General features: G+C 35.4%; 2 protein-coding genes and 1 non-coding gene across 5 annotated transcripts; all 3 read right to left on the bottom strand.

Annotated features, from left to right (window-relative positions):
- Positions 1–30,258: 30,258 nt before the first annotated feature.
- LOC107886321 (uncharacterized) lies at positions 30,259–33,619 on the bottom strand. The gene is made up of 7 exons (XR_005926868.1): positions 33,102–33,619; positions 32,505–32,645; positions 32,045–32,409; positions 31,325–31,567; positions 31,075–31,167; positions 30,694–30,894; positions 30,259–30,602 (listed from the first exon to the last, which is right to left on the bottom strand). It is a non-coding gene; the product is annotated as an uncharacterized protein (transcript).
- A 2,709-nt stretch (positions 33,620–36,328) lies between these two features.
- On the bottom strand, positions 36,329–37,838 carry LOC107886320 (probable galacturonosyltransferase-like 9). Of its 2 annotated transcripts, XM_041112648.1 has the most exons (2): positions 37,562–37,838; positions 36,329–37,437 (listed from the first exon to the last, which is right to left on the bottom strand). In XM_041112648.1, exon 2 carries the CDS (start codon positions 37,331–37,333, stop codon positions 36,425–36,427), a length of 909 nt encoding a protein of 302 aa, XP_040968582.1. In that variant the 5' UTR covers positions 37,334–37,437; positions 37,562–37,838; the 3' UTR covers positions 36,329–36,424. The 2 variants fall into 2 exon arrangements, with proteins under 2 accessions (XP_040968582.1, XP_016665707.1); XM_016810218.2 differs by having other exon boundaries at positions 36,329–37,833.
- Positions 37,839–38,787: 949 nt separating this feature from the next.
- On the bottom strand, positions 38,788–44,622 carry LOC107886319 (pyruvate dehydrogenase E1 component subunit alpha, mitochondrial). Of its 2 annotated transcripts, XM_016810217.2 has the most exons (8): positions 43,808–44,622; positions 43,648–43,727; positions 43,079–43,156; positions 40,489–40,584; positions 40,281–40,352; positions 40,135–40,188; positions 39,940–40,005; positions 38,788–39,132 (listed from the first exon to the last, which is right to left on the bottom strand). In XM_016810217.2, exons 1-8 carry the CDS (start codon positions 44,499–44,501, stop codon positions 39,088–39,090), a joined length of 1,185 nt encoding a protein of 394 aa, XP_016665706.1. In that variant the 5' UTR covers positions 44,502–44,622; the 3' UTR covers positions 38,788–39,087. The 2 variants fall into 2 exon arrangements, with proteins under 2 accessions (XP_016665706.1, XP_040968581.1); XM_041112647.1 differs by lacking the exon at positions 39,940–40,005 and having other exon boundaries at positions 43,808–44,608.
- Positions 44,623–72,089: the final 27,467 nt, after the last annotated feature.

The following is a 72,089-nucleotide window of genomic DNA, read 5'->3' as shown; positions in this document are numbered from 1 at the left end:
TGTAATTGGCTTATTTGGGCTAAAATGGTTGTAAGCCCATTTATTTACGTATATGTGCCAATGTCTTTGGTGTTATGGTCATGGCATGCTTGGTGTATGATGGAGTGCGATTTTTAGCATGAATGTGAAATGTCTGGAAATGTACTTTATTGGTGAGATGATAATCTTATGCACAAATAGGTGTTATGAAATTAGTTTAATGATACCTTGTATATGTGAAATTAGCATGGTTAATTTGGGACATGATAAATGTTGTGAGTATGATAATGGATGGTATTGTAACACCCCAAACCCAGCCCAGACATTATGGCCAGATCTGACGTGTCACATGGACTTACGACTTAGTATGCATTCGCTGGTTTAAGTGATTGAGGTGGTCTTTGTAAAAACAGCGGTTGAATGAAAAGCCGGTTTATCAATCTTTAGGATATCCATTTGTTGTGCTTGTTGAGTCTTGAAAACGTTCATTAATTTTAAAAACCCGTGTAGCCTAACACTAGCAGTTTCGTCATAGTATAAATATAATCAGAAAATAAAACCATAGCGGAAAAAAGAAATTTAAAAAGCGGCCTTATTACAACTTAAAACCCAAAATTAAATCAGAATATAAAAATAATAAAAATAAACTAACTTAGAAAAACCAACTTTGCAGATGATGTGGCCACTCCGAATCCCTCACAGCCCCAAGCCCACTATGGTTGGAGATTTCCTGCAGAGATGAATATAAAGGGTGAGTTCGGTAAACTCGGTGTGTAACATAACCCAACCATAGCCCAAAACAGATCAAACCTCAGAGTCAGACTTATCTGGGCCATGGCCTAGTATAGAAATCAGAACGAAACCCATAGGCCCATAGCAGATACAGAACAAATATATCATGAATGCAGAAATCCCAACCCAGAGCCATCCATAACACCCCCGTACCAGCCTTACACCATGTGGGGAGACTACTCGACCCACCCAACCGCTACACACCACAAAAATTGCAGCGAGGCTGCCATTATTGTGATGAAGTCACCAAATACAGATATTGTGGCTAGGCCATCAGAACAGATATATATATGTGGCAAAGCCACCAGATTGTAGCGAGGCTACCAGATATTGTGACGAAGTCACCAGAACAGATATATGTGGCGAGGCCACCAGATTGCAGCGAGGCTGCCAGAACGTTTCTTCCATCAATATAAACCCATGTCCCATGCAACAGAAATAATATGTCATGGCATACGTACACAGAAACAGAACATCATGCTTTTTAGAAAAAAAATAACCCTAGGGTAAAATCGTAATTTTGCATGCATAAGGGTATTTCAGTAATTATTACATATTGCTAAGGTTTCATGCTCATTCTAACGTTTACCAAGTAATCAGAAGTACTTACCTCGTCTTTTTATCAAAGTGGGCCCATTGGCCTATTGGCCCGTTTTCGGTCCATTAAGCCCAAAAATACCGTTGCGCACGAAAATGCACACTTTGCACTCTAATCATCCAAATGCACCATATTCATTAACAATTGTCTCATGAGCGCTCGCACGCTCGCGAGTTCACAAAATACCAACGTTTCAGTATTTCGGCCTTTACAGATTCAGTCTAAGAGAGGGTGTCGTTTACACACCTGGTTGATGACGATTGATGACGATATCTCCCACGCGATAATCCTACAATCGATCACTAACACATTAGACTTACGAATTAACGATAACTAACATAAATCCACGTCAACTAACCCAATCATCACACAAGTTAGTTATTTACACACGAGGGGCAAAATAGTCATTTTACGCTCCAGGGGTAAATCGGTAGTCCTACCCTACAGGGGTATTTTAGTAATTCTGCAACTTATCCACTTGAGCCTACGGACCCATTGGGACCACATGGCCCATTTCGGGTATTTCAGCCTATCGCGGCCCGAAATAGCCGTCCTACTGCTAGAGTAATGAGAAATACACACCTGTTAGGAGACTGCAGTTAATCCGCGCTCCAAACACTATTAGCTGACGCCCAACCCAAACGAGCACGTCATAAAGCGAAATGGGTCAGCCCAGAAGGGTATGCCTACTCTCCTAACAGGTGCAATAGACACCAGTGCCGTTCCAGGCAATAAGTCGATTCCAAACTCAATCTCTCGGTTCGGGGGCAAACTCGGAAGCTTCTCTGGAAAAACATCTTGAAAATCCTTGACGGTTCTAACTTTATCCACTGTCAAATCCTTAGATTTTGATTGGCTTACAAATGCCAAATAAGCCTCACATCTCTTTCGAATCCACTTCTCGACTCTCAATGCCGACACCACATTAGATAGATAATCCCTACGCTCGCCTATCACCAAAACCTCCTCATCCTTTATGGTCTTTAACATTATTCGCTTAGCAGCACAATCCAGAGTAGCTCTATGCTTAACAAGCCAATCCATTCCCAAAATAAGATCAAATTCTCTGGAAGGTAGCTCCATCAGATCTCCAGAGAAAACTTTTCCTTAAGTTTCTATAGGCACATCTCTATACAGTTTATCTACCCTAACCGAGTGACCCAAAGGACTTAGTACAGATACCCCACTCACGGTCTCCTCAGAGCGCACACCCAGTGACCCAGATATAGCACATGCAACATATGAATGGGTAGATCCAATATCTATCAACGCAGTGTATGGCATAGTGGAAATAAAAAACGTACCAATTATGACGTCAGGTGCATCACCCTCCTCTCAGTGACGAGCTGCATACACCAACGCCGGCTGACGAGCCTCAGCAAATCCAGCACCCCTACCAGGCACTCCTCTTCCTCGACCGTTTCCATTTCCACCTCTGCCTTACCCACGCCCTCTCAAAAACTGTGGTCAACCCCTCACTGGTTGAGCGACCCTCTGCTCTAAAACTTGAACCTGATCTGGTTTCTGGGGACAATCCTTAACCCTATGCTCCATAGATCCACATCAAAAACAAGCACCAGAACGTTTCCGACACTCACCGATATGCATCTTTCCACAATTCCTACAACCCTGTGGTCTAACAGCATTCATCAATACTACTTGAACTGGCTCCATTACCCTTGCTCTCTTAACATTCCTGTTCATACCACCTTAAAGTCCTGAATCACTCCTAAAAAGGTTTCGATCTTTCTCACGATTCTGTCTTTCTGTATGTTTCACATCCTCAGCTATCTTAGCTTTCTCCACTAAAGTAGCGAAGTTACGCTCCCTCTGAGGAGCAATCAGTAGCCTAAGTTCATCTCTCAGACCATCCTCGAAGCGTACGCTACGCTCATACTCTATAGCGACAATCCCAGAAGTATATCGGCTCAGTCTCAGAAACTCAGACTCATACTCAGCCATTGACTTACTCCCTTGGACCAGGTTCAGAAATTCTTTCCGACGAGCATCCACGTAACTAGCCCCAACATACTTTCCTTTGAAGGTCGTCTTAAACAGCTCCCAAGTCACACTGTCAAATGGAGTTCCATCTCTCACCGTGAGCCACCACTGATAAGCCTCATCCCTGAGTAACGATATGGCTCCCTTCAGCTTCTGCTCCACAGAGCAGTCCAGATCATCCATAATCTGCTCTGTGGCTTCTAACCAATACTCAGCCACATTCGGAGCTACACCAGATACACCCCTAAATATCTCGGCTCTATTGGCCCGGAACCGCTCAAAAATAGACCCCCGATTTTTGTTTCCTATACTTGCCCCAGCAACCCTTTTCAAAACTCGGAGCATTGCCTGGGACAGAGCATCATCCCCGGCACCTTGATCATGAGACTCTACCTTCGTTGCCGGTGGTACCGGTGCATCTGCTGCCGACACATGTCCTGCAGACGAAGATTCAGCCTGAGCATTACCTCGGCCACGTCCACGTCCTCTTCCACGAGCTACTCGTGTACTCATTTCGTATTATCTGATTAAGAATTTTATGAATCAATTTAATATTTCAGTGTTTATTATAGATGTCTTATGAATAACAGTAATTTAGAGTTTGAATTTGTTTCCTTTTGCGGTAGCCTAGCTACAGTCTCAGTCTACTTATCAGAGTTTCTATAGTTCCAGTGTTACCCTAACTAAAGTACCATGATAAGGTTTTGTACAAGCATATAACAGATATTTCAGAAACAATCAGAAAGGCTCAGAAAACTTACAGACTTGGGCCGGAGATTCGGTGTGCCACCTTCTAAAAACCTAATTTTAGAAAACTGATTTTAATCTTTAAAATCATCTATTTGTAAAGATAAAATATTGGAAACATTCTCGAAAATAATTTATAATCAAGTTCCAAAAAAATGATTTTTGAAAACTTTTATTCAGTGTTTCTTTACAAACTCCCGTTTTTAGACCCGTTCTACAGTCGAGTTGTTGCAACTTGGCTCTGATACCACTCAATGTAACACCCCAAACCGGCCCAGATGTTATGGCCAGATCTGACATGTCACATGGACTTACGACTTAGTATGCGTTCACTGGTTTAAGTGATTGGGGTAGTCTTGTAAAAACAGCGGTTGAATGAAAAGCCAGTTTATCAATCTTTAGGTTATCCATTTGTTGTTCTTGTTGACTCTTGAAAACATTCATTAATTTTGACAACCCGCGTAGCCTAACACTAGCAATTTCGTCATAGTATAAATATAATCAGAAAATAAAACCATAGCGGAAAAAAGAAATTTAAATAGCGGCCTTATTATAACTTAAAACCCAAAATTAAATTAGAATATAAAAATAATAAAAATAAACTAACTTAGGAAAACTAACTTTGCAGATGATGTGGCCACTCCGAATCCCTCACAGCTCCAAGCCCACTATGGTTGGGGATTTCCTGCAGAGATGAAAATAAAGGGTGAGTTCGGTAAACTCAGTGTGTAACATAACCCAACCATAGCCCAAAACAGATCAAACCTCAGAGTCAGACTTATCTGGGCCTTGGCCTAGTACAGAAATCAAAATGAAACCCATAGGCCCATAGCAGATACAGAACAAATATATCTTGAATGAAGAAATCCCAACCTAGAGCCATCCATAACACCCCCGTACCAGCCTTACACCCAGAGAATTTGATGTTACCATAGAAGGGAAAAGTGATCAGCATGTTATAAAACATAAGAATAAGGAATAAAGTTTAATTCCCGAGCCTAGGGGCAAAAGTGTAATTATGCAAAAGTTTAGGGGCAAAAGTGTAATTTTTCCAAAGTTCGTATTAAATGTTGTTTTGATGAATGTATGTATTAGATAAGATTAATTTGGTATTATAGATCAAGAAAAACGAGATTCAAGTCGTGATCGAGGAAAAGAAAAGATTGTGGACTAAATTGCAAAATCTTTATATTTTGGTACCAAGGTAAGTTCATGTGTAAATAATGTAGCATAAATGTTATTTTTAAGTTATTAATGTTAATTATATGATATGCTGATTTTTAATCGTGAAATATTATGCTTTGTGGTTAATGTTGAGTAATATGCAAATTATGTTTACTACTTGATAAATATGAATTGCTACCGAGTATCGGTTCTGATATTCCTTGGAAGACGGAAAATGTGAGATCGAGGGAAAAAAAAGCCCGTTTGAACCTTAGGAATAGATTAGGATACAAGTGACATGTCACTAGGATGGTTGAGCATCCGAACTCGTTGAGTTGAGTCCGAGTTCACCTATGGATGCGAATGTCCGAACTCGTTGAGTTGAGTCCGAGTTCGTGAGATGTAACTAGGCATCCGAACTCGTTGAGTTGAGTCCGAGTTCACTTATGGATGCGAACGCTCGAGCTCGTTGAGTTGAGTCCGAGTTCACTTAGGGGCGGGTTACATGGTAGCTTGATTACATATGAGGCACTTATGTGCAAATTATCCGTGTATCCGAGTTGTATTCTGATGTGTTCAACGGGTGAAATTTCTAGTGAAATGGAAGAACACTTAAGATGCAAGTGACGTTTTGGTAAGTGTTGTGAAATGGACACTTTGGACAGGTATGTTCTTAACCCTCGGGTTGAAAATAGATACAACAACGATAAGGTGGTAAGATGATGAATGATGTTTAGAAATGTGATATATGTTTTGGTGATACCATGCTAAAGTTGTTTGGTATATTTGTATTGTTATGTTACTTGTTATTTACATATGAACTTACTAAGCATTTATGCTTACTCCCTCCTCTTTATTTACTGTAGTTTTGAACAAGCCAGCTCGGGAATCGGGACGGGTCGAAGGTTCGATCACACTATCCAAAGGACTTTCATCTGGGTAAATGGCTTGTAAAACTTAAGTATGGCATGTATAGCAATATACTTATTTTGTGTAAATAATTTTATGATATGGCCATGTTTGGTTGAGAAAATGTTTGATATTGATAAGTCATGGTGATGGCTAATTTAGATCATGTTTGATATTATGGAAGTTTAATAGGTTATCTAGTTCATAAAAATTCATGGAAATATGAAACTTGCCTTAAAACAGAATATTGCTGCAGCAATGACATGAATTTGAAAAATCACTAAAAATAGTATAAATGGAACTAAATAATGAATAAGTTATGAAATTTAAGCTTAATGAGTCTATTTCATGTGGATTGAACAAAATAGGCATATAAATTATATTTTATGAGATATTTAAACTTTTGTGAAACAGGACCAGAGTGATTTCTGGATCCCCTATTCTGACTTTAAAAATTCATAATAAATTATAAAAAAATAATTAGAAGTTTTTATTTATATTTACAGATTCCTTATTGAGTCTAGTTTTAATAAAAACAAACCTCGTAGTTATTGAAATTCTGTATAGAGAGATATCTGATTCGTAATACACAGATGTCAGAGCAGTCGAACCCTGAAATAGGGGAGACTTTAACTAATAAACTGTACTAATTGGCCAAACCAAAAATTCTAGAAAACAATTAGTAAATAGATATATGAGTCTAGATTTAGGGAAAATTTACGGATCTTGATTTTGAGTTTCGTAACTCGAGATATGATTTTTCTTGTAACTGTGACGCGGGTAGTTAGAAAGCTGTGAATGTAGAAACAAATGATTTGAAGTTCTTAATTTGATAAATTATGTTCGGTAACCCCTCAAGCTCGACTCCGGCGACGGTTTCGGGCATGGGGGCGGTACAACCACCATTCGGCCATCAACTCATTTGTGTCATAAATCCAACACACTAAACTTTAAAGCGCACCTACTTGCTTCTAGATTTATTGAAAAGAAAAACCAAAATATATTGCAAGAGCCAAGACTTGAACCTTAGACCCCTTGCTTCCTCTATGGCGTCACTTCCTTGTCCCCTAAGTGGCGCCACCTTTCCACTACACCACATTCTTTTTTGTGTCATCTTTTACCCCTTTACTCTTAAAAGCCCAAACGCCAATTGCATCACCTGTTCATAAAATTAAAATTCTGAAGACTACCACGGATTTAACTTAAGTTTGGGCCTTCCAAAGGCCCACTAACCTACTAAAATATATATTTTAACCAACCAGAACACACACAAATTTTAAAAATCATAGAAACACAGAAAACCCGATAATTGGGGCGTTACAGGTATTGCATTGATACCATTTAGCCATGATTATGGATGTTTGGTTGCCTAAGTATGCCATGTTTTGTGCCTTTGAATTGGTGTAAGTGCATGTGTGAATAAAGGTGGCAAGTGGCTAGGTAAATAGCTTTTATTTTGTCCACACGGACGTGTGTCTAAGCCGCGTGTGACACACGGTCTACCCCATGGGCGTATGATCCAGCCTTGTGTCCCCTGCACCTTTATTTTGAGAAATAGAATGCTCAGAATTGAGCACACGGTAGAGGCATGAGTGTGTGTCTCAGTCGTGTGGACGGCACAGCTTCAAACACGGGTGTGTGCCCTAGCCATGTGAAGTCTGTACCTATTTTATGAAAATTAATTTTCCACACGGCCTAGCACATAGGCGTGTGACTTGGCTGTGTGATCACAATTTGTTCATGGTTTACAAGTCAGTGAGTTACATGGGGTCAGGACAGGGGCGTGTGTAGCCACACGGCCTGCCCACATGGGCGTGACCCAAACCACACGGGCGTGTGACCCCAATTTAGGGCAAAAATTTTCTGAGTTTTGTAAAAATTTCCTAAGTGCTTGGTTTAGTCCTGGACCACTTCCAAAGCATGTTTCGGGTCTTGTAGGCTCATGCTAGGGACTTTATGATCGAATGTGAATGGTTTTAATTTGGACGCAAATTTATGACTCGAAATTGTATAATTGTTTGTGTGGTAAGTCCGGTAATGCCTCGTACCTTGTTCTGGCGTCGAATACGGGTAAGGGGTGTTACAGATTTAGCACGAATTAGGCTTGGTTGAGATTGGGTTGAATGCCTATTTATGCCATGTTATATTCCATTTGAATTGTGTAGGTGAATGCAAATTTGTGTGAGTAAGATGGCTTGGTAAATAACCTATTTTTGTCCATACGGCAGAGACACGGGTGTGTGTCTAAGCCGTGTGTGACACACGTCAGGTGACACGGTCTTGTGTCCCCTGGTGTTCAATTATAAATCAAGTCAGGATGCTCTACACGGCCCAGCACACGGGCGTGTGACTTGGTCATGTGGCATAAGTCAGTATACCCTACAGTTTTGGCATGGCCTAGCACCCGGCCTGGTACATGGACGTGTGAGGCCATTCGAAGGGCACACGGGCTGGTCACATGAGTGTGTGGTTGGCCGTGTGACCCAAGCCACACACCCGTGTGACCCAAGCCAGAGAGTTACACAGGGTCAGACACGGGCTGGGGCACAGCCATGTGATCCATTTCTAATGTCCACATGACCTATAGCATGGGCATGTCTTTGGTCGTGTGAGACACATGGCCGAGCCACACGGGCGTGTGTCCCCTGTATTTTAAAAAATTTTCTAAGTTTTCCAAAAATTTCCTAAGTTATCAGTTTAGTCCCGAACCACTTCTAATGCATGATTTGGGTGGCGTAGGCTCATATTAGGGACTATATGATTGTTTGAGAGTGATTTTTATTTGAATTGGAAAAATGTATGAGAAATGTATGTTCGTTTATGAAATAAGTCTGGTAATGCTTTGTAACCTTATTTCGGCGACGGATACGAGTTAGGAGTGTTACACCAAAGGTTTGGGTGAACCTTTTAGCAACGAGCCTTGCCTTATGTCTTTCTATATTTCCATCAGCATTGCATTTCACGTTGAATACCCATTTACATCCCACAATTTGATTATCGTTGGGTAAATTTACTATCTCCCAAGTACCATTATTCTTCAAAGTATTCATTTCCTCCATAATTGCTAACTTCCGATTTGGATCATCTAAATCCTCCTGAATAGATCTTGGAACAAACACGTTAGACAATTTACTAACAATGCACTATGACGAGTTGAAAGCCTACTGTAGGATAAATAATTACTAGTAGGATATTGGGTACATGTTTGAGTTCCCTTTCTAAGGGCTATAGGGATGTCAAGATCAAAAGGTTTGTTGGAAAGACATGAATCAAAATTAGAGACAGAAACAGAAAAAGGTAAAGAAGTCGCAATAGGATCAAGATTACAAAAATCAAGTGTAGAACTTTCCCCCAAGGATTTTGAATGGTTTTATGGTAGAATGATCAGCAATTCATTACCCCTTTTTTGAGTCTTTTTCCGTGAATAAACCAAGAGCTCAGGTTCAGAATAGATTTTGTCTTTTTGTAGTATTTCTCCCCTTGTTCATAACTTATGTAATAGATTAGGATGTTTCTTATGCCTAACATCTTGAGTTACTTTTTCTAGAGATGATGATAAATAATTAAAAATAGGATTTGGCAAGAGTATAGATATTTCCCGAAAAATTTTCATTTCTCTTTCTTGCTGGCCTTGAAAAATTTTTGTAGGAAAATAAGGCTAGTTTTCAAAAAAATGTGACATCCATACTTACAAAAAAATATTTAGTTACTGGATTGTAACACTTATAACCTTTCTTGTTCGGAACATACCCAATGCAAACACATTTTTTTGTTCTCGAATCAAGTTTAGAGTGAAACCTGTTAGGTATGTGAACTAAAACAGTGCAGCCAAATATTTTTAATGGCAAATTTGAATAGATTCTACACTCTGTAAAAAAAATTAAAATTATTTACAAGTGTGAAAAATTTCAGAACACAAGTAGGCAACCTATTGATAAGATATGATGCAGTCAAAATAGCTTCTCCCCACAAATATTTTAGAACTTACACAGAAAACATAATGGCACGAGCCACTTCAAGTAAATGTTTATTTTTTCTTTCTGCAATGCCATTCTGTTGAGGAGTATCACAATAAGTAGATTGATGTAAAATGCCTTTTTCTTTTAAAAAAATTCCCAAAAAAATCATTGAAATATTCAGTCCCATTATCAAAATGAAGAATGTTGATTTCAGACTAAAATTGGTTTTCAACCATTTTATAAAATTCTTAAAACATATTCTTTACTTCTGATTTTTCATGAATCTAGTAGACCTAACATAGACGAGTGTGATCATCAATAAAAGTTATAAACTATTTTTTTTCCAGACATGGTGTTAACCTTGGAAGGTCCCCACGCATCGCTATGAATAAGGTAAAATGGTTTTGATGCACAATAAGGTTTTGTAAGACAAGTTGCATGATGACTTTTAGATAAAACTCAACTCTCACATTGAAAAGAAGAACAATTCAAATCTTTAAATAGATATGGAAACAAGTATGTTAGATAGGAAAAACTAGGATGTCCTAATCTATGATGCCAAAGCATAATTTGGACATGAACAGAACTTGAACTAATACCACTCAAGCCATGAGTTGTTTTATTCGTAGAACAATAATCATCAAAATAAGATAGGCGATAGCACTGCCAATCATCCTCCCTGAGTTCCAGTCCCAAAACTCACAATGAGAATCAAAGAAAACAACATAAAAATTAGAAGTTTTAGTTAATTTGTTGACTAATAATAGGTTGCGGGAAAAATTAGGAACATTCAAAACAAATTCAAGATGTATATCCTTTGAAATTTTTATCTTTCTTTTTCCTGCAATAGATGAAAAATTACCGTATGTAACTCTAACTTTTTCTTTTATAGAACAAGGTGAATAGGTATCAAATAAGTGTGACAGAGAAGTCATGTGATCAAAAGCTCCTAAATCAATGATCCATGGCAACAAATTGTGACTTCAAGATAGAGCATTAGAGTTTCTACCTATATGAATGAGAGAAGCACTGGGAATACCAGATGAAGAATTGGATTTTAGCAATTTTAGAAGTTGATCTAGTTGCTCTTTATTAAACAGATTTGTCTCAGCTTCACTTGTAGAGGACAAAGCACTATTAGGCTTATCACTGGATCTTTTACTCTTCCAATTTGTTGGCTTGCCATGAATTTTTTTAGCAGGTTTTTCAAGAATGGCATGGTTTTTTGCAGAAATCACACCACACTTAAGACTTTTGTCCTTGCTGCCTTAGTTGGGATTTATTAGCATCAGAAATCATTAGGGTTAAACTCTCTAGTGGTACAGTGGTCCCCTTTTTCTAAGCATCACGTTTATGTGACTTTCTTCTCTTTTAACTTCTACAAATACTTTCACCAATGGGAGGTAGAGTCTACCGACCTATAATTCTCCCCCTTACTTCATCAAATACAACATTTAATTTGGCAAGAAATATGTAAATGCGATGATCTTCTACCATCTTTTTATAGTTTTTGCAGTCTTCTGGAGACTTCCATTCATAATCATTAAACAAATCTAAATTTTTCCATAATCATTTTAATGAATTGAAATACTTGGTGACATTGTCCTCTCCTTGACGAATTTCTCCAAGTTTTATAGTCAACTCATGAATTTGGGACTGATTTCCCAAATCATAATACATTTGATTAACATTATCCCAGAGTTCTTTGGCTGTAGAATAGCACTTATAGTTAGAACTGATATCTTCTTCTATGGAATTTACAAGCCATGTCATAACCATGGAATTTTCAGCGTCCCAAAAAGCATAAGAGAGCTCCTCCTTTGCTAGTGCTTCCTTATCTCCTATCAGGTAGTCAATCTTTCCTCACCTCAAATATACATTCGGACGGATTGAGACCAACGCAAAAAATTATCACCATTTAATTTGATATTGGTGATTTGAATAGAATGCGATTCAGAGTTGGAAACATGATTTCCAATAGATTTTGGTTGGGCAGATAAGAAAGTAAAGTTTGATGAAGTTTTTGACATCGCTAAGAATTTTTAAAAATATTTTTAGGGTTTCTATAGGAGCTAGGAAAAAAATTCCAGCTCTAATACCAAATAGAAACTAGATGGGAAATAAGAAAATAATACTATTTCTTATCTTTTTACAATTGTGATGCAACACCTATCTATAGGTAATAGCAACATAACAATCTAGAAGTAATTTAATCATTTCCTAATCTATACAAGTTAATTATTATATAATTACAATAATCTCATAGCTAGCATATCTTAAATTAATCTACTTTCCTTTTTAACAACAAGCTATGTGCAGATCTCACTAAGTTCTTTTGAACTTATGAAATTATTGCTTGAATGCAGAATTAGGTAAAGAGATGGGCATCAAGAGGGACCAAGCCGGTTTCTGCTGAAATAAGTGGTGTGTTGTAGTTGTTCACATATATAAAGGGGCACCCATAAAGGCCTTGCCTTAAGGTTTAAGTCGATTATGTCCATATTCAAGTATAAATCCAAATATTGTAAATAAATGTTGGAATTAGGGTTGTAAGGATTACTTACCAGTTGTGTATGAGTTTTGTATTATTTAGGCTCTCAAAATTTTGAGTTATTAAAGTATGTAATTAAATCCGAAACAGAAGTATCATTTAAGTCATTCAATTTGGTGTAGCATCTAGTACCCAGATCAGGTGATCGGGTCGAGTATAGGGCGTTATAAGGCAATACTATGCAAACAAATATACTAGCATTGTATTGAAGAAAATATCAAATTAATAAGTCTAGAGATAATTATAATTTTAAAATAGACAAATTATTGAATGTCATATTTGAAGTAGCCAAATATAGTACATTAGCCTCAATACAATAAAATCAAAGCAAAAGACACATACATTTGTTGCAAATAAAATTTATCAATTTTCAAAATGCACACAAATGAATATTTTCTTTGCATAGATATATGTGCAAAATTAAGTAAAATGTATGAGCATACCTTAAATGCACAACAATTAAAAGTTGAAACTTACTATGGAGCTATTAATATGAATTCCAACATCAATCTTATTCTCAGTCTTCGTATTATCTTCATTTTTCCACTTCTAGTGGCGAGAAGGATTATTATGATCACTCTTTTTTTTACTATTATAGAGTCATTTACTACATCTACGTCCAAGATTACGTATTTAGAATTTATTATACATTGTTACATTCACTTCAAGGAATGAAGCAAATTTAGTAAGACATGATTTATGATTTTTCATTTACTAGCTTGTCATTTTATTCAATCACAAGTAAACATGATATCAATTCAGAATATATCTTAAAACTTTGTTCATAGTATTGCTACTGTAGGAGCGTATTTGAAGCATGAAAGGTTAAAAAGGTTTTCTTTAACAAGTTCTCATCGGTAATATTCTCCTCCACATGATTTTAATTGAGAACTTATTCTAAATGCTGCAGAGTTATACTCACTTCTCAATTTTAAATATTGCAACTTTAAGTGCATCCAAGCATAATGAGCTTTAGATAGAATTATCAAATTCCAATGGTCATATATTTCTCTTAAAATTATTTCATAATTCAAGTAGATACTATACAGTCAAATATTATGCTTTCAATCCTTTATGGAGATGAGGGTGAAGGAAGATCATAGAAATGATCACAGTCAATTTAATTTTTCATATTAAACTTGCCATAATTATCGTTCTAACATGCATATCTACAAATTTGAAAGCATTGTAGTTTATCTAGATAATGTAATAGACTTCCAATATATATCAACCAATGCATTAGAGAATATAAATTCTTATCTACTATAATATTTTTATACAACAAATTCAAATAATTAGAAGTAATTGCATTGATATTGAACTTTATGATATTTTCTTTACCAATCAAATTCAATATCATAAACCAAAGTTTCAAACCAAGAAAAAATTCAAATACAATTTCAATCAAATTTCAAGTTTTAAGCATATTTAATAATGAAGAATTCAATAATCAAACCTTTAAGCATCCAAATATTATGCATAATATAACCTAATCTAAAAGAAACCTTAAAAAGGAGCATTTCTACCCAAAATAAAAAAAATTTATGAAAAAAAATGCCAAATATACTTTTATATAATAAAAAAATTGACATTTAATGTTAAGAACGCTACGGTTGATTGGTTGGAGACAAAGGTTAGGTACAAGATCAAAACCTTCCATCGACGTTAGGGTAGGCAAATGGTTAAGGTAAAGTGGAAAATAATTTGTGGCATGGATTCAATTATTTTTTAAGGGGATTTTTCTTAGAATTTCGCATTAATAACGTGTTATAAAATAAAATAAATAAAAAGAGAAAAAAATAAGATAAATATGATAACAAAATAGAAGTATGTGTTTTTATTCATCAACATCCTCAAAAGATGTTACAATTCCCGACTCAAAAATATTCCTAATTGTGAGACCATAAAACTTATAGCCCCTAGATCGCTCAGAATAACCAATAAAGTAGATGCTCACTATTTTGGAGTCTAGTTTCTTTTCATGTGGCTTATAACGTCTTTCGTCAACTAGACATCCTTAAATATGAAAGTGTTTTACACTAGGCTTTTGACCTGTCAAAAGCTTATAAGGTGAAAGTGTTTTAGACTAGGCTTTCAACCTATCCAAAGCTTATAAGGTGTTTTTGCAACCATTTTAGTGAGTAATCTATTCGGAATGTAAGTTGCTATCTCTAGAGGCACTGGCTAAATGAGCACTTTCAGACTTATCATGTTTCAACCTTTCTTCCTCTTGCACATAATAAGAAATGAGCTCATTTAGAGTCCATTTTTCCTTTTGAAAATTGTAACTAATTTTAAATTGGTTAAATTCTGTAGGAAGTGATACCAAAACCATAAGAACAATCAATTCCTTAGAAAGTTCAATCTTAAGTTCCTTTAGTCTTGAAGCAACATAGAACATCTCCATAATGTACTCCCTCACATTTCCTTAACCCTTATACTTCATCGATATCAAAGAAGTCTAAAGTGATGTCATCTCAACCTTATTATTTTTGGAAAAATGTTTTTAATTTCGTCAAGGAATCCTTGGCCCGAGTAATCTCTTCAGATTTTGTGCCCTTAAAGGCTTTTGAAATGTTGTGCTCATGATCATTAGACTCACGCGGTTTGAACAATCTCACTCTCAAAATCCCTTTTAGCATCAGGGGTGCTTGCCGCAATAAGAGGTGTAGGTTGTTCTTCCCTTAGTGCAAGGTCTATGTCCATACAACCAAGCACTATAAGTAAGTGCCTTTTTCATTCCTTGAAATTAGTCCTATTAAGCATGGGTATAGAATTTATATTAGCAGATATTGTTGCAACAAAAGATGCTAGCTTAATATAGAACAAAATAGATAAAAACAAGCTCAAATGGATATTCATAAGTAAACAATAAATTCAAGATAGTGGCTAATTTCTTCTCAAGATATCAAGCACAATATTAAATCAAGTATTTGGATAGTAATATTAATAGTTAATGGTACTCTTGTTGTAGCAATCAAACATTGACAACAAATTATGTCAAACAATGAATCAATCTTTAGACTAACTTATTGCTCATATAGAGTACCTTATAATTGCCACACATCTATCACCATAGATGTCATTGAAATTCTGCTAATTTAACTTACCTTTAAGTCAATTAATAAACGCATGAATCACAAAAATATATAACCATCTTGATATTTTAAATAAACTAATCTACACAAAAGAGGTCACTTTTGTGACATTTTGTTTCAACTAATCTATTTATTTAAAATATTAGAAATCCTTAATTAAATGCTAAAGCCAAAATCTGAATTTATTTGTTTCAAAATATTTCAAATTTAAACTAAAATAATTTGAATAAAGGTAAATCACATCTCAAGATATCGGACATCACATTAATATTTTATCTTTGGACAAAAATATTAACTTGTAAGTGATATCTTATTGTAGTAATCAAAGACTGACAATAAAAAAATATTGGAATAATAAATCTTCCTTTAGACCAATTTATTGTTCACATGTAAAACTGAATAATCGTCACATATTTATTACCACATTTGCACATGTAGTTTTGTTAAATATTAACATTCTTGTGGGCCTATCAATGTTAACGTAGCTTAAGTTACATGCACACAACCTTTTATATTTTAAAATAAAATAATTTCAATAACAAAAGTCATTTTGACAACTTTTTATTCTATTAAATTATTTTAATATATATAAACGTACCAATATTCAAATTTAAAATGTTCATAATAATAACCCAGAATAAATTTATCTCATTACTGAATGAGAAATCAAATACCTTAATCTTTGAAGAATTACAAGCAGCTATTAAAATTATATAATAAAATTTAAAATCAAATTTTATAAGACTCAACTTAATACTCATGATTATCATGAGTTTACATAAATATTTGAATATATTTCCAGAAACATAACAACTTCAATAAATCTCTATTCACAAAATATCATAATTGAATTCATAAAAATTTATCAATAATTTAAACATAAATACACAAAAAAAACTTAAAACCATATATATATATTATATTCACTGACATTCAATTGATGTATAATATAATAATGCATTATTCAGTAGAGTTTAATGCATAAATATATATTTTTTTATATCTTAACTAAATATAATACACAAAATTATAACAGTTTGAAAATTTATAACCAAAATTTCACGGGAAGAGAACGAAATCTATCCCTAGAAGGGGAAAAAAAACTTTACGCAATTTTGGGTCAAAACTTGACCATCTCATTCTGTAAGGACCACGCCCTTTTCATTTTTGTTTAAGAAAAAGGAAAAAAAAATTTCTTAACTTCATAAAAAAACTCAAATATATAAAAGAGAAAAAAAAACATCACCACTTGCCATTATAAAACTCAATTGTTCTTTGCCCAGAACCAATAGCTAATATGTTCAATAAATATCGAATCTTCAGCATGTCATAATCAAGATTTCTACGGTTTTGAAGTAGATATCTTGTCACTTTGAGAATGGAAATTTTGATTAATACAAATTTAAATAAAATAAAAATTATATTTTTAAAAGCATTTAAAACCCTAAAATCTTCGATACCAGAATCATAGATTTAACATAAATTAATTAAAATACCAAATCAATATATAAAATTATAAAATCTGAAGAACGTATCAATTCAAAATAATAGAAAATTAATTTATTCTTAATAGTTCGACATGAAGAGACTTAGATGTCATTTGTTAGAAACCGTAAAATAAGACATGATATAAAATTTAATAAACTAGGATATGTCATGTCATATCATCAAGAGTAAATTATGAACAAAATTACATATGGAAGCGTACCTGAATCTATCAATTTCTTGAAATCTTCAAATCTTATGGTTTTGATCTCCCAAATTAGCACATAAGTAATTCCGAGAAGGTGGCTCAAGATGGGATATTAGAAAAGTTATGTATGTGTAATTTGGGGACTATAACCCTAATATATATATATAACTTTTGCAAATTAACCCTAATTTCTAATCAGTTCATCATCAATTAGAAATTAATTACTAAAATATTTATACATATTTAGCTCATACTTTATTTAATAACTAAAGCCCAATAAAACTTAACCAAATTAGATTACTTTTAATTTAAGCTAATCTTTTATAATAGTAATACTATTATTATATACATGATGTTCACATTTTCTTTGAAGAATTCTATCTACGAGAAAAAAAAGTTGTTTAATAAGCGTACCAATAGGCTGTAGGCTGTTTTGTTCTTCTATAATGGTTCCTTTTGGCATGTATATTGCATCCAATAATTGAACAGGAGAAGCATAATTATTCCAATAACTTGCTTGAGCAATCTGATTGAAATACCAAAAAAAAAAAAAAACCAAAGGAATGTCTTGGGTTAACTTTAGAATTTGTGTTAAACATGTTAAGCCTTGTGGTTTATGTCAAGTATCTCCTCCAAACTGTAGGCTCTGTTTATATCAAATCTAAGGAAGCTCCTACTAAGTATGTTCTTAAAGATGTTGTTTAGGAAAGGTTTTGAAATCACAACTCTCAAAGTTTATGCCTCAAATCCAATCTTGAAAGATACATTCTCATTATTTGTTATGAATATGTTTCGTTACCTCTATTTTACGTAGAATTATCTAAACACCTAAAAATATCACTTTTTCTAAAAAAATTATACTATTTTTTAGTATACCAATCATACCCTAAATGAAATGAAACCTCCATACCATGTTTTGAAACCTTACGTGTATGGGCTCTCATGTGAAAGAGTATTATTAAAAGTGAAAACTATTAAAATAGTCATTTTTATTTACTCCAAGTTACATTTTGTTCGTATTCCTTTTCAAATTCATGCACATTCATTTCCTTAGCCAACAAGAGTTCATACATCAAGAGACCATTTGAATTATACTTACAAATGCATTGTTCTTGCCACATTCATGGACGGACGTATACATGCACCATGGCTCTTAAATGGACGGTTCATTAAGGGGGGATTAACGTGACTTTTGGCTGCTTCATTAACTTGCTAAGTTCATGCACGATTAAAGGGGAGGAAGGTGTCTTTTTGACTAGCCCATGTTCATGCTTGCACCTACGACCAAAAGGGATGTAAAAGGCTATTGGGAATGTTCTTTACACCTAAAATGTTCATGCACATCAAAAATATGTAACACCCATCACCCGTTCCAATCATTGGATCCGAGTTTCAGGATGCTATTAAAGTTATCAAAACATTCATATGCAAATCATAACATTTAATTTGATTTAAATTATCATGTTTTTATAAATACATGCACAACAGAAGTTATGAACCAAATAGAGACTAAATCGAGCATACAAACATAGTTTAATAGACTCAAGCATGATTAAGGATCAATCTAAAAATTTTCAAAACTTGGAACTATGTATCGATACAAAAGGAACAAGTACCGATATTTTTAGAAAAGGTATTGATACCAAAAATAAGTACCGATTGTGACACCCCTAATTTGACCCTAGTCGGAAAGTGGTTTCGGGACCACGAAACCGAGTCATAAAAATAATTAACAGTCATATTCGATGCTTATTATATGTGAATATGAATGTGTGGAAGTTTCATACTTTAATTTTATCATTTGTATGCGAAATTATTAAATAGGACTTATATGAGAAAATTTAGAAATGTGCTAGGCAAATGCTAAAGTGGCCTATTAATATATGTTGGAAAGTGCTTGTACTTGCATGTCAAATTAGCCAAACTATAGGTAGTGGCCGGCCATGCTACAAATTATATAATCAAATATGAATTTTCTATTAACTTTAATTAGCTAGATGCCATATTATCATGGGTAAATGCAATAAAATAAAGAAAGAATAATTAAAGGAAGGAAATGGGTGAAAGGAACAAAGTCTTCATCCATGTTTCTTCCTAGCCGATTCTAAAGGAAGCAAAGAACAACCATTCGGTGATCTTGAACTCAAGAATAAGGTGAGTAGTTCATGCTAATTCTTGAAATTTTAGTATATTTTGAGTTAGTTCTTAAGTTCCTTGCTTAACCCATGACAAAATTTTGAGTTGGGTAATGTCTTAAGCTTTCGGCCATAGTAGAAATTAAGGGGTTAGATTGTTGTTTTTTTTTTGTGGTTATTTGAAGTTTAACTAGTTAATACTTAAGTGTTGGTATTTGTATATGAAATAGATGAATGTGAAATGGTTGAGTTACTTGAACAATTCGGCTTTGTAATTGATTTTTTTAGTATAGACCTTGAGTAATGCTAGACATAGATTTTGGTTTTGATAGTGCTTATATGAGTTTAATTAATTCAATTTTGATAATATAATGATAGCTTAAGATAAACAACATTCGGCTATGAATTTTTGTGTTGAATCGAAAATGGATGCTAGTTGAGCTATGAACAATTACTTAATAACGAAGAGAATATAAGCTTAATGCTAAAGTAGCATTCAACCTCGGAGTAAGTTAAATTAGTAGGAAAATAAATTTTGAGATGGAAAATTTTGTGTTTGACTAAAGAAAAGAAATCGTTGAAGAGTGTTTGTGAACATGGTAAGTGAATTCGGTTAGTGAGCAAATGAAATAAAAAATTTTTGGAATTTGATTTTTGTTTTGGGTATGTATGACCAAGTATATTCGGCTACAATAATAATATAATTACATGATGTTATATTATGATTATTGAGCTTATGTATGTGGGTGCATGTATATCTAGTAATATAATGACATTTGGCTTTGATAGTCGATTGATAAGTTATTACTTTAATTACAAGAGCATTTGGTGAAAGTAACATTTGTGTATGAACATATATTAGTTATGAAATCGGTAGGTTTAAGACTAATTGTGGTAATGATAATATATTAAGATGAGATGGATATTTCATTACCGAATGTGAATAATAAGTAAACACTATTGATCAGAATATTAAACATCTCTATCTATACTTATTTAGCTCAAGAGCAAGTGGGGTCAAAGTTGGATAAAGGAAAGGAAAAAGTGATCGAATAGCCGCCGAAATCGTTCGACAACATCCGAGGTAAGTTTTAAGTGATTAAACGTTGAGTAAATTCAATTATAATAGGACATGATGAGTTGATTTAATAAGATATGATGTGGCCATGATATGTTCTAAGCTCAAATGGTAAGTTCTTAAGTGTTTGAGCTTGGGAATTTAAGGGTAATTTGAAATAGTCTGCTTAGGACAGCAGCAGTAACGTAACTTTAGAAAATCACCATAAATTTGAATTAGAGGCTGAATGAGACATGAAATTAAAGCTTAATGAGTCTAGTTTCTTATAAAAGAAACCGTGTAAGCAAAGGAATTTCCGATAATGAGATACTTAAAGTTGTGTGAGACAGCGCAGAATGACACTGTAATCCTCTGTTCTGTATTTAGAAAATCATTATAAATTGTAAAAAAATGGTTATAAGATAAAATTTATATTCTTAGACTCCTTAATGAGTCTAGTTTCAAATGAAATCAAATACAACACATTTTGAATTCTGTAAAATGAGAAATTTGATTCGTAGTGAAGAGTGGTCAGATTAGTCAAACAGTGAAATAGGGGAAACTTTAAGAAAAATCTGGTATTGATTGGCCAAACCTAAAATTCTGGAAATTTTATGGATGGAAGATATACGAGTCTATATTCAGGAAAAATTAACGGAAAGTGATTTGGAGTTTTGTAGCTCTAGTTATAAATAATTTAGTGACTATTGCTCAGGAAAAACAGCTTGTGCTGAATTTGAGATTGTGTTGTAAACCTTGATAAACTTGTTTTAGTTGCTCATAAGCTATTGATTAAACCCATACATGAATTATAAATTGTGATATTGGAAAATGATAGATGTAGATTCAGCCAAGACAGTGTGTATACGTGAAAGTATATGTGGTATGTGAAGTATATTTGGATAATTGTGATGTGAATACATGAAAATCTATATTTTGATTTAGGATTCTATGTGATGGATGTGAACATGCATATATGAGATAAGGCCTAATGGCCGATGTGATGAATGTGAAAGTGTATATATGTGATAAGGCCTAATGGCCGATGTGATGAATGTGAAAGTGTATATATGTGATAAGGCCTAATGGCCGATGTGATGAATGTGAAAGTGTATATATGTGATAAGGCCTAATGGCCGATGTGATGAATGTGAAAGTGTATATATGTGATAAGGCCTAATGGCCGATGTGATGAATGTGAAAGTGTATATATGTGACAGGGCCGAGTGGCCAACGTGATGGATGTGAAAGTGTATAAATGTGATAAGTCCCGAAGGGCATTTGTGTCAGTACTATATCCGGGTTAAAACCCCGCAGGCTTTATGCGAGAACATTATCATTGATTAATGTCCGTAAGCTTCGTGCTCGTACTATATCCGAGCTCTAAAGACCCGATGACTACGTGTGGGGATTTTGTCCGGGTAAGACCCGATAACTTCGTGTGGAGATTATGTCCGGGTAAGACTTCGTAATAAGAATTGCTTATAAATATATTCAATGCGAAAGGTTAAACAGGTATGTACTCCAAGTTTATATGTGAGCTTGATTTGCACTAAATCATAAGGTAGTTATGTGATGCATACGAGAGCAATCTATGAGACTATTCCTATGATTATGTGACATCGGATCAGTGTGAGAGGTTATGTGAAATCATACGATATATCTATGTCACATGAGCTCACTTTTATGTGAAAGTTTATCTGCCTATTGTATATGATGAGATGTGCATATTCGGTAAAGGGATGGTATGCCCGAAGGAAGAGTGAAATAAAAATACGAACAACTATGTTATAATTTGATTGTTATCTGTTGACACTGCTTAAAACTTACTAAGCATTGTAATGCTTACTCCGTTTACTCTGTTTCCTCTGTTTTATAGATCTCATTGCGAAGCTACAGGCTCGGGGATCGTCAGCAACTAGTCACACTATCACTATCCACTGCTTGTTACTGTTATGTTTAGAACTATTTTATGGCATGTATAGAATAGACTAGTGGCGGAAGAATATTTTTGGTTAATGTATATAAGCCATGCGAAAATGGCATCTTTTGAATGTTTACTTAGTGAAGTTTAAATTTTATCTCTGGCTGTGCTTAGTACTTATTTAAATGAATGATCTTTATTTCAAGAAAAAGTTTAAAATTTTACTGTTCTGACATGAGTTACAAGTCCGGTAATGCCCCTTACCTATTCTGGCGACGGTTACGGGATAGGGGTGTTACACCGATACCATTTTGGCATTCTACCATTTTCAAAACACAGTTTATTTGGTCAAGTATCAATACATTGTAGGGGTGTGCAAATTTCCGTTAAAATCGATTTAACCGACCAAACCGAACTAATTCGATTAATCGGTCGGTTAACCTATCTAATTCAGTCGGAGGTCAGTTAATAATTTTTTGGAAGTTCAGTTATCAGTTAATTCAATTCAAAATCGGTTAATTGACCGAATTAACCGAACTTGATAATTAATATTATATATTAAACTCATCGGGCCACTACCCACTCATGCCCCAAACACTAACCCACTCCCAAATAAATCCAATCCATTAAAAATAAACTGAAACACTAACCCAAGCCCCAAACATAAAATTTTAATTCCTCCTAAACCTAAAAACAATGCACATGATAATACACCAACCACCAGGTGCTAAAATCTCACAGACTCAAAAATACCTAACCCTAAATTGAAAATCCCAAATCTAAAATCTCCAAGTCTCAAAATCCCTACTACTAGTCACCACTGTCCGACTTCCACCAGTCACACCATTCAATGTACACCAAGTCACCATCATCGTTCAATGTTCGTCTGCCATCGATTTCATCTTTACCCAAAATCCCTAAGTGAAAATCACCTAAAATCCATAACCCAATGCAATAACTAGTGACACACCTCCAATTTCGACTTCACTCACTACCATTCGACACTCACCTTGGATTTTTCAGGTATTTTTGTCAAAGGTTATTTTTACGGAAATGGATTTTTCTGCCTTTTTTTAATGAAAAAAATTTCATTCTTTGATATTTCTACAATTTTGCTGCTTCTTTGTTTTCAATATGTGTTTGTGAATGTAATTTAATTGAAAGGTTATTGACCATACCTAATGCTTCTTTGTCCTGCAATTCTTGGATTTTTTTTCATATCTGCAGGGTATTGACCATACACCTCAAATACAAATCAAAACTTTACATTCATCTTTGGATGCATTCCTAATTCTAATGATAATAGCAATCCAATGCTGATTTCATATTATAGCGTATTAAAATAAATGCATAATATTATCCAAAATACATTTAAAAAAATTGAAAAAAAATGATAAACAAGCTTTGCCAAGTTAGAAGATGAATAAGATGCTGTGAAACAATTTCGATTAATTCAGTTAACCGACTGAATTAACCAAAATATTTTGGGTTAATTTTGTTTGGAAAAATTGCGGTTCAGTTAATGATTAAAAGATTAAAAAGTTTGATTAATTCGATTAATAGTAGTTCGATTTGTTTAACCGTTTGAACACCCCTAATACCTTGGGCCCTAGTATCGATACTTTTACCGAGATGGTCAAAATCACAAATATAGAAGTTCATTTCATGCCCAAATCTATATCTTAGTTCATAGATACATATAGGTACAGAAATAACCTGTATAGAACTCATTCAGTCCATTACAAACATACAACCAATTTGCCACAATTGACACCTCAATCCAACAATTCAAATTCAAACACAGTCATTCATATCAATATTAAATACATATCATATGCACATTCAAGACAAGCATTGTATATATATAGATCATTTCACTATCATCCCAAAATAAACTCCTATTCAACTTAGTCTATATCTTCAAACATGTTACCTTATCACCACATAAGCATTATAACATACATACCTAAATAGTCAACAAAGATTACCAAATACCAAGATCATTACCAAACTCATAGATATATACATATTCACACAACATTTAAAATGCTAAATTCATTTAAAGCATAACATATACAACCACATAACTCTTTTAGGTACATGCCAAATATTATATACCTATCCTTCGAACCAACTAATCTATGTCATGACATCTTATTACCTATATATTTGCATACTCAAAATGTCATCTCAAATACCAAATACACAATTCAAATCATTTACTAATGCATATGTTTTCAACAAGAATATTCTTTGTCATAATCACACCAATAAGGGTTCCAAGCCATAACACTATATAAGTAAACCAAAACAACTCCTAAGTACCTGCTACACGTAACCAAGCCTTAATATGGTCAAAAGACTATAAAATCAATATTGGGATAGTGTGACTTTCTCAATGATTCGCCTGACACGTTCTAGAAGTTGACACTACAGGGAAAAAGGAAACAAGGGAGTGAGCATTACAATTGCTTAGTAAGTTCACATGTATTAAAACCAAATAACTTACCTCAAGTTATAATTATACAATACATGCAACTTAACTTGGTAAATTTTGCCCATCATGGCAAATCACGTATTAAAAATGTGAGTTCAACATTTATCATACTATATATTAATTCAATCATATAATATTTTAATTCACTTAATTCAACATTTCATTATCATTCAGAAAACAAACAATCATTTAACCAACTCACTATCTTAATCATATCATACCACCTATTTACCATTAATACATCCCATTTCAAATTAATGTCAAACATTATTTTTCATTTCATAATTTGAATTCTCAATCAAATTCATATTAACTCGTATGAAATTCATTCCCATTTCATATCAATTCATCTTTATATCAAATATATATATCAATTGTCAATTTAATATCAATTACTATTTCATTTCATAATACAAATTACAAAACACATTCTATCTCAATTTTCAAATTCATGGATTTAGTGAACATAATCAATCAATGTTCCTAACTCATTTCACAATTTCATAATCCATTTCACGTCATTTTCCATATCAAATATTTTGTTTTTACCATTTATTTCCCTATTAACACAATTCGGACTCAGACGATTCACGGATCCAACCAACACACTAGTTTGGCACACAGTGCCTCATCAGATAAATCCAAAGCAAATAGTTGCACCCAGTGCTATCAATAAGTTTGACACCTAGTGTCTCATCAGTATAACTGAAGCAAATTGGCACCTAGTGCCTCATAGACTCGTAGTCGAAGTAACCCTAAACTTTTCCTATATTATGGCATGCCAACTATATCCAACTCTACCCCAACGGTTAATTGATTATCAATCAACATCTCAACTCACATATATTTTCATCATTAAATCATTCATCCATACTCATGACATCATCAATCATATCTATATGCATTCAATTACACACATATATATAAATACACATTTTTCATATATATTCAAGTTAGTCCTTATCACTATCAACCAGTCTAAATCAAATCAAGTCAGCTCATTTCATTAAATCATCACCTCATCACATAAAATATCCTATTTTAGTCCAATTTAAGGTCAATTCCATAATTATTTCAATTTGCAATTCATCGTATTCAATTTAATTCTTTATCTCACCTTTTGTTATCGAATCGTAAACAATTAAACATCATTATAATTATAATTCTAAATGCATAACAATTTAACACAAACATCATATATGAACTTACCTGGTTAAGACAACAATCAAACAACTTTCTAAGGACTAATCATCACTTTGTCATTTCCTCGATTTTCTTCAATTTGGTCCAATTTCTGATTTATTCAATAAATCAATTCAATTGATCAATTCTAAATATCTTATCTTATCCTATTATAAGTATATATAAGTTTAATTTTATTATTTTAATGCTTCTAAACTTTTTCATTTTATTCAATTTAGTCCCTAAAATCGAACTTATTATATCTTCCAAATTTGAACTCTAAATTTTGAACCCACTTCAATTCTGTCCATATACAGCTTCCTATTATCACAATTTATAAAAATGTCATATCAATTTTAATATATTCACAATTTAGTCCTTAACTCAAAACTAACCAAATTTACTTAATAAATTAATCCTATTTCATTCCTATGCTCCAAAATCTACCATAAACATTTTTTTAAAAAACTTCAAATAACATTAATGGTAATTTTTTAAATCTTTGACAGTTTTGAAAATGGAGGTATGAATTAACTGAACTTAATTGCAACAATCTCAAAAATATAAAATTTACTAAAAATGAACTTTAAATTAGCTTACATGCACGACTTGTAAGCTTCAAGAAATTAGGATATGGCTTCGAATGGTGAAAACAAAGGGGTGGGGAAGATGACAAAAATGTTTCAGTGTTTAACATAGATTATAATAACTTTTATTTAATTAATTAAACACATATTTTAGCTTAAATTAATACCAACCGTCCCACTTTCTTAAAAACTGCTTAATTATCACTTAAATCGCTTAATTAAACTTAATTAATCCCTTGATCAAATAAAATTTCATAAAAAATTAAATATTTATGATTTTTACAATTTATTCCTTTTTCCTCAATTATTAACCATTCATTAAAATTTTTGGACCAAACTTCAATTCACCTATATAAAGGCTCCTTAAATATTTAATAAAAATATTTACAGGCTTAATTTATAGAAATGAGGCCCCAAAACCTTATTTTTCAAAACTACTTGACTTTAGGTACGCACCACTTGTACCTTGACTAACTAATCAATTAATAAAATTTATTAAATCATGATTCAGTATTATACTATATTTAACTTATAAATATTAATTAAATATATCCATGAACTCTCTCATCAAAATTATGGTCCCGAAACTATTGAAAAACAAATTATTACAAAATCTATACTACATGCTTTGGACAGCCAAAGAGGGATGTTGTCCGTTCGGATTATTACAAAATCTATACTACATGCATCTATAACACTATTCTAGAAGCATCATTAGTTATCATTTGTGGTCATTAGTTTACTTAGTTTATCCTATAAATAGGCTTCATTGTAAGATTTTATAGACCTTTTGACGAAATTATAATATTGTTAGAATTATTCTCTTTGTTCTTTAGAATATATATTCAAATTTATCAAGACTTTATCTTGTGGATTTAAACTATCTTGATCTTATCCCCCTTCTCATCTCTATTCAGAGTGTGGCGATCAATTATATTGATTGTTCCTAACTCTTTATAGTTAAAAGGGTCTCGATCTCATGCTTTTATAACTTTTCGATTCCTTTGCAACTTTATAAAAAATGGGTCATGATCTTCTAAATCGTTGCTTCTTTTCTGAGTTCGTTATGTGTCGAAGGTCCTACCTTTAGTTATTTAATTACTTTAATTTTTGTTTTTACTTATTTTCATATATGTTAGAAACGTTTGGGCACACAAGTGATCTTGTAATCATCCAATAATTATGAGCTCACATCAATTTTTGATATCATCTTTTGGCAATAGTCTCGTTCACCTCTATGTTTCATTTACTAATTTCTTTCCTATGGGTTTAGTTAGATGATTGGCCAAATTTACCTTTGACTTCACATAATCAATTGATATTGCTCCATCTTTTTATAGTCGCTTGATCATATCATGCCTTAGACAAATATGCCTATTATTTTCATTGAAAGTTTTACTCTTTATAATGACTATTATCGATTGACAATCACAATGCATGGAAATAAAAGTTGTTGGCTTTGTGCCCAATGGAATATTTTCTAAGAAGGTTTTCAACCACTGAGTCTCATTACTAGCCAACTCCAGAGCAATAAACTTTGACTCCATGGTAGTGTTTCCTATAACAGTTTGTTTGACTCCAAGCTTGGGCATTGAATGTTCAACCTCGAGTACGACCTGTATTTTAAACGGGTCTTTTTTTTTGTTTTTTTACTGTAGCCTATTTTTCAAGCTGAATTTTTTTATCCAAACTCTCTCAAATTTCGAGTGGGCCTTTGAACTTGGACAAATAACCCGACCCATAAATAGATCTACATTTGATAAAGAGATTTTTTTTTAAATGAACCTTTTGTTGTATTATTTTTCACTCATTATATTTTTATTCCTAATAATGAGATTTGTATTGGATTTAATTCATTTAACTCACTAGATATCAATCTAAATTTAATTACAACTTCAAAATTAACAGTTTCTTAAAAAAATTGAATAATTTGTTAGAAAAAATATATAAATGTGTGTATTTCATAATATACTACAGAATATTTTCAATTTTTTTCCGATTCATCAACGAGGATGATGCCTTCAATAACCTTGAGCTCTCCCCCCCCCCCTTTTGAATTTTCACATTTTTTGAATTTTATGTAATTTTTAAAATTTTATTATTAAATTTTTCTTATATATTTTTTATGATTTCGTCCCGGACTATAAGAGTTGTTTTAATTTAGCAATATGTCATGTTTTATGTGTATTAAAAAATAATTTAAAATTTTGATTTTTTTACATTTTTTAAAATTTCCTCCTTTATCGAATTTTTTTTTGTACTTTTTTTAAAATAAATGTATCTTTTTAATATTTGGAAATTTTTAGAATTTTAAAATTTCTGTTTTTTTTTTGTTATTTTTAAAATTTTCCATCTTATTTGCACCTTTGGGGGCAAATTGAAGCAAAAAATATTTAATTATTAAAGTGGTAATTAGATACAACTTTGAAGGCTAAATCAGCATTTAACTAATATGGGTTTTTGAACTTCAAAATCAAGTTTGATTCTCATCATATATGAATTTGACATAGATTTGTTTTGGTTAATTAATTTGAATTGAGTTATACAGTTGAATGTCTGTAATAACTGGTTATAATGGTAAATAGCTGATATAGTTTTAACTCTAAAAAATACTAATAGGTGATCGGAAGAAAATGAGCGGAGTTTTTTCTAGAATATTTGAACTGAAATCATGGTAGGGTTTTAACTAAATAGCATCAAACTCAAATGATTGTTTAGGTGAACTAAATTTGTTATTTCCATGTAACTAGCGACTATATTTCTAAGTTTTATAATCGGATTTTTGTGGCTGAACAATACCCTAACTTATATCTAAACGCCGAGTATCGGATTGTAGACTAGATTAAATATTAGATTAAACCGACTTTGATATTTGAAAACATTTAAACAAAAATATTATGTTTAAAAGTGAGTGAAAATTTTTAAATCAGACGTGTACTCCAATATTACAAGTTCAAACTCCACCTTTTTCTAATATTGTAATATCTTATTTATTATTTTTATTACATAAAATTTAAATATAATATGAACATCATAAAAGGTACATTATTTATAATTATTTCTTTTTAAAAATATTAACAGATCTAAAACTGAAGAACAAAATTGGACATATTTTTTAACTGAGCCTAACTTGGAAAATTTGACACGAGTAACTTATTCCAACCATAAATACCTCTGATATTCTTTAAATTCTTTATTTAACGACTGGCACGAGAAATGAGCAACTCAATTTCAAGAGTTCGCTCGTGTTATGACTTCAAGCTCACTTGTGGTAACTCCAAATATTGGGCAGAACACAATATGGGCCTGGGCTTCAAAGATTTTAGGGGCCAAATTGCGACTACCTCTATCACACAAATTATGTTTACTAACACTGAAAGTACTATTTACAGAAATTGAGTGGCCGCATATATATATAGTGCAGGTACAGTGAGGATTTTTCCAGAAAGGCGTCTTTGCATTTAATACAAGCATGAGTGGGATAGCGATAAACGACAAATAGATTGCTATCAGCTTTTAACATCTCGTAGGCCTATCATAAATGGGAGGTAAGGATGGGCAATTTTCATTCATATTGGCATATGGTTCTAAGCTGTTATAAAATGGCAATTCCATCCAATACTCACCCAGAATCTGACAGAACGGAAGCCGGCCATCCCCATTGTTACACCAACTAGGCAGGTTCGTTTGGTTGTTCTCAAATATCTTAAGCATGTATGCATCACGGATCTGTAAATAATAACTCTTGTCAAACCTTATCAGTTCAGTTCAAGTCAAAAGAATATCGACATGGAAAGATGACCAAACTGCTGATACTTACAGTGAATTCAGTTACTTGAATTGAGTTTGAAAGGGGACCAAAGACCCCAGCCTCTTTATACATCTCAAGGATAAAGGCAACACATGTTGTTGATTTCCCATCACTGTAGACCCATTCATCTTGTTCCGGGATAGTGAGTAATTGATCAAAGGTTATCCTGCGCCTTTCAGTCTCCTCTAATATTCCATACAGATCCAAATCCTACAATTTCACCATAACAGATTATATATCTAATTTACTTACATCTTCCCATGTCATACTTCACTAGAAGTCCAAAATTATTTATTAGAGACTAAGAAAGAAAGCAGGAAAAGAGGAATCACTATTTCTCATAAAGTTTAGTTATAAATTTATAGAAGGAAGGACAATTATGCACAATACCTCAGTCCCTAACCGCTTATTCAACGCTTCATTCCACATATTTGCAGCATATGCTGGCTGCACTCTAGTCCACATAGACATGACAGAAATGACCTGCAATAAAAAATCTTGTTAGCACTTGCGAAACAAGTCATTTAGCAAGCTCAGTATCTCAATGTTTTTTGCCAGTAGAACCATCTGCAGCTCATCCTGAATACGACTATAGAAGAGCATCCTCAGGATGTGCAGAATGATCAGAGAAGATGCCTACCAAGTGAGCATCAAGAGGGGGTGGATAGTTGTCAGCTACAGTGTCTATCCAACTAAATATCATGTTGTGATAACCATATGGCTTGCCTGACATGCTCCGAGCATACTCCCATGCTGCGGTGGAGTTGAACTTTGCACGTATATCTGGATGTAAAGGAAGCAAGGCTATCTGTGGATTAGAATTGTCCTTCAGTGACAGCTCCCACCATTCATCCCATGGAATAACCACTATAATTTCTTCGCCCTGCAAAATTCATGCAAGCTAATGGCATAAGAAATCCCAACTTTGTATTTTTAATTCTGGTATCTTCATAAATCTTCCTTCCTGGGCAATAAATACCCTACAAAATCATACTAAAATTTCAGGACCTCCCACCATTCTAATCGAAAACAGTCCCTTCCAACATACCCTTAACCCAACCAAAGGAAGAAGGGGATTGATCACAGCAAAATGTTAACTTGAACAGTGTGATCAAAACCTGACAATAGTTAAAAGGTGATGATACATCATTAAACAACAAGGAGTTAAAACCAAAAGTTATTGAACCCAGGACAACATTTAAATACTTTTAAATCCAAAAACTTTCTTTGGTTGAGCAGTATATGCATAATTTTTTTCTGACTAGACATCGTAAGACTAATAAAGAGAAAAGGAAGCAAAGCACAACAAATAAATATAAGTTATTAACAATCGGCAATCAATGTGTTATTTATAGCATACCTTTTCATTTTCATGCCCTGATTCAGCAACCCATAGATTACCCATGTCATCCTTCAAGCAAACCGCAGTATGACCAGCAAATGCTCCAGTCACCCATTTTCTAATGTCTCAAATCCTCCCCACCTACCACGGATCTTTGACACAGCCAAAAAGTCACCAGAATGCACATCTTCTGGATTTACCACTGTGCGCCATGGCTTAGGACGCTTTTCAAATGAAGCACCCATGTGTGTTTTCAAAAAAGCAAGATTGGCATTCTGACCCCAGACAGTATTTGAAAACAGAGGCAATACATCAACTAAAGAAAGCAATGTGCCAAGCATTCCAGATGGCATTAGAAATACTGAGAGTCCATGCTGCCTTACCTGCACAAAAAAAAAGAAAAGAAAAAAAAAGACTGTCATTTCCATGCATTAAACAAGTTCAGTGATATTCAAAGACCAACTTAATCGAAACATACATATTCCAATTCAGCAGCTTCTTCCCAAGAATCAAATTTCAATGTGTGCTCTCGAGCAGAAAAGTAGTAATCCCAAGTAATCCTATAAGGTGTTGCAAAGACATAAAGATCCATACAAGTCCAGCTGTGCGCTTCAGATGTCTGTAAAAGAAAATTTTTACAGTTCAAGCGAAAATCAGAACGCCAAAATTAACCATAGTATGTAAAATAATCACCCTCATCTCTGAACCAAGACTAAAGAGAAAAGATACCAGCCAGATTTTCGATTTGGGATTTTTAGTCTACCAAGGAAAATTAAAGGATTTCAAGTTTAAATAAACAACTTAAAGTTGCCAAAACTTATTAAAACACCAGCACCTATAGTCTACTAAACATAAACAAGTAGCCCTAAATAAACTCCATAACTCATAACTAGGAAGAAACACAAAGGAAAGTGATTCAAGTGAACACTCTAAAGCAACTAAACTAAATGTAATTAAACTCAAACAACAACAATAAACTGAGGATTAATGACACGAAAATAAGTAACTAACTTGTCAATAAAGAGGCTTCAATTACAACCAAGGTCATAATGATCAACAGGTCAAAAATACGAACCGTGAGGTGAAGCACACCACCGCCCAATCCCGAATCGTCGCGATCGCTACTGGTGAACTCGAGACGAGCCTCGTTTCCATGAAAGCAAGCTCCTTTCCAATCAATTGAGCCATTGTTCGGGGTCACGGATCCGACAAAAGCCGGCAACAAGTCAACGGCGGAATGAAGAGTGTTCAAGACCGGCCAAGATACCTGGCGCGGAAGCACCGGGAGAACATCATTGACCCTAAAGGGGACTTTGAAAGCTTGACCGAAATCAACGCCAAACCCTAACCCTAAAACACAGAAAAATAAGGATAAGAGGAAAGGATTGAAGAATCGAGGCATGGGAAAGAAAGAAGAGATGATGGGGTTGGGATTGGGATGGAGGATGGCTGAGAGATAGAGAGATGAAATTTGCCCTAAAATTTGAGAGCCATTAGAGTTGGATATTGAGGGAGAAAGGTCCGTTTTGGTGGTTGGGGGAATTATTGAGGCAGCATTTTAACTTTGACTTTTGTTTTGGTTGACGACGATGAGGAATGAGGAGAAACGGAATCCGTTTCGTTTTTACCCACGGGTTACGCTAACGTGGCGAAAGGATATAAGAGCCTTTACAAACAATAACAAAATATCCTAAATCGATTTCCAAACGGAATTTTCATTATTTTGTTTTCTTCTTCTTTTTGCCGTTTTCAATTTCCAGCCTGAAAATACGAATTTTGAGCATTATGCTAACTTTTGTTTCTACTAATTTTTATAAGGATAAATTACATCAAAAGTCACTCAATTTTAAGGTAGCTGACAAAACAGTCACTTAATTTTGAAAAAGTGACATAGCAGTCACTAAGGTTATCAAAAAGTGACAAAACAGTCACTTAATTTTGAAAAAGTGACATAGCAGTCACTAAGGTTATCAAAAAGTGACAAAACAGTCACCGATTAATATTTTCTATTAGTGTCTTAACAGGACCGCTAATGTGGCAAGTTAATTAACTAAGGTGACCAGTTAACTTATCACGTTGAACAAGTAGTCAAATGGACAAAGAGAAAAGAGAAGGTGATTGGTTAAGGGTAAAAAGAAGAATAAGAGAAATGGAGAAGAAGGGTTTCCATACCAAAGAAGCAGAGCAACAGCAGTCATGGTTCTCAAGACGGAGCTTTGTCGATTTAGTGGTGCCAAAATATACCCTGCGAAAGGTATCAGATTTGTTCGTAGAGGTTCACAGGTCTTCCTCTTTTCTAATTCGAAATGCAAGAGGTACTTCCACAACCGTCTAAAGCCCTCAAAACTTACATGGACAGCCATGTATAAGTAGAGTGAGGGATGGAGAATCAACTTGATTGGCTTTTTCTTGTCAAATACAACATCAAGCTGTACAAATGGAAGGCCTCTCCCACTTGGAACTTTCCAAGATGTAATGCAACCACCAAATAGGTAAATCTCAACTTCACTAAAACACCCAAAAATAAAAACAAATTAAATTTTTTTTAGACCCGAATCAATGAAAAAGAAAAAAAAGAATTGACCCATAAATTGAACGAGTAAGGGAGTTGAATAAATTTGGAAAAGACCCAGAAAAGAAAATCTTGCAAAAAGTGCGTCATTTCTTCAAAACTTGAAGATTTAAACATTACCTACCATGGCCAGAAGTGAGAAGAAGCTTGGGTAAATTGCCTTCCCCTTGTGTTACTATGACCCCCAAAGCAACAGCTTCCTGGTTTGAAGCTACAACAGCCATGCTTGAGTAACTGCAGAAGAATATAAAGCAATTGGGTTAAAGCTTTGGCCTTAGATCGTTACCTTTGGGGTTTGGAGGAATCACTTGCAGAGATGCAGTACAGGATTGATTTGAAAACTGGAGGCATCTCTATTTTTTCTCTTCTTCCTCTTCTTCTTCTTCTCCTCTTCTTCTACTTCTTCTTTTTCTCTTTTTAAACCCTAAATTGGTGTTGATAGGGCTGTTAAATTGGTAGTAACCGACCAGCTAGAGGGTTTTTTGATACCAAGCACGTCGTTATCTGCCATGTCACTTTGCTGTGACATGTGACAGAAAATGGAAAAAATGACTTTTTTTGTCACTTTTTCAAAGTTGAGTGACTGAAATGAAACCAATGTGACTATTTTGTCAACTATCCCAAAGTTGAGTGATTGTTGGTTAAATTTACCCTTTTTATAATCAATTGCTATTAGATTGATTTTATTTATTAATAAAAAATAAATTAGGATAATTTTTTATTTATGAATATCATTATCAAAAACCCATGTTTACATAAGAAGTCTTAAACGATAAGGTGTAACTAGTGAATGTTAAGATGGGTCGAGTAATTCATACAGGTGTGGAGGCTTTTTTGAAAAGTTGGAGGTAGGTTTGAAAAATAAGTTTGACAAAAAAATAAAGCTCATTTTTAAAAGGGGACAGGTCTCAGGCAGAATTTTTTGGCTTGAGCCTAACCCCACTTGAATCATATGGTTATATTTTTTTATATTTTTAATTTGTTAGGAAATATTTATTTTTATATTTTTAGTGTTTTTATAGTTTTATATTTTTTAATTTTATTTTTATATAAAAAAATTATTACGGTCGAGTCAAGTTTAGGTTTAATATTTTAATATAAACTAAATTTAAATAAAATTTTAAGCTCATTATATAAACCGAATCGATCAAACCAAACAGGCCTAAAATTTTGCATCAACCAATCCCACTCATAATTATTAAACCAAAAACTAGTACTACCACCGTTCCTAAGTACTTGGTTTTACTAGAGTCAATATGTTTGGCTTTCATTCCCTTCAATTTCTTCGGATATCCCAATTAACTTTGCAAATATTGTTTGGTAATTTGTATTGATTGTGTCAATATCTTCTTGCCTGAAAAAAAAAAAAGATCTATTGAGATTGAGGAGGCCAGACTAGCAGATGAATACGGGTTCAATCACATTGACTCGTTTCTTGAAATAACCAAACTGAAATCCATATGACTATTTCATCTTCCCCAGCGCATTAGGGTCCATGCAAACCTATTAGCCTCTACAAAGATTCTTGCACAAAGGTTAAGGTCAAGCTTATCTCCCATTTTTACTCTACCTTATTTTCCAAGAAACCATTCATTCGATTAAATCCAAGAAAGGAAATGCTTTGAATTAGAAAAGCTCTGATTTTCTTCAATTTTCCTTTTCACCCAAGAAAAGCTGCAGGAAATTGAAATTCAGAAATCCGAGAAAAATTCAAAGGGAAACTAAGGAGGTAGGGTTATTCATCTCTCACTCAGTTCGATTATGTACAACAAACAAATATAAATCACGAAAATCACCATTGTTTCTAGAAGTGAAAAAAAGAGAGATCAAAACAAATAGCTGGGGTATTCAAAGAAATTGGCAAAAGCAGAAGGAAAAGATTGGTGTTTGATTAAATTCCCTTTGTAAAGATCATAGGATTCCCAAATATGATCAAGAGGGCACGGGTTTCCACCATCCAGTCGAACCCATGGCTTCCCTTTCCCACTCCAATGCAACAAGCTGACCGGACCCGGATGCAACGACCGACATGAACCTCGTATATTGTCCCCTCCAAGCCCATGTTGGTTCCATCTATGATCAATGCCTTCTACATTCCCAGCAAATACCAGCAAATAGGGTGGCAATGAGCCCAACTCGTATATCTTTTTTTTCCTTTGTATTTCCATCCAATTCTCTATTCTTTTCCTGTAATTCCCTTCTCTCCAACGCACTAAATCCATTACCATTACTCCCGTGTTGAAATAACACGGCTTTCTGGACCGGAAAACCCGGGATATTACCGGGTCCGACCAAAACCCGGCCGTGAAATACTTGGTGAAGTTTGCATGGCAGTATTCGGGTGCGCCGATGACTCGAGAGTTGGTCAACGTTGTGTTCCAGAGTTTGAGGATGTCATCGACGAGGACCAGGTCTGAGTCGAGATAAATGACTCGGTCTACTTGGAGATCCAACATGTCCCCGAGGTAGTTCCGAGCGTAGTTCAGTGGGTTCTCGAGGGCTTGCCGGATTGAAGAAGAGATCAAGTTGATCACTGTGTCTTCGCGGAAGATGTAGATTCTGAAGTTGAGTGAAGGGAATGTGGAGCGAACGAGTTTGCTCAAGACTCTTGGACTCGCGGGGTCGAACTCGGCGGCAATGAAGTGAAAGAAGATGTTTTCAGGACACGAAGCGTGGCGGACGACGGAGTGGATGGCGGCGATCGACCCCCGCAAGTATTCAAAGTCTAAAGTCATTGCCACTTGGACTAAATTGCGGTCGCCGGAGGAAACCGGACACTCCACTCCGTTACGGTAATACGGTGCCTCCGGAAACCGGAACCCCAACCCATCTCCTCCGACTGTGGTCCGAATAGCAAGACAAAACGATACCGTGAGAAAGACATGAAGAAGTAAAAGGGCGGCCGCATATAAAATAAAACGCATTATTCTTCAAAAAAGAAAAAAACCAAGAAAAAGAGAGACCGTTTCTTTTCAACTTTCAGTCGAAAAATAAGAAGATTATGGTCTTCGGCTTCATTGTAAGCGAAAACGCAGCTTATTGAAGGATCATTGTTATTACCCAATAGGAGTGTTTGGATTTTTTTCCTGCATAAGGGTTGGGTCTTTTGTGTTTTAAATGACAAATGAGGAAACTGGTGATGGAAGCAAAGAATGGGATGTTGCACCATCGGAGATTTCTTCAAATATCCTTTTTTATGCTTTGTTTCGGAATATGTAGATTTGGGCAAATATTTTTCTTTCTTTTTTTTAATCAAGATTCTGTTGGTTGGGACGTTGATGGCCTTTTAAAATGAGATAATTTTTTAACAAACTTTTTTTTCCCTCTTCCATTCTGTTATCCTTCAAGTGTTCATATATCTGCATTTTGCTAAATGGGACCTCCTCCCCTGTCAACCGAAAAGCAAGGAGGTAGGGGTTAAAGCCGTTTTAGTTCAAAAAGGATACTTGGGGCCAACAGGACTCCCTGTCAGTAAAACCCAAACTGAGCCGTTCGATCTTTGCATAAAGAGGTCTAGAGTGGCAGGCAGCTATTGAATGGGGTTAAGGCAAAGTACACACTAATCATTTCTCACACACCTACGCGCAAGCTTCCTCTTTCTTTGTGGAAAAACTATCTTCCCAGTAAAGACCAGGATATATTAATACTGGATGTGCCGTGGCTGTGAGACCTATGATCGCATTCACATGTTCACGGACCGCATCTTTGCCCAGCTTGTTTGGTTCGCTACTAAATTAGGACTTGGTATTGATGGTTTCTCCATATTCCAAAATTGGATCCCATGAGAACGATTTTCCTACTAGCTACTGGCTTGTATTCAAATCAGTCGAGGAGTTAGTGACCACTTGTGAGAAAGACTTCTTCAGCAATAACCCCCTGGAGATCTCTATCAATCATGAGATTAACAGCACGACCGGTTTGATACTCACCTTACAGGAACATACGAAGCTACGGAGGTATATGGCAACTCAAGCCAACCGGGGACTGCCTCTGCTTATAGTAGTGAATGTTCGTATCTTTGCTGACTGTTAAGACTTGTAAATTCGGGAAACATTATATTAAAAGATTCCTCGTTGATTCAATTTTCATGTAGCGACATGGATCATTAATTTCAGGTAAAGCTAATAAAGAATGAATCTGACGAAACTTACCTTTGAGCTATAAATGAGAGCATAAAAGCTCTTCTCCATTTGAAGAAAAGAATATTCATGCATTGCTTCTCTCAGAAATGCAACCTATTTAATCAAATCATAGGTAATGTAAAACCGTGGGATAAACCACAACATTACACATAACAACTCCGTCCATAATCTATAGAGGGGAACCAAATAAAGTATTCTATACAAATACAAATAGAAGTGCAAAATCAAATTGATAGCCGGGAAATCAGATCACCTTCCCTAGCTGCTTTATTTCTTTTCAGTCTTGCAAGATTGATTGGTGGGCAACGAATTAAAAATTAGTGAACTCACTCCAGAGAAGCCTCAAACTATGGAAGTGTAGCTCTTACTTCTTTCCTATCTGCTCCAAATGACTGCGGATGAAACAAAATGATAACAATAATATTAAATCAGACAGAGACCATTCCAGTGACCTTTGGATCATTCATTCATTTATTGAACAGGTTGAATCAGATTATTCAGTTACAAAATAATATTAAATATGAATATTCATGCATTACTTCTCTCACAAATGCAACCTATTTATTGAACATTTAGTCGCTGAACTTTTTCTTGGTCCATATTAGTCTTGAAACTTAAAAGTTTTTCCCAATTTGTCCCTGAACTTGGATTTGAAATCATGTCACATCATTGCCTAAACTTTTTTTAAAAACTTTTAAAACATTTTATATTTTTCTAATAATTATCTTTGTGCTTTTTCAAGATTTTATATATATTTTAAAAAATTTTCAAGTAATGATCTCTGAGTACCATGTCATCACTTTAATGGAATCTAAGTTCGGGGACCAAATTGGGAATAGTTATCAAGTTCCAGGACTAATGATTCAAGGATCAAATTGTGAAAAATTACAAGTTAAGAGACTAAATGTTGCTTTATTTCTAAATATGTATTTAATTTAATAAATATGGGTACTAAGAAGTTAAAAGTTCAAATTTAATAACTTACAAAAATAGTTTTAATTAAAAATCAATTTTTTTATCATTCTTTTTCAAATTATTATCAGTTGAATGGACTTGCTAGAAGGATAAGGTTCTTATCTCACGGTAAGCAATCATGTAAGCAAAAATTCAAAATTTACTGACGAATTAAGAAACCTTAGCGAAGATAATGATAGGCAAATACTGTAAATGTATTTATATCTTAAGCAAATGATTCTGACCTCAACACCCAAACCTTTCGCATACACATTTGTGAAGAGTTCAGAAGGTTCAGGCATTGGACTTTCCTAAAAAGGAAAAAAGAAGAATTTTAGTATCCACAAATAACTAAACAAAACTTCAGTAAACATAAAATACAAATAAACTCATTAAAAAAAAAAAAAAACTCAGAATGAAAGCAGCAAAAAATTTCTAACCTTAGCTTGAGCAATTGCATCATCTACCTCTTTTCTCACTTCCTTTTCAACATCCTGAAATATTTTCCATATTTTGATATTTTCACTACCCAAAACAATACATAACAACATTTGAATGCTGATAGTTCCAAAAGTGACTCAAATACCTTCAACTCTTTTTCAGTAGCTAGATCATGAGACAATATCAGCTTCCTGATTCTTTCAATTGGATCACGCTCCTAGAAACATACATCTAGAATGTCAGTTTTGTATTACTTGATTAAATTACAAGAATAAATTGATTAAATTACAAGAATAAATATTTAATATTTAACAAATAAGTCCTCGAGAAAGTAACATGAATTGTGTATCAACCTGTCTAACACCACTAATCTCATCACGTGTTCGATAGGAGCTTCCAGGATCAGACATGGAGTGGCCGTGATACCTGTATGTGTCCATTTCAAGAATCTGCTCACAAGCAACAGGAATCAAAAATATGTCAATTATGCAATGAAATATTGAAAGTAGCATGAAATTTCCGACAGGAAGTAGAAGCAAATAAACATGCCTCATCATTACTAAAAACATCCATGAACTTCAGAATCATATATCTTCGGTATAAAGTAAAATTTTCACAACTTTAAACCTATGTCATTCAGACTCGGGTATGTGTCTGATATGGTTATGTTGAATTTTGAAGTTTTTCTATATATTTTGCAGGCCCCTTGGAGGGTCATATCGTCATAAGTCATATCTATTCACAAATAAGCATTGAAAATGGGCATCCCAATAAGTACTTCAAGAAAAATGAAGAGTTTAAGCAATATAGCTTTAAACACATTTGTGAGTTACAGAAGTAAGGACCTAAAATTCCAGTTGATGATAATTTACAGAATCTTCTTGCTTTAAAATTACAAGTCACTAGCATTTATTTTTCTGAAAAAGAGAAGGGGGAAAGAACTGAAACAATGACTAATTAATACCCAGCCAAAAACCAGGTACAGATGCCCCATTAATTTAGAATAGAGAGACACAGAATAATTTTCCATGGCAAGCACCTAATGTACTTTTCTGTCTAGCAAGCATATTTGAAGTTACTGAGTTATCCTATAAGCATCAATTATTTTTAGGGTACTGCTACTTTTAGCTTTTATATGTGGGAATGAAAAAAAAAATTCCATAACAGTTGTGCCTCAAAATATTCTTTTTTCTTAGACAAACAGGTTGTCCCTGCAACCAACTTTTCATCAGATATAAGCACCAAAGGCGTCTTATCATCCAATCAGTGACTGCCGTACCATAATCTCCTTGTGGCATAATAAAGAAGCTGTTGACAGTAAGCATCTGACATTGGAATGCATGATTCCCATAAAACTCGTGTAACATGACATTGCTACTTATCCTTTCTATAAAAGTTTCCAAGTTAAGCTTGCCATTGACCGCAAATTTAGACCTATTTTTTAGGTGTCATGAAGATTTCTCAAGCAACTTTACAGCCAGGAAAACTTCTCCAGAAAATCTCTGATGTTTGTTCTGGATAAGCACTGCAGAGTTTCAGCTCACCTAAAATGCTATTCATCTAGAGCCAGGTTAAATATAATCAACATGCAGGCAAAAAGATGACTTCTGGCAATTCAGTGCCACAATCGAGATCCATAAGTTAACCAGGCTTCAGAAAATTCCTCTAAGCCTATAAATGGGTGGGATTTGCACATACTAGCCAAAATAGATAAGTTTTGGCTTACTCTTTTGTAGAGATAAACTTCCTAATTTAAGTAGATTAGTTTAACCTTACAGGTTACAACTCTGACAGCATGTACATCTACAAAGCTCCAATAGCTACAAAACAAAGATTTTTCCTCCTTAATACTACTTATCTGAAAGGCTTCGGATAAAGCACATCATTAATAAGACCAGTAAGAGAAATGGAAAGCAAATAAGAGAAGGTTATTAAGTCCATCCTTATAGATAATCCTAAAAGGAGAAGATAAGCTAACTATCAACTTGATCCACTTTTAAAATCTCTCCAAGTATATGCCCAATCCATAGCCAAAAAGTGGTCATATTTCTTTAATTGTAATTTCATCTCATTTTTCTCTCACTTCTCTCAATATGTAAATAACTGAAGGAATTTGCTTGTTTCAGTTTCCATTTTCTCTCTTAGGCTCTCCAAATAACTTAAAACCAAACTTCTGCTTCATTTCCCTTACCTATTCCTCCCTTGAGAAACCAAACATGTTATTATTAAAACAGGACAGAACCATTAGATAGGCACTCATACCCACCCCAGGTTAACAAGTGCTTTGCATAGGTCTATTCTGTTATGTGCTGATATCTTGTATTTTAGCCCTCTTGAAATTCAATATCAAGGAGTGACCTTCCCATCTTAAGGCTTGGTACATGATACAAGCATTCATGTTGCACTATCTGTCAGGACTAAACTATTAGAATGCTGATATCTTGTATTTTAGCACTCTTCCAATCAAGTCTCAATGAGTGCCCCATTTCCCATCTTAAGGCTTGGGATGTGATACAAGCATTCATGTTGCATTACGTAAAGATGAAATTTATTAGCACTCTGAATCTTAGAGACGTTATGTAGGACTGTTGCAAGAAGAAAATAGTTTGAAGTAAGCAAAATTTTCCAAGGAAGAGTTTTACTCCCAGCTTGCTCTTCGTAGGTAATAAACTAAAAGATTGATTGATAGGAAAAGGGTTTCTAAATGAAACATGTGACTTCTCAGTCAAAGTAAGCATATTAACCATAGAGGAACTAAGACTTCTATTATAATGTAAATCATGTAGGAGTAATAGAACTTGCTTGCTACATAGCAGAGAAATTTGATTGTTTAATAGCAGTAAGTGTAAACAAGATAATACAAATTAAACAAATATTAAGATCTTACAAAGGGTAAAGAGTAAAAAAGAAATTCAAAGTCAGGAGCTGGATGAATAAACTTACAATTGGTCCATTCTTCAAGGCATGCTCTTTGGCAAACTTGCAAGCTTGCTTCACAGCAAGGGCATCCATGCCATCCACCTATAGGACAAGAAGCTTATGACAACTAGAACTAAAGTGCAATATTACAAAATACATTTATTGTCTATCATCCAGGAAAGGAACTTCAAACATATATTACCTCAAATCTACAAATAAAATAAAAAATAAAAAATTACATCATTATAGCTGAAAAAGGTTTTCTCTCAGTAGGTCTACTAGAAAACTCTCTGCTTGCATCAAACCCTGAACTTTAGAAGAAAACAAACTTTTATATTAAGAACCAAATAGAATAACTGTCTAAGCAGTAAAAAGCCCTTGAGATCCCATTTAAGTTCTAATCTAAAAGGATTATCAGAACAAAGCCATACACCTCCGTTTTAAATCAGCATAAGTACTTTCACGTAGCGCAAAATCACAACTATCACAGTTTTTCCGCATACAGTACTATGACATCTACAGTCACATAGTTCAAGAACCAATAAATTGCAACTTAACAAAACCATTGTCTCAACAAACCAACTAATTCTCACCTTCAAACCAGGAACATAATCCCCACGTTTGTAGTACGCTGGACTCTTCGCGGCTCTCCACTCTGCTGTCCCCATACCATCTGTACATTACAATTAAATAAGAAAATCTACCAAAAAACTGAATATCATAAACCAAAAATATTGCATTCCAATTGCTCACAATGATTGTTCTCGCAGACTAGAATTGCAGGCAGATCCCAAAGCGCAGAGATATTCAATGCCTCAAACAACTGCCCTTGATTAGCGGCCCCATCACCGTACAAAGCAAAAGTCACGGTTTCGTCTTTAGAATACTTTTGCGCAAACGCCAAGCCACATCCTAACGGAACCTGAGCTCCAACAATCCCGTGACCGCCATAAAAATTCGAATCCTTCTTGTAAAAATGCATCGAACCTCCTTTGCCTTTAGAGCAACCAGCCTGGCGTCCCATCAGCTCAGCAAAAACTTCCAGCAGGGTTCCACCGCGACTGACGAACGTGCAGTGGTCGCGGTAGGCAGTTATGATGCAGTCCTTTTTGGTAATGGCGGCTTCCATGCCAACGGCGACGGCTTCTTGCCCGTCGTATAGATGACAGAAACCACGGATAAGCTTAGCCTTGTAGAGTGAATCGGCAGCGATCTCCATCCGACGCATCAGCGCCATGTCTCGGAAAAAGGTAAGGAGCTCCTTCGGATTGGTCTCGACGGAACGTGAGGGAGCTTCGCACTGGTGAGAGGTGAAAGGAACGGAGGTCTCGACGGTCAAGGGAGAGTTATCGCCGGAGATCGAGCGTCGGAGGGAAAGAGCCGACGAGAGGGGTTTAAGAAGACTGGATGAGCGAGAAGCAGAAGCGGCGAGGTGTGATAGAGCCATCTCGACCGTCGGATTAGGAGACGTAGGTTGGTCCAAACTAAGGATGCGAGTGGTATTTAAGGAATACAGAGAGAGCAAAGAAGATGAAGGCTATAAAATAAAGGAAGAAAATTGTTCTTTCAATTATACTTATGTAACTATTATAGTCTTATTCTTCTATCAGTCCTTCTACTCTTTGCATATTTAAAATTTAGTCTTCTTACCTAGGATAATATGGTTCAATTCTGTCGGTTTTTTAATTTCTAAACTATTCATCATAATCCGGTTCGACTGTATTCAGTTGTCGATTTTTTATTAATTTTTTATTTTGAATTTTCAGATTGATTTTAATAAAATATGTTTTGTTTTATAATTTTTTAATATTATTTGATAAAATTTCAGACTCTTTTTCATAAATATTTTTAAAAAATAATACTTTTTCAAAAACTTTTAAATTATTTTTATTATTTTAAATATAAAATATTTTTTATATCATAAAAACTAAAAATTAATTATATATTAAATAAAAAATGAAAGTTGATTTGGTTGAATTTGAATTGATATCAGATAACTATAGAAACAATTTGATTTCGGTTTTTTCTTTCTCAACATTAATAACAATGTTAATTGATTTTTACTAAATTTCAATTATTTATATTTATAAGTCCTTAATTGCATTAATGAGTTAACTTAGGTTAATTTAATTAGATATTATTATTAAAATATAATTGATTGTAAGATAATTCGTATTTTTAATATATTTATTTTTGACTAATTATCGAATAAAATATTATTAAATTTGAATTTTTCTTAAGGATGAAGTTAGTGTGCTGAATTTAAACTCTTATAAAAATGGGTTACACTGGAACAAAAAACAAAGAAGAGCGCTTGATTGAAGGATTAAAAATTTAAAAAGTAGCTGGATAAATATTGAAGAATTTTTTATATTGTTATAACTCTGTAATTAGTTTAAATTTAATTTTTAATTTAAATTTGATTTAAATTTTAAATTATTTAATGATAATATTTAAAATTATTTATTAATAATATTTAAAATTATTTATTCATAATATTTAAGAAAAATCTAGTTAAATTTTAATACTAAAAGTATATATAAATAATTAGTCACTACAACCAAATACTACAACCAAAAACAGACTTTAACTTTCTCATTTAATAAATTCTCTCCTTTTTTCCCTCCTGCGTGTTTGCGATTGCTGTTTCATTATTTTTTCTGTTTTTATGTCAACTTTTTGGTTTAATTTCTTCCAAGGTCTTGTTCCTTCCCACTTTCCACGATTTCAAGAGAAAATCTATTTCAATAATCGATTTAAGATTGAAGTACACTGAGGCTAAGGCTAAGCTTAAAATATTTTATTTACAAATTTACTTTATTTGCTTAAATTTATTTTTTTGCTATTTTGAATCTATTTTTATTTTATTTTATTACACTTTTTATTCCCTTATTATCTTAATCAATTTAAACCCCTATTTTTATTTCTCTTTTTTTTAGCACTACTAACCGTGACTACGATAACAAATCTGGTCACAAAAAAGGCAAAAATTAGATAATCAGTCTCTATGGATTCGACCCTATTCGCTTATTATATTTGTCATAGGAATTTATTTTTGGTCACGTCCCATAAGTTAGACAAGACGTTTCGAATCCTCAAAAATTAGCTTGCTCATTATTTGATCATTAATTAAATCTCATGTATTTTCCTTTTAAAAAGGATGTTCAGTTATCCAAATTTAAAGAGAAAGTCAAACCCCATAAGTTAGGACACGACTTCTTGAATCTCCAAATATGAAACATTGCCTTAATTTTAAAAATTTCCTTTCTCGAGTAATAACAAATTAAAACAATGCGTATTTATCTTATTTGGGTATAGTACAGCAATGAATAAATATATTTAAACACGGTTTGTAACATGGTTATAATGAAATGGTATTATATTAAAATGGAATGAAAAATATACGAAAAATAAAAAATGTTGTGTTAGTGAATGATAATAATACAAATATAATAATAAAACCAATTCGTAATAAACATAATGGCGATAATCACGTAATATTTACTACTCTAATACTAATATAAATAATCAAAGAAAAATAAATAATGACAATACTACTACTAATAATAATAATAGTAGCAAGGGAACAAAAATGTGCAAATAAAAGAAAATGAGTAATAAAATAATCAATCAATCCATAATTACTATTCTAATTCTAATATAAATAATCAAAATACAATAAATAATAACAATAATGAGAAGAAGAAGAACAATAATGATAAAATAAGAATCAAACGTATAAATAAAAGACACGTAAATGACATAAATTCTAAGTGTTAATATAAGTGAGAGATTAAATTGAAATTTGAACTAAAATTAAGCCATAAATCGCAACATAATTAAAGAAATAGGGAATAAAGGACTAAATTAAAGGTCCAAGAAAATCTAATGTCTAAATTAAAAAATCTGATAAAAAGGGGTTAAATGAAAATGTGGAGCAAAAGCTCAAGGATCCCGAGGACAATTAGTCCAAAACATTACACGTGTCACTCCCCGAGGGGTCAATGATATAAGGACTAAATTAAAAATGAATTAAAATTAAAAGGTACAATCTAAAAAAGGAAAAAAGCGAAATTAGGACTGAATTAAAAAAAAGGGTCCAAAAGTAGAAGGACTAGGAGTGAAAATATCCCATTACCGCGAAAACACGCGGATCCTAGGATCAGGTGGGGTCAGATATTTGAATTGTGTCAAAACGACGTCGTTTTGGTGTCTGAAAATTAAGCCCAAAACGATGTCGTTTTGGTGTCTGAAAATTAAGCCCAAAACGACGTCATATAGGACCCTATATAAAAGCAAAAAATCAGACCAAAAAATCATTTTAAACCTTTTTTTTTAATAAAAAAAACTCTTCTTTTGATTTTTTTCTCTCAAAACCTTCTCCCCTTCAGGCCACAAGGCCGTCGGTGGCCCGAAAAAAACAAAATCCTCCATTTTTCTTGTTTCTTTGCGTAGAACTTTGATTTGGAGTTAAAACTACCAAAAACTAAAGTCAAAGCCCAAAAAAAGAAGAAACTCTTCGACTCCCAACGCCCTCCTTGCGGCCTCGGCCAAATCCCCAAGGATTTGACGGCCTCTAAAATCGGAAGAGACACCGAAGGCGGCACGAAGACGAAAAGTCAGGTAACCCTTTTTTTTACTTATTATTTTTTTATTTGCTTCGGAAATAAAAAAAATAATATGCTACCTTTTGAAACTTGATGTTTTTTTTGTATTTTTCCGTGTAAAAAAAATTACATCCTGAATTCGGCCTTTATAGCCAATTTACATATTTTCTTTTTATTATATCTACTGTTCATCTACTACTGTTCATTTGTTTCTTATCTTTTCATTCTTTCTATTTTTGCAAGGGTGGTGGAGTCAATGACGAAGAGAGAAGCAGGCCCTTGCCATTTCGGTGCAATGGCGGCCAAGGCGTGTCAGGCTTTGGGGCGTGCGTGCTGACATGGATAAGGGCAACAGTGCAAGGACTTTAGGGTTTTTTTATTTTATTGAAAAGAGGTTTAAGTTGTTGGGCTTTAAGGTCTCTTCATTTAGGCCATATTGGGCCATATTGTAAATAGACTTGGATTGTAGATTTTGTTATTATATTTTTAGTTTTTTTGGTTTGGTTTATTTTTATTATTTGGCCCAAGCTAAATTGGCTTATTACAGCTGCCCCTCTTTTCTCGTTGACGTGCAATGAGAATAGAGCTAAGACCTTAAAAAGGGTCAATTTTGCTTGGCCTTGTCAAATCTCGACTTATTTGGTGTTTCTCTTTTCCAAGTAACATCATTCTAACTCACCGCAACTTCAGAGGTATAGGATTTGTTGCATCAACCTACTCCACTACAACTTTTGAAAGATAAGATTAGTAACTTCAATCGGTTCTACTGTAACTTCAGGGAGATAATATTCATTTTAATCTGCTCCATTGCAACTTTAGGGAGATAAGATTTGTAACTTCAATCTGCTCCACTATAACTTCAGGGAGGTAAGATTTGTAACTTCAATCTGCTCATTTGCAACTTCAGGGAGATAAAATTCGCCACGCTAGATTTAGTCTGACCTATTGCAACTTCAGAGGTATAGGATTTAGTTTTAATCTACTCCGCTGCAACTTTAGGGGGATAAGATTTGTAACTTGTAGTTTTAATCTGTTCCACTGCAACTTCAGGGAAATAAGGTTTGCTAGCTTTATTCTGCTCCACTACAACTTCAGGGAGATAAGGTTTGTAACTTGTAGCTTTAATTTGTTCCACTACACTTCAGGGAAATAAGATTTGCTATCTTCAATCTGCTCCACTGCAACTTCAGGGAGATGAGATTTGTAATTCCAATATGCTCCGCTACAACTTCAGTGAGATAAGATTTGTAACTTCAATCTGTTCTACTACAACTTCAGAGAGATAAGATTTGCTATCTTCAATCTGCTCTACTGCAACTTCAGAGAGATAGAATTGTAACTTTAATTTGCTCTATTGCAACTTCAGAGAGATAAAATTTGCTATCTTCAATCTACTCCATTGCAACTTTAGGGAGATAAGACTCGCCACGATGACTTCAATTCGTCCCATTACAACTTCAGGGGTATAGGATTTGTTATTTCACTGATCTGTTACACCTTTCTATAGGGAACATGACCTGTAAAATCCATTTGGGCCTATATTTATTCCAAGCGATTAGGATGTTATGATCAGAACGAATCAAATACTCCTAACTAGATATGTATGAATGATATTTACATGAATGCAAAATGTCATTTTTTTAAGAATGATCCGCTTTTAATGCTCAAGTTGACATTGCTCGTTGCTCATCAAGGTTCTATCACTGACGAATTACCTTGTCTTCTTATTCAGTTGGTATCTTTGACAGAAAACCCGATGAAATAATCACAATTTAAACTATTCATTCCCAAACCTTTCCAACTCTTAGATTTGGTTAGTTTTGACTAGTGGTCCTGTTTCAGGTCCTTGTACTATTTAGAAAACTTTTAGAACAATATGCAAGAAATCCTTTTATTTGAATATTATTAGTCCATTGATCGTTATTTCAATGAAAAATGCATGAAAAAGATTGTAACAATGGACAAGGTTCAAATTTATTGGGAGCAAAGTTCGAAATGAATAGATTAATCAAAATAGAAAACGTTGCTAAAATACAAAATGAATAAGATGAAACTAGGTGCCCCAGATATCGTAGCATGAGTTTCTCCGCATTAACTTCTCGAGGACCCTTTTGAGCCTGATATGTGTTTATGAGATCTAGAGTACTTCGTTGATGCCTCAAGATGTAAAGTTCTTAATTCTGAGAAGACCCGACCATCACATGTTCAATCTTCAATCCGAATTTGAGCTGTCCTTTTCTGGGTTTTCAACTCAAAACTCCTTTAGTCTTAATGTGCCCTTTGCGAGTTTTCGCTTGGCCTTTCCCTTTTTTTTAGGTGAAGTATTTGTTGACTGAATCTGAATTCACATGATTAGGTAGGCTTTTACTATCCATCTCGGTCAAAATCAATGCTCCTCCAGAAAATGCCTTCTTTACCACATAAGGTCTTTTCCAGTTTGGCATCCACTTTTCTTTAAAGTCCTTTTGTATGGGAAAGATCTTTTTTAATACCAGGTCCCCCTCATGGAATTCTCTAGGGCAAATCTTTTTGTCATAAGCTCGCATCATTCTTTTTTTTATACATCTGACCATGACGGATAACTTTCAACCTTTTCTCTTTAATCAAGTTCAGCTGATCATATCGGGATTGGATCCATTCTGCTTCATCTAACTTCAATGCTGACAAAACTTGGATAGAAGGAATCTCAACTTCAATAGGCAAAACCGCTTCCATTCCATTAACCAATGAGAAAGGTGTTACCCTAGTGGAGGTCCTGAAAGATTTTCGATAAGCATAGAAGGCAAATGGTAACTTCTCATGCTAATCTTTATAAGTCTCAGTCATTTTCCCCACGATCTTCTTAATGTTCTTATTGGCTGCCTCTACCGCACCATTTATTTTTGGGCGATATGGTGACGAGTTGTGGTGTTTGATCTTGAATTGACTACAGACCTCCGCTATCGTATTGTTGTTCAAGTTCAGTACATTGTTAGATATGATCTTTTCTGACATTCCAGACTGACATATGAACCCTTTCTTCAAGAATTTGCTGATTGTCGACTTCGTGACATTGGCGTAAGAAGTGGCCTCTACCCACTTTGTGAAGTAATCAATGACCATAAAGATGAATCTATACCCATTGGAAGCTTTTGGCAAGACCGCCTAATGACATCCAAGCCCCATGTAACACCCTTTACCTGTATTCGACGCCGGGATAGGGTTCAAGGCGTTACCGGACTTAAACATAAATATTCATACAAAACCGAGCCATAAAATTTCATTCAATTTAAAATAAATCAAACATGTACATTGTCTCTTTTATGGACCTATGAATTCCAAAAACATGCATTGGGATTAGTTCCAGACCAAACCGAAAACTTTAGAAAACTTTGGAAAATTTTTCTTTAATATAGAGCCACACGCCCATGTGAGACAAGAGACACGCCCGTGTGCTCTCGACATGCTCGTGTCTTTAGGCCGTGTAACTCTCTGATTATGACGTCAGCACCAAAATAAGGTCACACGGCTGTATCACACGCCCGTGTGTCCAGACCGTGTGGTGAATTAAAAATAAATGAATTTTTCATAAAAATGGTGCAGACTTCACACGGCCAGAGTACACGTCCATATGGGTAGGCCGTGTCCTTCACACGGCCAAGACACACGCCCGTGTCTTAGCCTGTGTGTTTACTACTAGGCATACTGACTTGCAAAAATAAGGTATAAGGGACACACGGCCAGACAACATGCCTATGATACACAGCCTAAATACATGCCCGTGTGTCTACCCGTATGGACAATTTAGAGGCTATCTACCAAGCCAATTGTTACCCTCAAGCACTCATTTACTCAAACATGTTTCATAGCATGCAATATAACCTATTTAAACACTCAAATATTCAATATCATGGCACTACCATGTCCTCTTAGAATCATTTTATTTCATATTCAATTAGCCATACCTTTTTAAAAGTATTCCACACCAATAAGATTTGTCATTTTAATTCCAAGTTATAAACTCTTTACTATGATCATCTCAAGTCATTAAGTCATCCTTTATCTTCAAACATTTAATTCACATCTCATCATATATTCATCAAACAATCACAAAACACATCATCAAGGCATTAGCACATGTATGCATGAACAATTAGATGTTACAACCCAGTAATCAAATATAAGCCACATTTCATGGCTATTACAAAATGAATCATCAACATTATAGGCCTTAACAATTTGGCCAAAATAGCATGACACATATCACAAAATAACAAAGTCCCTTATACATGCCATACTAAAAAATATTAAAATCACTATACCTAAATGTTCCTTTGATAGTGTGATCTAATACTCTGACAACTTCCGATCCCCGAGCTAGCTTGGCAGGACTACATGGGATGAAAAGGAAAGGGGGGTAAGCATTAGAGCTTAGTAAGTCCATATGCAAATAATATGCAATGTAAGCAAACAAATATCATACAATAACATAATAAACATAATTATAAACCTAAACATAAGTTTGCAAATCATTCGAAACTTTTGCCTTACTTATTACCTATATACCTCTTTACCATGAAACATCATATATCAAGGCATTACTCATGAGTTTAGTGTACATACCAGTACCATCTTGTAGAATAACTCATAATCATACCTTCTTTAACATGCCCCTTTTTGGGACCTTTACTACATTATCCATTTTATTACTCGTTGAACACTCAGAATAATATTGGATACGTGGAAAACTTGCACATAAGTGTCACATATACATACATAGCCAAAGCTACCTCATAACATGTAACGCTCGTAATAGAGCTACTCACGGGCCTGCTCACACAAGCTGTCGGTCTGAGCGTAACTACACGGGCTGCTCACACAAGCTGTCAGGTATCCGACACACTCAAGATTACTTAGCCACCGGTGGGACGCCCAAGACCAGCACCCGGAACCAAATTACATGAATCACATATATTACGAACTAAGACCATACTCAATGAGTTCGGATCACATTGTCCCTAGTGACATGTCACTTGTATCCTAAACTATTCCTAAGGTTCAAATGGGATTTTCCTCACTTGCACATGACATCCTTATCGTACTTGCTCGTGATGTCGTGGATAACAAACATAACATCATTTATATTTTCATAACATCCATTAGGCATAACATACATAATAGAAATAAATTATTTATCACATAATATCAAATCATTTGAAATATGCAGCAATACCACATTATTTACACATGTACTTCCTCGGTACAAAATGATGAGAAATGAGCCTATTCGTCGTAAACTTTATTCTTTTCCCGGTGAAGACCCGAATCACTTTTTTCTTGATCTATAATGCCAAATTTAAATTGTTTAATATTCACATTGTTCAAATCAATCCATAATTCATACTTTAGTAAAATTTACCTTTTTACCCCTAACTTTTCACTTATCTATATTTTAGTCCCTAGGCTCGTAAAACGAAATGCATGTATTTTATTTGTTACCCAAGTCTAGCCGAATTTTCCTTGTACTCATAACAACCCATATTTTTCATCACAATCATATTTTTATCTCTTATTTTACACCGCTTACAAAATAGTCATTTTTAGTTGTTTTTATGAAAAATCACTTTGTGAAAGATGTTTATCTTACACCAAACTTTCATATTCCTCCATTAAACATCAAAATACATGTATGTCATACATGGATAAATTTTTTAACATAAAACCTTCTTCAAAATAAGGGTAGAAATAGGTAAATCAAGCTACGAGGACTTCAAAATTGTAAAGAACATTAAAAACGGACTAGGGAACACTTACTATTGAGCTTGAAAATGTCAAAAACCTTAGCTATGGAGTGCTTAGAATTTTTGGTAGCCACCTGAAGAAGAAGAGCCAATTTTGCTTTGAATTTTCCCTTTTTATTCTTTTAGTTACCAAATGACTAAAATGCCCTTAAGGCCTTTCTTTCAAATTTTCCTATGCATGTCAATTTTTGTCCAAAATTATAGAAATTGGTCAAATTGCTAATTAGGACCTTCTAATTTATAATCTAAAGCAATTTCATGCTAAAAGCTTCTAGAACACAAGTTTTGCTTCTTATTCAATTTAGTCCCTAAAGTTCAATTGGACATTTTATGCATAGAATTTCTTCATGAAATTTTCACGCAAGCATGCATACATATCATGGATATCATAATAATCATAAAATAATTATTTCTATCTCAGATTTGTGGTCTTGAAACCACTGTTCCGACTAGCCCCTAATTTAGGATGTTACAACTCTCCCCCCTTTAGAGATTTTCGTCCCCGAAAATCTTACCAGTAAAAAGGTTTGGGTATTGTTTCTTCATAGCCTCCTCAGGCTCCCATGTAGCTTCTTTAAATCCATTCTATGCCATTAAACCTTCACAAGAGCAATACTTTCGTTTCTCAATTGTTTGACTTCTCGAGCCAAAATCTTAACCGATTCCTCACCTTAAGTCATATCCGATCGAATTTCAACCTCTATCGATGCAATCACATGTGAAGGATCAGATCGATGATGACACAACATAGATACGTGAAACACATTATGACTCTTTTCTAACTCTAATGGCAAAGGCAATCGATAAGCAACAGGCCCTACTCTTTCGGTGATTTTGTAAGGTCCTATGAAACAAGGACTCAACTTGCCTTTTCTACTAAATATCAAAACCTTTTTCTAGGGAGATACTTTCAAGAATACTTTATCACCCACTTGATACTCAATTTTTTTTCTTTTCAAATCCACATACGATTTTTGTCTATCCAATGCCGCATTCAGACAATTATGAATTACCTTCAACTTTTCTTCGGTTTCCTTAACCAAATCAACTCTATGAATCTTATTCTCCTTAAGTTCAATCCAATATAAAGGTGTACAACATTTACGTCCATACAATGCCTCGTAAAGCGCCATTTTCAAGCTCGACTAATAACTATTGTTGTAGGCAAATTCGACCAAGGGTAGATAATTTTCCTAACTATCTTGGAATTCAAGAACACAGCATCTGAGCATATCTTCAAGTGTCTAAATTACCCTATCAGATTGCCCATCGATTTATGGGTGAAAAGCGGTACTAAAGTTCAGTTTCGTGCCCAAAACCTTTTGCAATTTTTTCCAAAATTGTGATGTGAACCTCATATCTCTATTAGAAATTATTGACAAAGGTACTCCGTGAATCTTACAATTTTAGAAACATACAATTCTGCCAACTTATCAAGTGAATAATCAGTGCGTACCGGTATAAAATGAGTCGATTTAGTCAACCTGTCAACTATAACCCAAACAACATCTTTCTTTCTTGGTATCAATGGTAAACCTGTCACAAAATCAACAGTAATTCAGTCTCATTTCCATTCGGTAACCAAAATAGGCTAAAGTAAACCTGAAGGTACCTGGAGTTCGGCTTTTACTTGCTAACAAATCATACACCTTGATACAAACTCAGATATATCTCTTTTCATACCGTTCCACCAATACATTTTCTTTAAGTCGTTGAACATTTTTGTGCTACTCGGTTGAACGGACATACATCCGTTATGAGCCTCATGCAAAATATTTCGAATAAACATGGTATTCTTTGGAAGACAAATTCTACCACTGAACCTCAAACAACCATCAGAGTCTCTTTGAAAATCTGGTTCACTGTGACTCATGCAGAACTCTCTTTGCTTGTAATTCTTTATCAGCTTTCTAAGCATCACAAATTGTTGGAGAAAAGTCAGTTTAGCGCTCAACTCTGCTAGAATTGCACCATCATTGGACAAGGTCAGTCGTGTGTTCATATCTCAAAGCAAATAAAGACTTCCTACTCAGGGCATCGGCGACCACATTTGCTTTACCAAGGTGATAATCAATTACAAGCTCATAGTCTTTTAACAATTCAAGCCATCTTCATTGCCTCAAATTTAAGTCCTTTTGAGACATCAGATACTTAAGACTTTTATGGTCTGTATAGACATGACATTTCTCCCCAAAATGTCACTAAATCTTTTAAGCAAATACTATGGCGGCTAATTCTAGATCATACGTCAGATAGTTTTTCTCATGAGCCTTCAATTGCCAAGAAGCATAAGCTACTACTTTGCCTTCCTACATAAGCACACAACCTAGTCGACTCAAAGATGCATCACTGTAAATTACGAATTTTTTCTCTGATTCCGGCTATTCTAACTCTGCTGCCTCGGTCAATAACATTTTTAATTTCTCAAAGCTTTGCTGACACTTTTTTTGACCACTCAAACTTGACATCATTTTGGAGTAATCTCGCTATAGGAGTAGCTATCCTAGAGAATCGCTTTACAAACTGTCTGTAGTAACTAGGCAGACCCAAAAAGCTCCTAACTTCAGTTACATTCCTTGGCGGCTTTCATTCAATGATAGCAGAAATCTTACTAGGATTAACTCGAATACCATCACCTGAAACAATGTGGCCTAAGAATCTGACCTCTCGAAGCTAAAACTCACTTTTACTGAACTTGGCATACAACTTCTTGTCTCTCAAAGTCTGCAATATAGTTCTTAAGTGTTCAACATACTCTATCTCATATCTAGAATAAATTAGAATATCATCAATGAACACCACAACAAACTTGTCCAAATATGGCCGAAATATTCAGTTCATTAAATCCATAAACATAGCAGGAGTATTCGTTAACCCAAATGGGTAACAAAAAATTCGTAGTGGCCATACCTCATTCTAAAAGCAGTCTTAGGCACATCAGACTCTTTAACTCGTAACTGGTAGTAACCGGACCTCAAATCAATCTTAGAGAACCATGTCGCTCCTTTCAACTGATTGAACAGGTCATCAATCCTTGGTAGGGGGTTTTTAATTGTCACCTTATTAAGCTATCAGTAGTCAATGTATAATCTCATGGAACCATCCTTCTCTTTCACGAATAATATGGAAGCACCCCACGGTGAAAAGCTTGGTCTCGCAAAACCTTTGTCAGCCAACTCCTGTAATTGTAACTTCAATTCTTTTAGCTCAGTCGGGGCCATCCTATACAGAGCAATAGAAATAGGTGCTGTCCTTGGCATTAGTTCAATACCAAATTCAACTTCTCTAATTGGAGGCAAACCTGGCAATTCCTTCGGAAATACATCCGCGTACTTACATACAACTGTCACTAATTCAATTTTCAATTCAGATTCCTTTGTATTTAATATATATGCCAAATAGGCTTCATACCCTTTTCTTATACATTTTTGAGCTAACATAGAGGAAATTACAATTGGCGACCCATTTGACTCATCTGGTTCAACCTGAAGAATTTCACCATTTTCGCATTTCAATTCAATAACTTTCCATCTATAATTCACTATAGCATCATGAAGTGTCAACCAATCCATACCCAATATGACATCAAATTCATCAAGCGGCAACAACATTAAGTCAGCCGAAAAACAATAACCTCTAATCACCAAAGGGCATTTCTTACATACTTTATCAACTATCACATGCTTTCCTAATGGGTTTGACACCTTAATCATAAATTTTGTAGACTCAATAGCTATATTCATGCTAGATATCAATTTCATAGACACATAAGAATGAGTAGAGCCAGGGTCTATCAAAGCAATAACAGTAGTTTCAAAGAGAGAAAAGTTCCAGTGATCACATCGGGAGAAGATGCGTTTTCACACGCGCGTATGGCATAGGCTATAGTCGAAGCTTTAGCTTCGGACCTCACTACTGTATCTCTTATCACATTCGCTACCGGACCTATTCCCAGTATTTCTCGGGCATCTTCCCTTAGGAGATATGCCACTCGGTCTTGAACTCTAAAATCTTTCTTTCTCCATCATCTCGGGACAATCTTTAATGAAGTGGTTTAGATAACCACATTTGAAACAAGATCCATCACTCACTCTACAAGTACCCAAATGACGTCTACCATGTTGCTAGTACTCGGGTTTGAAAGGTTTAGCATTACCCACACTAACCATAGATGTAGCCTGGGATCTAAAGCCCGAATTCTGCTTTCTACAGTTCCCGTGAGAATGCCCAGCTGACATATGTGGACGAGAGTACATCTCTCTAGATTTTTTAGATTGGGATGGAAATGACTCACTAGTATGCCACTTTCTTGTGTCTCTAGCCTCAAACTCTACTTTCCTCTTTTCTTTAATTAGTTCTTCGGCTTTACAAGCCCGTTCAACAAGTACTACAAATTCTTTTAACTCAAAAATGCCTACTAACGTCTTGATGTCCTCATTAAGTCCATCTTCAAATCTTCTGCACATTTTAGCCTCGGAAGATACACACTCCCGAGCATATTTGTTGAGTATGACGAATTCCCTCTCATATTTAGTTACTGTCCTACGACCCTGTTTCTAATCCAGAAATTCCTTACGCTTCTGATTGATAAACCGTTCGCTAATGTACTTTTTTCAGAATTCCTCTTGAAGAATTTTCAAGTAACCCTCTCTAGAGGTACCACAGATACCAGCATTCTCAACCAGTGATAGGCTGCATCCCTTAATAAAGATATAGTGCATTTTAAGCATTCCTCGGGTGTACAGGACAATTCATCAAATACCCGCAGCGAATTTTCTAACCAAAACTCTACTTTTTCAGAGTCATCATCAGCATTTGCCCTAAACTCCTCAGCACCTTGCTTTCGAATTTTATCGACTTGTGTTCTAGAAAATCTCATAAAATCTATACCTTGAGGCATCACAGGTGCAGGTTGAGGATTTGGAGGAGGTGGGGGAGGTTGAGCATTCAAGTTCGTTCGAACGAACTCTATGTACCAGGCATTTATCATGTGGAGAAAGGCTTCTCTGCCTCATTTTCCTCTACTAACAGTCTCAGGTCTACTATCGGATGACACTGTTCCTTCTGTGGGAGCAGGTGCGTTACTTTCTACATCATCTGCCACTGCTCTATCGGAATCCATTTGTTATATAAAAACATATTTTAAAATCTTCAGGAGTTGTCACACTATCATAATATATGTATGGTAGCTAGACTCAAACACACGCTACGTAGTCTGAGAACTGACTAAACCGTAGCTCTGATACCACTAAATGTAACACCCTTACCTGTATCCGACGCCAGGAAAGGGTTCGAGGAGTTATCGGACTTAAACATAAACATTCTTACAAAATCGATCCATAAAATTTCATTCAATTTAAAATGAATCAAACACATGTATATTATCCCTTTTATGGACCTACGAAGTCCAAAAACATGCATTGGGATTAGTTCCAGACCAAACCGGAAACTTTAGAAAAGTTTGGAAAATTTTTCTTTAATACAGAGCCACACGCCCGTGTGAGACATGAGACACACCCGTGTGCTCTCGATACGCCATTGTCTTCCGGCCGTGTAACTCTCTGACTATGACGTCAGCACCAAAATAATGTCACACGGCTGTATCACATGCTCATGTGTCCAGACCGTGTGGTGAATTAAAAATAAATGAATTTTTCATAAAAATGGTGCAGACTTCACACGGCTAGAGTACACGCCCATATGAGTAGGCCGTGTCCCTCACATGGCCAAGACACACGCCCGTGTCTTAGCTCGTGTGTTTACTACTGGGCATACTGACTTGGAAAAAAAGGTACAGGGGACACAAGGCCAGACAACACACCCATGGGGCAGGTCGTGTGTCACACACGGCCTAGACACATCCCCGTATGTCTACTCGTGTGGACAATTTAGAGGCTATCTACCAAGCCAATTGCCACCCTTAAGCACTCATTTACTCAAACATGTTTCATAGCATGCAACATAACCTATTTAAACACTTAAATATTCAATATCATGGCACTATCATGTCCTCTTAGAATCATTTTATTTCACATTCAATTAGCCATACCTTTTTAGAAGTATTCTATACCAATTTCATGCATAAACAAGATTTGTCATTTTAATTCCAAGTTATAAACTATTTACTATGATCATCTCATGTGACAGCCCAAAGTTGACCCTAGTCGGGAAGTGGTTTCGGGACTGCTAAACCGAGTCACCGAAATGTTTGAATGTGATACTATTGTCTAGAATATGTAATTATGAATGTGTGAAAATTTCAAGCTTCAATTTGGTTGATTTCATGTGAATTTAGTCAATAGGACTTATGTGAGAAAATTCTAAAATGTGATAGGTCAATGTGTGAGGACCTATTAGTGCATGTGGACAAAGGTGGGGACATGAGTCTAGTTTCAGGGAAAAATCACAAAACTGATTTTCGAGTTGTGAAACTCAAGATATGATTTTTGAAGCGACTAGTACTCAGACTGGGCAGTGTCTGGAAAAATTTTTCAAAGTTTGTTAACATCTCGTGTCCGACTCCGGTGTCGGTCTCGGGTTCGGGGTGTTACATTAAATTGGTATCAGAGCTACGGTTTAGTCGATTCTAGGACTACCGTAATGTGTTGGGTCTAGCTATACATGCCATTTTATGTGATTACTTGATAGTGTGGTGATTTCTGACAATTGTAAATGTGTTTATAGTAATGGATCCCGATCGTGACCGAGAGGTAGCTGATGATCTTGAGAGTGTAGCGCCTGCTCCCGCACAAGGGACAGTGCCGGCAGACTCTCAACCTAATGCTAGTAATCCGAATGATGAAGCTAGACAAGCATTCTATAGCGTGATGAATGATTGGTTCAACCAATACATTCGAACTAATATGGCTGTTCCACAAGCTCCATTCCCGACAAATACTACCCCCGCACCTACAATACCACCGGTAACGGACCAAATAAGGTCAAATAAGCCCCCAGTTGACAGAATCTGAAAACATGGGGCTACTGAATTTAAGGCTATGGATAGCGATGATGCCGAGCAAGCTAAATTTTGGCTGGACAACACTATCCGGGTACTCGATGAGCTATCTTGTACACCCGATGAATGCCTAAAGTGTGCTATCTCCTTGCTACGTGATTCTGCCTACTATTGGTGGAGTACTTTGACTTCTGTTGTGCCCCGAGAGCAAGTAACTTGGGAGTTTTTCCAAACTGAGTTTCGGAAAAAGTATATCAGTCAGAGATTTGTTGATCAAAAACGGAAGGAATTTCTTGAGCTTAAGCAAGGCTCCATGTCGGTTACTGATTACGAGCGAAAATTTGTTAGACTTAGCAAATACGCTCGGGAATGTGTTTCGTCCGAAGCTATTATGTGTAAACGCTTCGAGGATGGGCTGAATGAAGATATAAAAATGTTCGTTGGTGTTCTTGAAATACGAGAGTTCGTGGTACTTGTTGAACGAGCTTGTAAAGCCGAAGAGCTTAGAAAAGAAAAGCAAAGAGTTGATGAGGGAACTGGAGAGTTTCGTAAAAGATCCTCGGGAAGGTCTCTTCAACAGACATCGAAGAGATTTTGAGATGATGCGGGCCAGTTTAGAGGCACTTCGGGCCTTTTTAGACGAGATCGTGATCGACCCCCTGTGGGTACACGAGGCACTTCGGTCGCCAGTGTTGGGAATGAACGTCGAGATAAAACGAAATGTCGATATTGCGGTAAATGGCATTCGGGGAGTTGTAGATTCCCTGACCGCTCCTGTTACAAGTGCGGATCAGTTGACCACTTCATTAAAGATTGCCCGAGGTTGTTTGAACAGAATGAAAATTAGAGTGGGAAACCGGGTGCTACCACTGCTCGAGGTAGACCATCTGGAAATACGGGCAATGCTAGTGGTGGTCAGAGAGGATCTAGAGATGATATAACCAGATCCGAAGCTCGTGCGCCTGCTAGAGCTTATGCTATACGTGCCCGCGAGGATGCTTCTTCGCCTGATGTTATTACCGGTACATTCACTCTCTTTGATACTAATGTAATTGCTTTGATTGACCCCGGTTCTACTCATTCTTACATATGTGAAACCTTAGCATCCAGTAAGACTTTACCTATTGAGTCTACTGAGTTTGTAATTCGGGTGTCAAATCCCTTGGGTCATTACGTGCTTGTCGACAAAGTGTGTGAGAAATGTCCCCTGGAAATTCGAGGTTCCTGTTTTCCGGCGGACTTGATGCTTTTGCCGTTTGATGAATTTGATGTTATCCTTGGTTTGGATTGGTTGACCGCGCATGATGCGATTGTGAATTACAAGAGCAAGACTATTGATTTGAGGTGCGCAAATAACGAAGTAGTCCGAATTGAGTCTGCGGACTTGGAGGGGATGCCAGCTGTAATATCAGCAATGTTGGCACAGAAATATGTAAGAAAAGGGTGCGAAGCATACCTTGCGTATGTACTTGATGACAAAGAATTAGAAAAGAAACCCGAATCTGTGCCGGTGGTTTGTGAATACCCGGATGTTTTTCTGGAAGAATTATCGGGTTTACCACCTGTTCGGGAGGTAGAGTTTGGTATTGAGCTTGTACCTGGGACTACGCCGATTTCGATAGCTCCGTATCGTATGGCACCAACCGAGTTAAAAGAGTTGAAAGCTCAGTTGCAAGAACTGACGGATAGAGGTTTCGCTCGACCAAGTTTCTCACCTTGGGGTGCACCAGTATTGTTCGTGAAAAAGAAGGACGGAACCATGAGGTTGTGCATTGACTATCGTCATCTGAATAAAGTGACGATAAAGAACAAATATCCGTTGCCGCGCATCGATGATTTGTTCGACCAACTGAAGGGAGCCTCAGTGTTCTCAAAAATAGATTTGAGATCGGGCTATTATCAGTTGCGAATTCGAGATTCAGATATTCCTAAAACTACCTTCAGAACGAGATATGGTCACTACGAATTCTTAGTGATGCCGTTTGGGCTCACTAATGCCCCTGCAGTATTTATGGATTTGATGAATCGGATCTTCAGACCGTATTTGGATCGGTTCGTAGTTGTGTTCATTGATGACATTTTGGTCTATTCAAGAGATGAGACCGAACATGCTGAGCATCTGAGGCTAGTGCTGCAAATTTTGCGGGATAAGCAGTTATATGCTAAGTTCAGTAAGTGTGAGTTCTGGTTAAGAGAGGTTAGCTTCTTGGGTCATGTGGTATCCGCGTCGGGTATTCGAGTTGACCCGAACAAAATTTCAGCCATACTTGACTGGAAACCTCCGAGAAATATTACTGAAGTTCGGAGCTTTTTGGGGCTCGCCGGTTATTACCGACGATTTGTGAAAGGTTTCTCGATGATAGCCACACCAATGACGAAGCTACTTCAAAAGGATGTTAAGTTCGAGTGGATGGAGAAATGTCAGAAAAGTTTCGACCAACTGAAAACTCATTTGACTGAAGCTCCAATTTTGGTGCAACCCGAATCAGGTAAAGAGTTTGTCATTTATAGTGACGCATCCCTACTTGGGTTGGGTTGCGTATTGATGCAAGAAGGTCGAGTCGTGGCCTATGCGTCGAGACAATTGAAGCCACACGAGAGGAATTATCCGACCCATGATCTCGAACTAGCTGCCATCGTGTTTGCTTTAAAAATATGGTGACATTATTTGTTTGGTGAGAAGTGCCATGTATTTTCGGATCACAAAAGTCTCAAATATTTGATGACTCAACGAGACTTGAATCTGCGACAAAGACGTTGGCTTGAGTTGTTGAAAGATTACGAGCTTGTCATTGATTACCACCCGGGAAAGGCTAACGTGGTTGCGGACGCCTTAAGCCGGAAGTCATTGTTTGCTTTACGAGCGATGAACGTGCATTTGTCTGTTCTACCAGACAATGTGTTAGTAGCTGAATTAAAAGCTAAACCATTATTGACTCACCAAATTAGTGAAGCTCAGAAAGTCGATGATGAATTGGTTGCAAAACGGGCTAAGTGTTTTCCGAACGAGGAATCGGAGTTTCAAATTGATGATGATGATTGTTTGAGGTTCAGAAATCGTTTGTGTGTTCCAAGGAATTCGAAACTCATTTCGATGATTCTGAACGAAGCCCATTGTAGCCGAATGTCAATTCACCCGGGGAGTACGAAAATGTACAACGATTTGAAACGTCAATTTTGGTGGCATGGTATGAAACGGGACATCTCCGACTTTGTTTCGAGATGTTTAATATGTCAACAAGTGAAAGCGGAACATCAAGTGCCTTCAGGATTACTCCAGCCGATCATGATACCCGAGTGGAAATGGGATCGAGTCACAATGGACTTTGTGTCCGGACTGCCCTTGTCAGCAAGTAAGAAGGATGCGATATGGGTTGTTGTTGATAGACTGACTAAGTCGGCTCATTTCATCCCCGTACGTACGGATTTTTCATTGGATAAACTAGCTGAATTGTACGTTTATCAAATTGTGAGATTACACGGGGTACCTGTTTCTATCGTGTCGGATAGAGATCCGAGATTCACCTCACGATTTTGGAAGAAATTACAAGAAGCTCTGGGTACCAAGCTGCATTTTAGCACTGCTTTTCACCCCCAAACCGATGGTCAATCCGAGCGGATAATTCAGATACTTGAGGATATGTTGAGATATTGCATCCTCGAGTTCAATAGTTCATGGGAACGGTATTTACCTTTGATTGAATTCGCTTACAACAATAGTTTTCAATCAAGTATTAAGATGGCACCTTACGAGGCTTTGTACGGTCGTAAATGCCGTACACCATTGTTTTGGACCGAGCTCGGTGAAAGTAAAATTTTCGGAGTTGATTTGATTAAAAATGCTGAACAGAAAGTAAAGGTAATCCGTGAAAGTCTGAAGGTAGCCACGGATCGTCAGAAGTCGTACGCAGATTTGAAACGAAAAGACATCGAGTATCAGGTGGGAGACAAAGTGTTCCTTAAGGTTTCACCTTGGAAAAAGATACTCAGGTTCGGCCGTAAGGGCAAGTTGAGCCCAAGATTCATTGGGCCGTACGAAATCTCCGAACGAGTTGGTCCGGTTGCGTATAGATTGATTTTGCCCCGGAGCTTGAAAAGATTCATGACGTCTTTCATGTTTCGATGCTTCGACGCTATCGATCTGATCCATCGCATATAATTAGCCCATCAGAGGTTGAAATTCAAGTCGACATGAGCTATGAAGAAGAACCGATGCGTATCCTAGCTCGTGAAGTGAAGGAGTTGCGAAACAAAAGAGTTCCGCTAGTAAAGGTGTTATGGCTCAAACACGGGATCGAGGAAGCTACTTGGGAGACCGAGAGCTCGATGAAAGAACGATACCCAAACCTATTTACCGGTAAGATTTTCGGGGACGAAAATTTCTTAAGTGGGGGAGAGTTGTGACAGCCCAAAGTTGACCCTAGTCGAGAAGTGGTTTCGGGACCGCTAAACCGAGTCACCGAAATGTTTGAATGTGATACTATTGTCTAGAATATGTAATTATGAATGTGTGAAAATTTCAAGCTTCAATTTGGTTGATTTCATGTGAATTTAGTCAATAGGACTTATGTGAGAAAATTCTAAAATGTGATAGGTCAATGTGTGAGGACCTATTAGTGCATGTGGACAAAGGGGGGACTTGCATGTCAAATTTCCCCCTACTAGTAGTGGCCGGCCATGACAAGCATGGTAGACCAAGTTTGATGGCCAAGACATGTCATAGACATGTTTTGTTGGTGCATCATGGGTGGAAAAAAATAAAATAATAGGCATGGAAATTAAATAATGAAAAGGAGTATGATGAACACAAAAAAAAAAGTGTGTAGTTGATTCTTTTCCCCCCATTGCCGTGAGCTAAAGAAAAGAGAGGAGAAGATCTTTGTTCATCCTTTTCTCACCTTCATTTAGCCTAAATTAGAAAGAAAAACAAAGAAAAAATTTTCTCATCCTTTGGTTCATCCTTGGCCAAAAATTTTAAGGAGGAAAGAAGAAGAAAGGTGAAGAGATTCGGCCATGCATGTAGCTAGGCTAAGGTATGTTTGATGATGTTCCATGAGATGCATGCATGTTTTAGTTGTTAGCTTGAGTTCTACCTAGCCCATGGTCTAAATCTTGCTATGTGATGGAATTGGCACTTGACCATGGATGCATCATTCTTGGTTGGTGTTTGATGTTGTGGTGATGAGGCATGAGGATGAGTTAAGATTCGGCCTAGGTGGAGGTTGTGTTAATGCCATTGCATGCAAAATATGAAGCTTGTTAATGATGCATGTGATGATGGCTTGATGATTCTTGAACCTCCTTTTTAGCATTTTTGTGTGAGCACATATGTGCATTGGTTGCTAAATGGAGAAGAATCGGCTAGCAAGATGTGTGCTAAGGCCGAATGTAACTTTGCATGTTAATGAGCAATGCATGTGTTAAATTGATGAAAAGGGGGAGGATGCTTTACTAGTGTGTATATGTGTGTATTAAGTGTTGAAATCGACCCCAAAAATAGACATGCATATTCGGCCAAGGGGAAAGAAATTAGCTAATATGTTGTGTTGATGCATGATTTTTGCATGTATGAGACTTTAATGTCTAATGTATAAATATGGGCTAAGTGCCTTGTGTTCATCTTTTTGATGCCTAAATGATGAAATCAATCTATTTGTTTAATTAAGCTCAAGAGCAAAGGGGAAATAAATCCGATAAAGGGAAGGAAAAAGTGGTTGAATAGCTAGCGGAATCGTTCGACAACACCCGAGGTAAGTTCTTGAGTAAGAGAGCTTAAATTACAATGTGATTAAATCATGCTCTATGTGTGGCTATTGAGCCGAATGTGCAAGGACGATATGTGCCTTGTGTTTGAGTTTCGCAAATGAAAATGAAATATGAATGTGCCATGAATTATTGTTAGATGTGCATGATTAATTGAATGCTGTCCGGGCTAAGTCCCGAAGGCTTTGTGCTAAGTGAATATATCCGGACTAAGATCCGAAGGCATTTGTGCGAGATACAAATTCCGGGTTAAGCCCCGAAGGCCTTTGTGCGAGATACTAAATTCGGGTTAAGTCCCGAAGGCATTCGTGCGAGTTATTAAATCCGGGTTATGTCCCGAAGGCATTGTGTGAGTTACTAAAACCGGGCTATGTCCCGAAGGCATTTGAACGAGGAGCTATATCCGGTTAAATCCCGAAGGTACGTGATTTGGTAATGAATGAGCTTGCTGTAAAATTCCAGCGAATACTCGAAAAACATCCCAATATGGGGATACGTTACGTATGTGTTGAATTTAATCGAGCCCTTACAAATAAATGTTCGCTCAGTTGATAAACGAGCTACCGGCCTTCGGCTAAGTTAGACTATTGTGTATGTACATAAGGGTTGTTAATGTTGTGAAGCAAGTTTGATATCGGTAAATTGCGTATTATGAAATATTCCGTTTAGCTAAATGTGTGTTATTCTTTGTTTATGCTGGAATTCCTTGCTCAAAACTTACTAAGCATAAATTGCTTACTCGTTACACTGCTCCTCTGTTTTATAGATTTTTGGTTCTCCAGCTATCGGACTCGGGATCTTGAAGTCGAAGTCGCCCACACTATCAAAGGCTCTTTTGGGTAGCATTTTGGTTGAATTTTGATATGGCATGTATAGGACTACCCATTGTTGTTTTTCGAGTACTTTATGAAATGTATAAGTGTATAGCCATGCGAAAATGGCTTGTAGAAGTGGAGTATGGCATTAGACCATTCGTGTTTATGAATGTATAGATGGTTTCATGATGTAACTATAGTTGGAATGGAAGTGTTGAGCAAATGATCAGCCATTGGAATGGCTAAGTATGATCATATGTGGGCATATGTATGACAAGGCCCTAGTTGGTCCATGAAACCCCGAAAATAGGTAAGGTTTACTTTGAAAACAGAGGCTGACAGCAGCAGTGGTGTGGATTGGAAAAATCACAAGAATTCGTAGGAGTGGAATTAAATAGTGAATAAATTATGTAATCGAACCTTGATGAATCTACTTTCATATGAAAGTAACGAAACAATCATATGAACAGTACAGTAAGAGATATTCGGGTTCTTGTGGAACAGGGCTAGAACAGTTTCTGGATTCCCTGTTCCGACTTTGGAAATTCACTATAAATTGACCAGAGATAATTAGGGGTCATACCATATATTTATGGATTCCTCTCTGAGTCTAGTTTCCATAGAAACAAACGGCATCAGTATTGAAGCTCTGTGCAGAGAGATATCCAAGTCGTAATGGGAAAAGGTCAGTGTAGTCGACCCCTGTAACATGGGAGACTTTGACTAATAAACTGTACTAATTGGCCCGACCAAAAATTCTAGAAAAAAATACATAGGTGGGGACATGAGTCTAGTTTCAGGGAAAAATCACAAAACTGATTTTCGAGTTGTGAAACTCAAGATATGATTTTTGAAGCGACTAGTACTCAGACTGGGCAGTGTCTGGAAAAATTTTTCAAAGTTTGTTAACATCTCGTGTCCGACTCCGGTGTCGGTCTCGGGTTCGGGGTGTTACATCTCAAGTCATTAAGTCATCCCTTATCTTCAAACATTTAATTCACATATCATCTTATATCCATCAAACAATTACATAGCACATCATCAAGGCATTAGCACATGTATGTATGAACAATTAGATGTTACAACCCAGTAATAAAAAATAAGCCATATTACATGGCTATTACAAAATGAATCATCAATTTGGAAAAAATAGCATGACACATATCACAAATTAACCAAGTCCCCTATACATGCCATACTAAAAAATATTAAAATCACTATACCCAAATGTTCCTTTGATAGTGTGATCGAATACTCCAACAACTTCCAATCCCCGAGCTAGCTTGGCGGGACTACACGAGATGGAGAGGAAATGGGGTAAACATTAAAGCTTAGTAAGTTTATATGCAAATAATATGCAATGTAAGCAAACAAATATCATGCAATAACATAGTAAACATAATTATAAACCTAAACATAAGTTTTTTCTCATTTGAAAATTTTGCCTGACTTATTACCTATATACCTCTTTATCATGAAACATCATATATCAAGGCATTACTCATGAGTTTAGTGTACATACCTGTACCATCTCGTAGAATAACTCATAATCTGCCCTTTTTAACATGCCCCTTTTTGGGACTTTCACCATATCATCCATTGGATTACCCGTTGAACACTCGGAATAATATTGGATACGCGAAAAACTTAAACATAAGTGCCACACATACATATATAGCCAAAGTTACCTCATAACATGTAACGCTCGCAATAGAGTTACTCACGGGCCTGCTCACACAAGCTGTAGGTCTGAGCGTAACTACACGGGCTACTCACACAAGCTGTCAGGTATCTGACACACTCAGGACTACCTAGCCACCGGTGGGATGCCCAAGACTAGCACCCGAAACCAAATTACATGAATCACATATATCACGAACTCAGACCATACTCAATGAGTTCGGATAACATTGTCCCTAGTGACATGTCAGTTGTATCCTAAACTATTCCTAAGGTTCAAACGAGATTTTCCTCACTTGCACATGGCATCCTTATCGTACTTGCTTGTGATGTCGTGAATAACAATCATAATATCATTTATACTTTGATAACACCCATTAAGATAACATACATAATAGAAATCAATTATTTATCACATAATATCAAATCATTAGAAATATGCAACAATACCACATTATTTACACATGTACTTACATCGGTACAAAATCATAAGAAATGAGCCTATTCGTCGTAAACTTTATTCTTTCCCTGGTCAAGACCCAAATCACGTTTTTCTTGATTTATAATGACAAATTTAAATTTTTTAATATTCACATTGTTCAAATCAACCCATAATTCACACTCTAGTAAAATTTACCTTTTTACCCCTAACTTTTTACTTATTTACATTTTAGTCCCTAGGCTCGTAAAATGAAATGCATGCATTTTTTTGTTACCCAAGCCTAGCCGAATTTTTCTTGTACTCATAACAGCCCATATTTTTCATCAAAATCATATTTTTTTTAAGATGTTTATCTTACACTAAACTTTCATATTCCTCCATTAAACATCAAAATACATGTATGTCATACATGGGTAAATTTTTTAACATAAACCCTACTTCAAAATAAGGGTAGAAATAGGTAAATCAAGCTAGAATGACTTCAAAAATGTAAAGAACATTAAAAACAGGCTAAGGAACACTTTCTATTGAGCTTGAAAATGTCAAAAACCTTAGCTATGGAGTGCTTAGAATTTTCGACAGCCACATGAAGAAGATGAGAAAATTTTGCTTTGATTTTTCCCTTTTTATTCTTTTAATTACCAAATGACTAAAATGCCCTTAAAGCATTTCTTTCAAATTTTTCCTATGCATGTCTATTTTTGTCCAAAATTATAGAAATTTGTCAAATTGCTAATTAGGGCCTTCTAATTTATAATCTAAAGCAATTTCATACTAAAAGCTTCTAGAACACAAGTTTTGCTTCTTATTCAATTTAGTCCCTAAAGTTCAATTGGACATTTTATGCATAGAATTTCTTCATGAAATTTTCACGCAAGCATGCATATATATCATGGACCTCATAATAACCATAAAATAATTATTTCTATCTCAAATTTGTGGTCTCAAAATCACTGTTTCGACTAGCCCCTAATTTAGGATGTTACACCCCACATGGAGAAAGACCATGGAGAAGTCATAACATGAAAATGTGAATAAGGCATATGAATTTTGTCTCCATAAATTTGGAACTTATGAAATCTATTGGCATAATTGATACAATCCCCTTCCATGGTGGACCAATAATACTCGAATCTTATAATTTGTCTGGCCATTGTAAAACCATTAGCATGCATTCCTTAAATGTCCTCATGGACTTCTTCCAAAATCTTCTTGGCCTAAATGGTGTCCACACATGTTAGTAGCATCTGATCCTTTTTTCTTTTATACAGGATCTCTCCATCTAAGACATAGTCATTGGCTAGCCTCCTCAACGTCTTTTAATCATTCTAAGTTGCTTGATCGGGGTATTCACGGTTCTTTACATATCACAGTATATCATGGTACCAAGGGTGATCATCCTTTTCTTCTTCTTCGATGTTGTAACAATGAGTCGAGGCCTCAGGAATACTCATCTGGATAGGTTTTACATCTTTTTGTTTGTTCACTTTGATCATGGAAGCTAAAGTAGCCAGCACGTTAGCCATCTGATTTTCATTTCGTGGGAGGTAGCAGAAAGTGATGTCAACAAACTTCTCAATTAACTCAAGAACCAACCTACGATAGTTGATCAGTTTGGGGTCTCTCGCCTCCCATTCACACAGTTTGGGGTCTCTCGCCTCCCATTCACACAGTTTGGGGTCTCTCGCCTCCCATTCACCTTTGAGGTGATAGATCACTAGTGTAGAATCCATATATACCTCTAGTACTTTGATCTTGCGTTCTATGGCTGCATGGATACCCATGATGCATGCTTCGTATTTTGCCATATTGTTCATACAATCAAAATGCAATTTACTAGTAAAGGGATGATGATCTCCATTTGGGAATACCAAGATTGCCTCGATTTTATTACCTATAGCATTTGAAGCTTCGTCAAAATTTAGTTTCCAAGGATGTCCTTCTTGAGCATCTTTTTCAGTGGTTGCAACATACATCAGATCTTTATTCGGGAAATCAAAGTTTAAAGGCTCGTAATTTTCTAGAGCTCTACTGGCTAGAAAATCTGCTATTGCATTCCCTTTTACTGCTTTCTGGTTCACATAAATTATATCAAATTCAGAAAGCAGAATTTGCCATCAGGTCATTCTTCCATTTAAAGCAATTGACTCCATCATGTACTTTAGAGGGACTATTTTTGAGATTAGCCAAGTTGTGTAGTACAATATGTACTGTCTTAGTCTCCGAGTTGTCTAGATTAAGGCGTAACACAACTTCTCAATTAGCGAATATCTTGTCTCACATTCAGTGAATTTCTTATTGAGGTAGTATATCGCCTTTTCTTTTCTTCCTAACTCATCGTGTTGGCCAAGTATGCATCCCATAGAGTTCCCAAATGCTGCCAAGTATAGCATCAATGGCTTATTTAGACTAGGTGACATCAGTACTGAGGCATTAAACAAGTAATGTTTGACCTTGTCAAAAGTATTTTGATGTTCTTCATCCTATACACCTGGATTATGTTTCTTAAGGAGACGAAATATGGGTTCGCATTTCTCGGTTAATTGTGAAATGAACGGGTGATGTAATTTAGTCTTCCTAGGAAGCCCCAGACCTTTTTTTTAAGTGTACGGCAGAGGCAACTCCTGTATAGCCTTAACTTTATCTGGGTAGATATCGATCCCCTTTTCATTGACTACAAACCCTAGCAATTTTCCCGATCTAGCTTCGAAGGTACATTTTGTTGGATTGAGCTTCAGTTGGAATTTTCTCAATCTCAAGAACAATTTCTTCAAGACTTGTACATGCTCCTTTTCTGCTCAGGACTTTGCAATCATATCGTCAACATACACCTCGATTTTTTTTTGCATCATATCATGAAAAAAAGTTACCATGGCTCTTTGATATGTTGCTCAGGTATTTTTTAGTTCAAATGACGTAACTTTATACCAAAATGTTCCTTACATGGTTACAAATGTGGTCTTTTCCATATCTTCAGGATGCATCTTAAT

This window comes from Gossypium hirsutum, chromosome A05 (genome assembly GCF_007990345.1).
Source record: "Gossypium hirsutum isolate 1008001.06 chromosome A05, Gossypium_hirsutum_v2.1, whole genome shotgun sequence".
NCBI lineage: Eukaryota > Viridiplantae > Streptophyta > Magnoliopsida > Malvales > Malvaceae > Gossypium > Gossypium hirsutum.
This window is presented reverse-complemented; position numbering and strand designations above follow the sequence as displayed.

Excerpts from the sequence above, each read along its gene's own strand:
- LOC107886319 (XM_016810217.2), bottom strand. The coding sequence starts at position 44,501 with ATGGCTCTATCACACCTCGCCGCTTCTGCTTCTCGCTCATCCAGTCTT. Across the intron at positions 43,157-43,647 it reads ATTATGTTCCTGGTTTGAAG|GTGGATGGCATGGATGCCCT; the intron begins GTGAGAATTAGT and ends CTTGTCCTATAG. Across the intron at positions 40,189-40,280 it reads CTACTGAAAAAGAGTTGAAG|GATGTTGAAAAGGAAGTGAG; the intron begins GTATTTGAGTCA and ends AAAATATTTCAG.
- LOC107886320 (XM_016810218.2), bottom strand. The coding sequence starts at position 37,522 with ATGCGTTTTATTTTATATGCGGCCGCCCTTTTACTTCTTCATGTCTTT.